The sequence below is a fragment of the Mchenga conophoros genome, linkage group LG3 (genome assembly GCF_057382185.1).
Source record: "Mchenga conophoros isolate Kocher_MC1m ecotype Shallow Benthic linkage group LG3, M_conophoros_male_GT1.1, whole genome shotgun sequence".
Classification (NCBI taxonomy): Eukaryota; Metazoa; Chordata; class Actinopteri; order Cichliformes; family Cichlidae; genus Mchenga; species Mchenga conophoros.
In genome coordinates, this window is record NC_140528.1 from 44,711,965 (window position 1) to 44,773,300 (window position 61,336).

The 61,336-nt window shown below is 41.4% G+C and overlaps 5 protein-coding genes and 2 pseudogenes across 9 annotated transcripts; 2 read left to right on the forward strand and 5 right to left on the reverse strand.

Moving 5' to 3' along the window:
* Positions 1-3,564: 3,564 nt before the first annotated feature.
* On the reverse strand, positions 3,565-7,467 carry LOC146578908 (Fc receptor-like protein 5). Its single transcript, XM_085268975.1, has 5 exons — positions 7,362-7,467; positions 5,499-5,771; positions 5,174-5,419; positions 4,866-5,087; positions 3,565-4,748 (listed from the first exon to the last, which is right to left on the reverse strand). Exons 1-4 carry the CDS (start codon positions 7,411-7,413, stop codon positions 4,888-4,890), a joined length of 771 nt encoding a protein of 256 aa, XP_085125101.1. The 5' UTR covers positions 7,414-7,467; the 3' UTR covers positions 3,565-4,748; positions 4,866-4,887.
* Positions 7,468-8,787: 1,320 nt separating this feature from the next.
* On the forward strand, positions 8,788-14,305 carry LOC146578909 (sialoadhesin-like). Of its 2 annotated transcripts, XM_085268919.1 has the most exons (8): positions 8,788-8,812; positions 8,982-9,105; positions 10,710-10,745; positions 11,787-12,059; positions 12,139-12,384; positions 12,466-12,618; positions 13,360-13,458; positions 14,079-14,305. In XM_085268919.1, exons 2-8 carry the CDS (start codon positions 9,075-9,077, stop codon positions 14,171-14,173), a joined length of 933 nt encoding a protein of 310 aa, XP_085125045.1. In that variant the 5' UTR covers positions 8,788-8,812; positions 8,982-9,074; the 3' UTR covers positions 14,174-14,305. The 2 variants fall into 2 exon arrangements, with proteins under 2 accessions (XP_085125045.1, XP_085125046.1); XM_085268920.1 differs by lacking the exon at positions 8,788-8,812 and having other exon boundaries at positions 8,864-9,105.
* Positions 14,306-15,224: 919 nt separating this feature from the next.
* LOC146578910 (nuclear factor 7, brain-like) lies at positions 15,225-18,996 on the reverse strand. Of its 2 annotated transcripts, XM_085268879.1 has the most exons (3): positions 18,859-18,996; positions 17,916-18,757; positions 15,225-17,762 (listed from the first exon to the last, which is right to left on the reverse strand). In XM_085268879.1, exons 2-3 carry the CDS (start codon positions 18,738-18,740, stop codon positions 17,568-17,570), a joined length of 1,020 nt encoding a protein of 339 aa, XP_085125005.1. In that variant the 5' UTR covers positions 18,741-18,757; positions 18,859-18,996; the 3' UTR covers positions 15,225-17,567. The 2 variants fall into 2 exon arrangements, with proteins under 2 accessions (XP_085125005.1, XP_085125004.1); XM_085268878.1 differs by having other exon boundaries at positions 15,225-18,757.
* Positions 18,997-26,548: 7,552 nt separating this feature from the next.
* On the forward strand, positions 26,549-30,982 carry LOC146578911 (uncharacterized). Of its 2 annotated transcripts, XM_085269122.1 has the most exons (5): positions 26,549-27,062; positions 29,047-29,217; positions 29,309-29,413; positions 30,099-30,194; positions 30,722-30,982. In XM_085269122.1, the coding sequence occupies exons 1-5, from the start codon at positions 26,951-26,953 to the stop codon at positions 30,763-30,765; spliced, it is 528 nt and encodes a 175-aa protein (XP_085125248.1). In that variant the 5' UTR covers positions 26,549-26,950; the 3' UTR covers positions 30,766-30,982. The 2 variants fall into 2 exon arrangements, with proteins under 2 accessions (XP_085125248.1, XP_085125247.1); XM_085269121.1 differs by lacking the exon at positions 26,549-27,062 and having other exon boundaries at positions 27,094-29,217.
* Positions 30,983-33,107: 2,125 nt separating this feature from the next.
* LOC146578912 (V-set domain containing T-cell activation inhibitor 1-like) lies at positions 33,108-38,874 on the reverse strand. Of its 2 annotated transcripts, none has more exons than XM_085269113.1 (3): positions 38,701-38,874; positions 35,386-35,727; positions 33,108-35,147 (listed from the first exon to the last, which is right to left on the reverse strand). In XM_085269113.1, the coding sequence occupies exons 1-3, from the start codon at positions 38,759-38,761 to the stop codon at positions 35,002-35,004; spliced, it is 549 nt and encodes a 182-aa protein (XP_085125239.1). In that variant the 5' UTR covers positions 38,762-38,874; the 3' UTR covers positions 33,108-35,001. The 2 variants fall into 2 exon arrangements, with proteins under 2 accessions (XP_085125239.1, XP_085125240.1); XM_085269114.1 differs by lacking the exon at positions 38,701-38,874 and adding an exon at positions 37,118-37,364.
* Positions 38,875-42,535: 3,661 nt separating this feature from the next.
* On the reverse strand, positions 42,536-44,303 carry LOC146578913 (tripartite motif-containing protein 16-like; annotated as a pseudogene).
* Positions 44,304-45,870: 1,567 nt separating this feature from the next.
* LOC146578914 (tripartite motif-containing protein 16-like) lies at positions 45,871-47,542 on the reverse strand (annotated as a pseudogene).
* Positions 47,543-61,336: the final 13,794 nt, after the last annotated feature.

Below are 61,336 nucleotides of genomic sequence, written 5' to 3' on the forward strand. Positions count from 1 at the left end.
CCTCAAGTACTGTTATACCTTCTCTCTCAATGTGTATTTGGATGTGTGTTAGCAGTGACAGTCGTGTTTTTCTGCTAACATCTATTTTCTCTGCAATGCCAAGGAACTCGCAGATTGACACTAGTTGGTCTTTGGACAGAGTGTGCATTTCACGCACAACCTCTTCTCGCAGCTCTTCCACCGAAGACATTGTGGCAGTAGGCTGGAAGAATTTTGCATGTACGGGTGACGCTGAGCTGAGTCGCTTTTGCAGCCCCTGATGATCTCTGGCTGGCCTCAGGAAACATGCGCTAAAACACAGCTACCAGTTCGCCTCGACAGCAACACTTTCCTCGCTGCAGTCTGCCTGGGTTGTAGTGGGGGGGATTTAGCTGGCTTGGACTACGATGTGCAGATTGTGGACACCGGACATCTAAGCAGCTATCCCAGCGGTGCCTCCAAATGTTACACCCCTGAAAACAGGGGGAAAAGAATCACGAGAGTGATTATGACTTGCGTCTCTCATGCAGTAGTTTATTGCAGTCAAAATGAGCAGTAACGTTTCACATTCTGTACTGCTAAATGTCACATGGTGGAAGAAAAACACTAAATAATAAACCGAAATACTAAAGTGCTTATCATACATATACTTGAGCAGGTTTCCTGATAAAATGGCTGACAATTGCGGTGTTTTTAGCTCCTGCCGTTATCTTAATGGCCATTACACAGTACAAAACACAGCTCAAAACCGCCACGTATATGTGCACAAAACTGCAATGTAATGCTTTTAACGCTTACAAAACAATGAAGGATTACCTCTTAAATATCTTAACAGTGTACACATTGGAAATATATCAACTTTTAAACACTTTTACCTGAAAACAGGGGGAAAAGAATCACGAGAGTGATTATGACTTGCGTCTCTCATGCAGTAGTTTATTGCAGTGAGGAGAACGCGCGAAAGCCCCCTAGTGGAGAATAGAGACACTACTAATCGATCCCAGAAAAGGCTTACTAGCCGATCACTGATGTATAGATTGCAGTTCTCTTAAATAACATGAAAGCCATTAATATAACATGAAAAATAATAAACTCTTAACCATTTTCTTACCATATTTACATTATTTTCGTCCTTATATCAACTGATATGAATTAGTATTAACTGAACAGTTTTATATGCAATAGTCATTCAACCTGTCACATGTCCACCTCAGTTTAGTGACCTCTGACCCTCAATGACTCAAACGCCTCTAAATTGTGACCAATGTCGCTTCGAACCTTTTGATCCCTTTGCTGATCCAGCTGGCTTCTCTGGCTCTGATACTTCCCCCCCCCAGCAGACAGCAGAGCAAACAGCAGTCGCTGCTACAGACTAGTAGATCTCAAAGGGTTGCATTTTTTCAAAGCAGCTATTGGTGCTCATTCATGCACACGGTGCGCTTTGTTATCTAAGCCATGCCCTGTAGGTTATAACACCCGTGAGATGGCTCTGTCCCAAATTGTGTTGTATCACTGAGCAGATTCACTGCTGGGAAGCATTTAAAAGAAAAAATAGCAAAAACTTATTTTCTAAACTTAACTGTTAAAAGAAAAAGAAAAACCGAAGAAAGAGGAGAAAATAAAGAACAAAGAGACACCCCGGGGTCTGACTAACCTGCAGTTTGTGCCACCACCACCTCCTCTTTTTTACCCTAATGCAGTGTTTATGGATCACCACTGGCACAGCTGGTGAATCGGGGCACAAACACACAGAGAACCACAAATATACTGGAGAGTAAACCACTTAACCTTGGATATCCTCAAACATTAGTCTCAAAAACGTTAGAAATGTGTATCATATGATCCATAAACATAAAATAAGATGTTCAAATGTGCAAAATGGAGACTAATTTCACTCCATAGTAAACACCAACACACCAACATACAGAAATAAAGACAACAGATTAGTCAGAGTCAGGTCTTTTCAGTAGATCACTTTTAAATGTTTAGACAACTCTCTCACTGAACAAAAACACACATATCAAATGTTTTTTAAATAGTTTTCCAAAACCTGTTCAGATGGCTCTTGTTTCAAATACAGATGAATATATATATTCATTGACTGTCAACCCGAGAGCTGACATTCAGTTGACATTCAGACGAGCTGTAAGGGCTGAAATCAAACATTAGAACATGTAGGCAGATGTAGAACGATGATTAGTATAGATGATTATTACGAGGTGTTGAAGAGCAGTCAGTGTAACAATAAACATTTGCACAAAAAAGCTGGTCAGCTGCTGTTGGTGTCAAAATATTACAAATATAAGTATAAAAAATGCTGCTCTAGTCAATATGATCAATTGCAGTAAAAGGTTGGAGATGTTACCAGCAGGGGGCAGAGAGGGGATATTTGTGAGTGCATACATTAAGTTCAGCATGAATCTTAAACAGTCAAGAGTGCAGTAATGCTAGTCTCTGCGTGTGAATACATTATACAGAACAATGTAGGTTAAAACGCATAAAAGGGGAAGAAGTGCAGAGACAGCAGACCTGAGATGAATTTCCTGACATCATTCAGATGAAAGAGGAGAGCCCACTGAGTGTTCGCAGGGTTAGTTTCACAGGGATTACTGAAAATGTTTAATATGAACGTCCAGTGAGAAACTTTGGAGGTGGAGTAAAACACTTCAACTTGAATATCCTCAAACATTTCCTGCCTGGAACTGAACCTGAACGCAGTTAAAAACCTACTTCTTACAGGGCTTGTAGTCTGAAACACGCTTGATCTCTGATATATAATATAATATATTAAACGTGCTGGGAGAAGGTCCCTGGACAGACCCAGGACATGTTGGAGAGATTATATCTCTTGGCTGGCCTGGGAACACCTTGATGTTCCCCCCGACAAGCTGGAGGAGGTGGCCGGGCAGAGGGAGGTCTGGGCTTCTCTGCTTAGGATGCTGCCCTTGCATCCTAGGTCATGGGAAAAAATGGATAAACACAGATGCATGGATTCACTGCTTCAATCACCTGCAGAGCCAGAAATCAGAGCCAAAATGCATGTGAGGGAATCGATGAATGACAGCGGCAGACAGAAGTGGCTGCAGTCTGTCTTAAAGCAAGTTTTCACTCAGCTGTCTCCTTAATGAAGGGAGGGAGTGACTCATGTTACTTAAAGAGAGATTTTACAAAGCGAGAGGAAGCACTTCTTCACCTGTGTGAACACTGGATTAGATCACTGGGAGCAGTTGTTATGGAAGTTAAACCCTCTTCCTATAAGACATCTGAAAGCAACAAAATCACACTTAAAACCAACACAATGACACCGAGACATGATTTGAAATTGTGAAATAAATAAATGTTTACCCAACATGATTGACCATGCTACCTTCACTATATTAGAGTTCAAACAGCTGTGTGTGCCGTCCAAAATTTTCTCAGTAATCACTATTAACATATTATTATTGAAAATAATGATACTGATTAATCAGACACAAGTCTGGGGAGCAGGTGTCTCTCACATGCATCATACAGCAAGGGTGCAGTATACACAGCTGTCACTGCTTATTGAACAAAAACACACTTATCAAATGTTTAAATGTTCTTTTTTATTCTAGTATACTTCCAAACATGTGACACAAACAGCTGGTGTTTAATATACAGATGACTCGATATTGAAGCAAATTATTTGAACTTTTCTGGAGGAGCCTCGTTATCGGTCTTCAGGATATCCACGAACAGCATCAGGATGCAGGTCCAGATGTTTCTGCTGTGATGTGAAAATGCTCTCACTTTCCTCGCAGGTTAAATATGTGGTAGTTAGCACTGTTGCCTCACAGAAGGAAGGTCGTGCATTTAACTTCACCATCATGCCACGGCCTCTCTGTGTGGAGTTTGCATGTGTCTGTGTGGGTTCTCTCTGGGCACTCTGGCTCCCTCCCCTGGTCTAAAGACATGCAGTTAGTGGAGTTAGGTCAACTGGTGAATCTAAATTACCCATAGGTGTAAATAGTTGTCTGTCTCTGTGTTGGCACTGTGACAGACTGGCAAGGGTGTACCCCGCCTCCCACCCTGGTGGCTGGGATAGGCTGCAGCCATCCTTACAATCCTGACAAGGATGAGTGGAAGAAAATGGATGGATGGATTAAAATATGTTTATGTGAGATTTAATTCATCTGAATTTTCAGTTTATGAAGATTAACTTTGATCTTGGTGAAACAGATTTGCCCTGGAAAAAATGAAACACTGGAATAAACCTGAGAGCTGAGGGTGGGGGATCCCCATGGTGTTGGTTTTGCACACAGAAAAGCACAGGCGTCGAACTCCAGGAGTCGAGGGCTGATGTCTTGCAGGTTTTAGATCTCACCCTGGGTTAACACACCTGATTCAAAGGATTAGTTCATTACTAGGCCTGTGGAGAACTTAAAGACTGTGTTGGATCAAGAACACATCTAAAACGTGCAGGACACTGGTCCTCGAGCCCTGGAGTTCCCCACCCCTGCAGAAAACAGTCAAAGAGCAGGGGTGGGGAACTCCAGTGTGTTTTGAGGGCTTTATGTGATATATTTAGGCAAAGTTTGCTTTTAACCTGGTAAATGGAGGTTTTGTTGGAAGTGGCTGTGTAGTTGTGAACTTGTGTAGAAAGTTTTAGGAGACATCATTTTAAGAAACGAGTCTCTGCAATCGAGAGAAACAGTAATAATAATGTCATTGATAAAAATGTCCTCATAGACGGTGAAAATGCATGATGACACTGGTGATGTTGTCTCATCCAGCTCCTTCTTGTTTATCTGAAACAAACCACAATTTTTTTAAAATTATTTAAGAAATTAAATATTGAAGAAAATTTTGAACTGTGGTAAATATAAAGTTTAAAACGACGTAAAATCCGGAAGTCTGAATCTCACCTTTGAGTTTCCTGTAATCGTGTCATCTCAGCATCGCAGCACAGACTGATGCAACAGTCAGCAAGACAGGAAGAAGACCAGGGACGAATGATGCAGAGGACGATGTAAGTGAAAGTCCAGATGTAGGTGGAAGTGTGGATGTAGGTGGAAGTGTGTATGTAGGGGGAGGTGTGGATGTAGGGGGAGGTGTGGATGTAGGGGGAGGTGTGGTGGTGTGTTTCTCTAAAACAAAGCAAACACAGTCATTAAGTTGTCGTCACATTGTGAATGTTGAAAGCTGCAGAAACACAGACAGGTGAGTGTGTCACCTGTGACAGTGATCCAGCTGGATGGAGACTCTCCATGACCGCTGATGTCACACTTGTAGAGGCCTTCATCAGACCTGGAAACATGCTGGATGGTCATGTGACCTGTAGGCTGCTTCCTGATGAGGGAGCCATCTTTATAGAAAGCAGCTGGGAGGTTGGAGGGAGTGGTCTTTGTTTTACAGAGCAGAGTGACGTCATCTCCCTCCATCACAGGGAGGACAGGACTCTGCAGGATCACTGATCCACCTCAACACAGAGACAAACTACAGCATTTCATCCATTTACACACAGCTTCATCAACACTAACTCCACACACTCAGCTTACCAGTGACTGTCAGGTTAACCATGTTACTGATGGGACCCTCTCTGGACTCACACCAGTAAACTCCACTGTCCAGTAGAACGATGTGGCTGATGACGCAGGAAGAACCATCTAATCTTCCAAACTCATCTCCACACTGACTCCTTGTTTCTCTGCTTGTGTTCCTCCTCAGAGTCCATCCAGCAGAGCTGTCGTCCTCCTCACAGCTCAGAGACACAAAATCATCTTTAAACAGCTGAGAGCTGCTGGGACTCACAGTCAGACGAGCTGTGGCAGCTGAAATAAAACCACAGAACATGTGGGCAGAAGTCGTTTCAACAGGCTGTAGAAGAGCACGCATTGTAGGAATGAACATCTGCTCAAAAAATCTTAACCTGCAGTAAAACAAACTGAAAATAATCACTAAGCACATTTAATGTAAACTTTAATCCACACTCAGCAACAACTTCTCTCCCAGCAGAGATTTAACACAACATTCAATTAGTAATGATTTATCTGACGGTAAAGGTGTTAGCTACAAAGGTAAGAGGTAAAGAAAACCTAGAAAGAAATGAACTCTTTATGGCAAAGAACAAAAACAACACAAGCAACATAATGACTCATCTACACGTCAGAACGTGTGTTTGTCCACACACATACACAGTTCTGTTTCCTCCCCTCTCTGTTTGCATTTCTGAAGGTGGGCACTGAGAAACTCTGGAGGCGTGCTGCAATCCGCTGATCCAATCAGTCAGTCAGAAACAGTGTTTCATGTTTCCTCTGTTATTTTTATTCCACCGGATGAATGGAAACAAGCCACCATTTGGCTGGTCTGAGCCCACTCCTGCCTACATCTACCAACTGTATGTAAAAGATGGATACTATGCAAAACTTTTGAGTCATCCCTCATTTCTTTATATTTTACTTCCAATTTACTTTCTTAGAATTTGTTAAAGTGGTCTTCTGAAAAATGGCTTTCAAAGTGTTTCTTTGGACACCTGCTGATTTTCCATTTATTTTCAGTCCAGTCCTTTTACCTGACCATTTTCAGTCAGATGCTCTTTTTCTTTTTCTTTTCTTTTTGTTTTAACCACTTAACACTGATCTATGAATCATTCAAGCATAAAGAGCCACCTGACTGAAGGGATGAATTAATATTATATTAATATTCTTAGACAATATTTTATTCTACTAAAAATTCCAAATGTAACAGTTTCATAGACATAAAATAGGATTTTGCAATGACGCAGAGCGAAACTGGACCAACGGAGGACAAAAAAAGAAGCAGCCTAAAAAAACTGTTTGCAGGAGATGAACAGTGTCTGAATATCATATAGTTAGTAAATGTGAGCAGTAAAGAAAAGATGCAGAAAAGACCTGATACAGGACCTCAGCAATTCATCTGGCCCTTTAGTTCATCTAAATCAATAAATCAGCAGAAAAAGCCAAACAGGCTAATAAAGGTCTGAGTTTTCTGTAACTTATGCCACCACCAACACCTCTTTAACATCCTAAGGCCGTCTTTCTTCAAAGCACTGCTATTACAGTTACTTTAACAGTAACAGATACCTGCTATAGTAAACATTCACCCTTTACTCAGACAAACAGAGCATTAAAAGACTGCCCACATATTGACTTTTGTCTTTAATCCTGGCATGCATGAATTATGACAACCTCAATCAGGATGTTTTTCATAAGTATTTTTATTCATCTTTAGGCATAAAAAAGGTGCACAACTGATGTGTATGGAAAAACACATCAGTGTCCACTGCAGTGGTTTATGTGCAAGTATACTATCAACACTGACACGAATACAAGAAAACAGCCTTTGAATAGCTGCCCACTGTAGTGACCGCTATGCATGAAAAGGCAAACCGCTTCACTCACCTGAATACCCAGAAATCAGAGTCAAAATCAGGATGAATATCAGAGAATCCATGAAGGACAGGAGCAAAGATGATCGGCTGTGGTCCACCGTGACATGAAGGACAATAAAGTTAGACTTAACAGTTAGGAACTGAGAGAATGACTTTTGTATTTCAAACAAAGATTTTCAGTTCTGCAGAGCAAGAGGAAGAGAAATTTCTGAGAGCACTTTAAAGATGTAAAGTGTCTAAGATGTAAAGTTCCTCCTAGTCTATGTGCACGTTTGACATGTGGAAATCTGAGAGATTAAAGTCGACGTGTCAACTCACAAACACAACTACAGTTAACTGCAGCCTCACAATCAGCATGCAGAAGGCAGCAGGAACACCACAGCATGCCAAAATATTACACACATGCTAGATGATCCTCAACATGCTGATTTTTATTCATTTCACTACAACTTGAATGAAAATCGTGAATGATTTTACTTAAAAAAACAACAACACTGCAAATGTTTCACTGCTGACCCTGTCCATCAGACCACCATAGTGATGGCTGCTTCCAGCACCTCAGAACATCAAAGCTGTCAAAGCTAAGAACATGTCAATGAGTTCAGTGTACTCAAATCACCTCCAATTTTAATCTAATTGGGATGTGGTGGAACACAGGGGATGTGCAGCCAATAAATCTGCAGCAAATGTGTGATGTCATCATGTCAATATGGACCAAAATCTCAGAGGAATGTTTACAGTACCCTGTTGAACTGGGGCCAGCCCACTATTAGTGGGGCATGAATAATAAAATATGTAGGTGTGTAAAGTCACACACTAGTGGTCATGAGAGTGTGCTGAGACAAAACACCTTCATGTTGTCAGACTTTTTGTACTTCACGCGTGATTTTACATTCTGCTTTGAGAAGGTCTCACATTCAGCTCTGCATCTAAGTTTGATTCGCAGTCGGTGTGTCATGATCTTTATATGACGTCAAGCCACCGACGAGACTTTTTGTTTGAGCTGACAAGAAGGCGCTCATACTTTCTGACTTGGCAATGTCACATTGATTCTCACTTTGCACATATACGTTAGCTTCAGCTTAAATTTATAAACCATCTCCAGTTTTGTTTCCAGCTGGTATCTAAATCCTCTAAGACTGATCTGAAGCAAGCAACAGACTTACAGGTTCTCAACTTGAGATGTTTTACAGATTTCTGAAGAGAAGATGCGCAGATGGAGGAAAAAATGTACTTGAGAGGCCCGGGCTGGCAGTTTAACACATTCATACAGCACACATGCCGCAGTCTGTGGTGTGAACGGCTCCTAACGTCTGGCTTACCAGCAGAGACTCAAAGCTTCAGAGGAAATGCACAGGAAGTGCTGACAGAGTGTGATTATGTCACACGATTATTTTATTCAGTGTTGTATTCATATTTGTTTTCAGCTGTTGAAAGATGCTCTGAAAGTGAAGTTAACATGTAAGTAAGAGTAGAGTAAGAGTTCTTTATGAGGGCAGAGTTTCATTCAAAACCAGACCAGACCAAGGCAGTTTGTAGTTTGGTTTCACTCTCAGTTCGTCACGCGTTCGGGTGGTCTCTGTGCTGAGAAACGGAGCCACGTCAGATGTTTTTCCTTTTTCCTTTACAGCTGACAGAAAACCACAGACACTTACACAGAAGTAGGACACTGTTTTTGGGGTGTGTGTAACTGAAAGAAATGCGCAAATAAAGATGTGAAACAATGCCGAGAACATCGCTCCTGCTGTCGCTCTGTAAGTACAGCTTTTCCAAATATGAAATAATAGAAACGGGAGCATTAATGGAAACACGAAAGGTCACAGGAACAAGTGTTATGTGGGCAGATTGAATGATCAGACAAATGAGTGAAATCCTGTTTGATGCTGAAAAATAGCCGTTTTTAAATACAAGTTTTAGATTTTTCTTATTTTTGTTATAATGTAAGGAAATATTTGCTGGAGACAGATTATAAAAATTGCAAGACTGTACACTCAGCTCGCAAAATTTGAGAAATATAAAGTGAACGCAGAGAGAGAGAATATCAACCATAGGGTGAAACGTTTCTCGTTGGTGGTCAATGGGTTTGTACGAAGGTTTGCTTCAGTTGCTTCTTCTTAAGCTCCCTCCACAGATTTTCTTCAGGACCGAGGTCTTGAAACTGCTCTATGACCTTAATATGCTTCTGCTTTAGCGGCTCCTTTGTTGCCTTTGCAGTATGTCATTGTCATGCAGCCATAACCCATCTTCATTTTTCTGGCTGATGGAAGGAGCTTCAGTGGCTCGATTCATTGGCTCCTCAGTGGAAAGAAGTCGTTCTGCAGAAAAAGAGCCTCAAAGAATCGTTAGGGCATTTCTCTTCTTCAAACAGCTGATAGCAAACAGCATGACTTTACTTTCATCTGACCACAGGATGCTCAGGAATCTTCTCTCAATCATTCACACGTTTACTGGCAAACTTTAGATGGGCCTGATTGATTGGTGTGACACATCCGCACACAGCTGATATGGCGATTGTGGCTCAAGAGTTGGGAGTTTGCCTTGTAATCGGAAGGTTGCCGGTTCGAGCCCCAGCTCGGACAGTCTGCGTCGTTGTGTCGTTGTGACACTTCACCCGTTGCCTACTGGTGGTGGTCAGAGGGCCCGGTGGCGCCAGTGTCCGGCAGCCTCGCCTCTGTCAGTGCTTCCCAGGGTGGCTGTGGCTACAATGTAGCTTGCCATCACCAGTGTGTGAATGTGTGTGTGAATGGGTGGATGACTGGATATGTAAAGTGCTTTGGGGTCCTTAGAGACTAGAAAAGTGCTATATAAATAAAGGCCATTTACCATATGTGCGAGCCAGCATTTATTAAAAAACAGCGACCAGTTGGGGTGAGAGAAGGAAAACAGGATAAAGACATGCTGTGGAAGAGAGACAGAGGTTAATAACAGATATGATTCAATGCAGAGATACTGAAAAGTAAAAAACCCAATGCATCATGGGAATCCTCCAGCAGCCTACACCTTGCAGCATAACTAAGGGAGGATTCAGGGTCACCTGATCCAGTCCTAACTATATGCTTTAGCAAACATGTCTGACAGTAACCTGTCCTGGGTGTGGCTGGTCAAACTGAACCCAGCTTTCCAATTACTTTTTCTCACAGAACCAACTAGGATTGGACTATGTTTTCCTTAATAAATGAAATCATCAATTAAAAACTGCTTTTTGTAAGTTTGTAAAACAAAGAAAAACAAAACAAAACAAAACAAAACAAAAAAAACCCAAAACATAAAACAAACAAAAAAAGAACAAAGCAGTTAATGGCATTCCACTCGTTTCCTTTTTGAATTTAACACCAACCTGTGTGTCATTTCTCCTCAGTGCTGACTTCACTGCTGGGCTGCAGACCCTCCCAAGGTTGGTACATTTTTCAAACGCATTAATAAACCACACAGCACTTTTCTCTGTAACATTTTTTTCAGTGTGGCTCCAGCCGTCAGTGGTCTGTTTGCTCTCTGTTTGCAGTATTTGCTGCAGTTACTCTGCCCGTTGCACTCTATACGACCACCTGAGACTTTAAGCTGTTAAAAACAATCATTTATAAAAATAAGTATTATTTTTATTGCAATTTTTTATTTTACTCAACTTTACTTCAGTTCTGTGTCTTGCCATCAGTGCACATCTGTTCATTGGTACATTTACATGCTTACTACAGGTGACCTATTTAACTTTCCCCGCTGCCTGTTCATACTAAACAGTCAACATGGCTAAAGTTTCTAATAACGAGATACGTATAAGTAATTCCTGTGAGCCAACATCTCAGGCTTCAGACTGCACTAAAAAGCTTCTGGTCCAGCCTTGTGTTTGTGAGGAGCAACCAGTGAGAAGACAGATGGCTTCTTGTTTCATACATGCACTATATGCACCAAAGCCCAGGATCACACACCATGAATTGTAAGCTGTGCAAAATTAATTGCCATTTCCACTTTTACAAGAAATAAAGAGACCACAAATATAATTACATGACACATAGGTCACATGGTTGTAATGTGAGTCTCATGAGGAGGATTGCTTTTTGTAGTTGTCCCTTGTCATTTTGTTTAGTTTTGTTTTATAATTCTGTGTCTCTGTATTGTTGTTTAGTCTCCCTGTGTTTTGTTTCATTTATTGTTCTGTTTCTGTTTTATTTTTTTTGTTTCCTGTAACTAAGCCCTGTCATTCTGAAACAAGAAAAAGCAGTTGTAGGACCTCCTCAGCTGAGGTTGAGGTGGCTGAAAAAGCTCCTTGCAGAAAAAAAAGCAACAGTATTTAGGGTAGAGCAGCCTGTAAATAATGTGTCTTTTAAAACATTTGTCAACCCTTCATAGAAGGGTAACAATTTCACTTTATGTGTGCTTTAACTGAGATCAGCTGAGATGACCAATGTTTGGATGTCTTCTTCTGATGTTTCCCTCACAGCTCGTCTGACTGTGAGTCCCAGCAGCTCTCAGTTTTTCGAAGGAGACTTTGTGTCTCTGAGCTGTGAGGAGGACGACAGCTCTGCTGGATGGACTCTGAGGAGAAACACAAGCAGAGACACCAGAGCTGAGTGTGGAGATCACAATCAAGAATGGGGAGAGCCACCTGGTTCTTGCTGTAACATTAGCTACATCGACCCATTGGACAGTGGAGTTTACTGGTGTGAGTCCAGAGAGGGTCCCATCAGTAACATGGTTAACCTGACAGTCACTGGTAAGCTGAGTGTGTGGAGTTAGTGTTGATGAAGCTGTGTGTAAATGGATGAAATGCTGTAGTTTGTCTCTGTGTTGAGGTGGATCAGTGATCCTGCAGAGTCCTGTCCTCCCTGTGATGGAGGGAGATGACGTCACTCTGCTCTGTGAAACAAAGACCACTCCCTCCAACATCACAGCTGCTTTCTATAAAGATGGTGTCTTCATTGGGAATGAGACTACAGGTCACATGACCATCCAGCATGTTTCCAGGTCTGATGAAGGCCTCTACAAGTGTGACATCAGCGGTCATGGAGAGTCTCCATCCAGCTGGATCACTGTCACAGGTGACACACTTAGACTCTGTTTGTGTATTCAGTATTCAAACATTCAGTGCATGAAAATAACTTTTTCTTCGGTTCATTTAGAAAAACCCATCACTGCAGCTCCACCTGCATCCACCCCTCCACCTGCGTTACCTCCTCTACTTGCTGTGTTGGCCTTTGGATCAGTCTGTGTTTTGGTTCTGCTGTTGTTACTGGTTCTAGTGATGAGGGAATGTGTCTGCAGAAAACTTGAAGGTGAGACTCAAATGTCTGGATTTTGTATGTGTGGCTTAATTTTGCTAAATGGTTTGTACATTTAAACAATTTCCTATATATATATGTTGTGTCTACATTGTAAGTACATGTCGTCACATTACAGCTCAAACTCTATGGTGTGAATTCCCAAAATTTATAATGTTTGGAATCTAAAGTGTTATTTTCACTACCTGAAAACATTCACTGCTTCCTCATCAGGTTTCATATGTAGGTGTGAATTATAGTAAATGCCTTTTTAACAACATATCCCTCATTTAGAAGAAACACATGGTCACTGTTAGCAAATGACAAAATAAATCAGTGGTTGTGTTATGAAGTGTTACTTTTATCATCATGAAATATTACTCTGTGACCTCGAGGTATGGTTAGGTACAAATACTTGCTGTCAATGTTACATTATTACAACTTATTATATTACAGTTTATCCTAATGTCCATTTTCACTTTGTTGTCATTTGCAGTTCAGGCTGTTTTCATAGACTCTCCTAACCTCCCCTTCTTACTTTAGGATTATTGATTGTTTCAACCAGTTAAATATGTTTACTGAAAACTAAACCCTAAATGTAGAAAACACCTGTGCTACATGGTAGATTAGGGTGCATCTAAATTGAAGGCTCTATTATAAAGTGCTAATATTATCATTTCAATCTTTTAATTACATTTATAAAGAAAGGCCCACTCTGAGTGTTTTTAAATCGTGTTTTACTTTATTTTGGTTCAGCTGATCAAGAAGCTGGAGAAGATGCCATCACAGATGACACCACGTACAGCGAAATCAAAATAGCACAAGAGCCTCAACAGACAGCGAGAGAGGCCAGAGGTAGTATTGTTTATATTTTTATATCTCTGTGAGGAGCAATGCTAGTTTGAATAAATCTTGCACAAATCAGATGTGGTCATTGTGCACATCTGTCCTGAGGGTCAGGTTAGTAACACAGTAAAAACAGATCCTAAATGTTTGGTGCTCAGTGTGAGATTTTTGGATAAGTTAAGCAAACTAATGCATTATGCCAGCATAGGTGCTGCACAGATGCCCATTTCATCTGCAGTATTCTACATATAAAACATTAATCATAGGGAATGTCTACATATTTTAAAATACCAGAACTATCAAGGAAACATAACAACATCTTTAAAAAGAAAATAATAATGCTAATGCTATAATAATGATTGAAGGTATTCTGAATCTTTTAAAAAAAAGTTTCTTAGTTATGTGTGGAGGGAAACGTGATGAAGTGAAACAAGGAAACCAGCATTTATTCATGTGAGGCCACAGAGGTCAGAGGTCACTATAATTCCTTAATCTGCACCTTAGATTGTCATGTGGGAGTATCGGGAGCTCTTCTGCCCTTAATCAATACAGATTTGTGTTACAAAGGTTGAATTCATTTTTCTACAACTGTGTTTCATGTTGTTTGAATTGTGTGTCTTTGTGATCAGAGACGCCATCAAAGCCAGAGGTCATCTACTCTTCAGTGAAGAAGTTCACCCGTCCAACCACTGATGACCAGGCCATCAGACCGGAGTGCATTTAATACACCTAGAGTTACCCTTAGCTGTAGCTTCACTCTAATTTATATATTTTAATTGTAGTTTGTGTTTCTTTGATTGTGCAGTTGTTCCTGCAGCAGAGATCTGGTTTCTCTGCAGGATCAATAAAGTCTTCTTCTCACTTGTTGATTTTCTTGTGTGCTTCTCTGGGTTTCATCAGGTCATCTGATGTGATGAATCTGAGCTGCTCTTGTTTTGTTGTGGTCGGCTGATAATTATCTTGAGTGATTGTAGCAAAGATTAAAGATAAACAAAACCACAACTGTGGATTATAATCAGCGCGAACATCAGTGAGTGGCTGTAAATCTAACACCAGAAAGTTTCAGTTCAGTGTTTGTGTGCCTGCGTCTGCTTAACCCTGAAACCAACATAGAGGAAATGATGCGTCGACTATTTCATATTTCAATTTGTGTGTAACGTTTAACAAAAAAAAAAGGGAATATATGATGATTTTTTTCCTTTTTCATCTTTGCAAATTGAAGTGCGATTTTGACAAAATAATAATTGTCTTAATCCAAATATTCAGACCAACACAGAGCAGATTACAGCTGTGGCTGACAGTAGGAAATCATATTTGCTGTGTTTTAAATGTTCGTCCTCCAGGGAGACGTTTACAGTGGTTCACTCTGCAGTCTGACATGAAAACAGAGAGCTGAGGTGTTTCGGTCTCTGACAAATATCAAACCCCTGAACAAGTGACTCAGACTGGAGGTCTGGATCTCATCAACTCTAATTCTGCTGACATCTATTGGTAAACCTGGTGTATTACAACACAGCTGCAACTTTATGCCAAATGAAGACACTTGGACATTAATTTAAAAAAAACATCTAAATTATTGTAAATCATCATAAAACATCAGGACATTAGTTGTTAGCAATTAATATATTAATGATCCATATTAAAATTGGCTACAAATAATTAAGACTTTTTTTTACTGTTGTCAACTTCAGAAATCACTCAGATGTTTAATTTACTTTTTAATGAGTGTGAAGCAAAAACACTACAAAGTTTCTTGTCTCCAAAGCATGACTCGCTCACAGTCACTGCTGTGAGTGTGAATCAGAGGGAAACTGTTCACTTTGGATCAAAGTGTTGTATAAATGCAACCAGCAGGCGGCAGCACGGCTTCAGTTTGTTCAACAACATATGGTGGTTTCCACTCTGACCTTTGACCTTAGTGTGGGATTCATATTTTTCTTACTCAGCCAGTGTTTGCAGGTCTGTTGAAGCCACTGCATTTTTATCCAGTCAACGCAGACATGAAAATATATGTAAAAACACTTCACACACGTTAACATCAGGTATTTATGAACAGAGCCACTCAGTGTTTCTTCATAAACATTCATTAAATAACATAAAAGTGAATCTTAACCAGCATATGAAAATAAATATATATGAAGCAAATTGATCACTACCGATGTTAGTCTTTTTTTTTTTTTTAACAATGTCTTTTTATTAAGAGTTTTTCCTTTTATACATATAAACAGAAAAAAGAAAAGGATTACAGATGATCTGTACATTCGGGTTAAGTAGCTCATTCATTTAGGCTGTGAAATAAAAGGGGGGGAAAAGAAAATGAAAAAACGGAAATACAGAGAAGAAGAAAAAAGGAGAAATAAAAACATATGTATGATATTTCCCAAAGTAACATAATCCCTGCATGTCTTTGGACGGTGGGAGGAAGCCGGAGTACCCGGAGAGCACCCACGCAAACACGGGGAGAACATGCAAACTCCACACAGAAAGACCCCGGCCTGATGGTGGAATTGAACTCAGGACCTTCTTGCTGTGCGGCAACAGTGCTAACCACCGTGCCGATAGGTTAATTGATTAAGCCAAATTGTCACTAGGTGTGAATGTGTGAATGAATGTGAGTGTGAATGGTTGTCTGTCCCTGTGTGTTGGCCCTGCGACAGACTGGCGACCTGTCCAGGGTGTACCCCGCCTTTCGCCCTATGACAGCTGGGATAGGCTCCAGCGCCCCCCGCGACCCTGAAAAGGATAAGCGGAAGCGAATGGATGGAACATAATCCCTGCCAAATAAACCTGTTCATTCCCACCCAGGTCACTGCCCTAGACCTGTACACTGTATTTCCACACCTGACATAAAAGAGTTTGCTGGAAAATTCTCACAGATTTTGAAATGCATCAAGGAAGGGACCCCACATGCTTTGAAATTTGCCCTCCTGGCCAACATGACAGAAACCCCTAATCTAACTGTTAAGTTTTGAAACTGTGTATCAGCCACCAAGTCCAAATGTAATTGTTGGAGTGTTTCAATGTAGTCCAAGTATGTAAACAAACAAACACAAAAAGGCAGATATAGTTCAATAAGTACTGCTGGCACAACTGAATCATTGAATGAGAACAGACAGAAGGCTACGGAGAGATAACAAAGCTCCCCATCTTCATGCAAAAGGTATTACGTCATTATCCAAAGAGTAGAGGTCAATGAGGTTAATGAGGTTACCTCCTTATCAAAGAAAAAAAGAAAATTATGGAGTTAAAGGAAGAGTATTAATCAGCATTTCAGTACTAGAACATTCAGACTATATAGCTGCACTCGGAGGGGAAAAGAAGTGTCTTACGTAGATGCAGACTGTGCCTCTATACATGTATGCAATGTTTGTACCTGCATTTGGTATCACTGTTTTATTAGTAATAATAAACACATGAAGTAATGAATGACGACCCTATCTAAATCCCAGTAACAGTTCCCGATTTTGGCATAATAACTAGTTACCGTGCTCATTACCACAATAATAACATAGTTAAAGTAACGCGTTACTTAATAACGCGTTAGTCCCTACAAAGATGTAGACATTGAGCCCTCCTGGGAGGGGCCATGCTGACATCTGCTGCTTTCAGCTCGAGCACACACGGGTACTCACAGACACACGATCTTGGGTGGCTGCTGCCTCTAAACATATCATACATTATTTATCTTGTGTACAGCTTAATAAGATTCAGCATTTATTATTTACTGTTACCTACGCATATGTTGGATGTTGCTGTAATTTCGCTACAGCATTGTTTTCTTTTTGCTTGTTTTTTTTGTTTTTCTTTCCTTGAGCAGGTGGTGAAGCAGATTTTCACCATCCTTTCTCTCTATCCCCTTTCTCCCATTTTTCTTTCCCTCTCCTTCTCTTAACTTTCTTACTAACTTTTCTTATCGTTTTTCTTTCCAGTTCCCGAGTCCAGTCCAGTCTGATTACAATAATTTAGAATAAAAATAACTAATACAGATCAAATAAACTATGACAATCAAGTGGACCAGTATATAGCAAAAGGTGCACTTGGGAAAGTAAATGTTAGGCACATTTTTGTTGGCCAGACAGGACGGACGGACAGAAAGAAAGAAAGAAATATAACCATCCTCAGCTCATCTGCTCCAGTGACACTGACACCTTCAATGGCAGCACATTTTGATTATTCCAAGCTTCAAAATATGGAAACATCCTGTGAGTAAAAGTGTGTGTGAAGGTGTGTATGTGTGTGTTAGTATCAGGATCGGAGAACGACAGCTTTCCTCTGTTCCAGTCCAGATTCACTCTGATCCTCTGGAGCTTCTTCTGGAATGAGAGAGGAGTGGATTGAGCTGATGGTGAGTGTGTTGAGTATTTACCTAAAAAGAACCGTATTCTCCATAATCCAGACTCTGTGTCTCTCTTCCTCTGTACAGACTCTGATAACACACCCAGGTCCCACCATGTACTGTCTCTAACCTCAACATCCCAGCTGTGAGTTCCTGAGTTAAAGCCCTCAGAGCCCAGGACAGAGCAGGAACAATCAAACCTCTCTGGAATATCAGGAAGCTGCTGCCTCTCTTTTCCTCGTCTTACGCTGGTCAGATCTTCAGGCAGGATGAGGTCTGGATGAGCAGAGTTTGGGTCCAGAATGAGAGGAGTGTACGAGACCATGTCCTTCATGTTGTTCCAGATGTTGACGGTCAGGTTGCCCAGGTGTTTAGCCTGGTCTATCAGAGCTCCTGAGGGCAGCTGTGGATCATCCAGCAGGGGGCAGCGCTGGACTCTTTCCTCTGCAGCTCTCAGCTCCTCCTCTGTGCCTCTGACTATGTCTAAAAGAGCTGCTATCTCTCTGCTCAAACCCTCCATCTTCTCCTTCATCATTTCACTCTTCTGCTCCTCTTCTTCTTTCAGTGCAGCCAGCCTGGCCTCCTCTTCCTCTGCTAGAAACTGGTGAAGCTTCTTAAACTGCTCCTTAATCTGCCTCTCTGTGTGTCGGGCCTGGACCTCAATGTGTTCTGCTGTTTGAGCAAACTTCATTTGAACTTCTTTACAAACCTTTACCTTTTCCTGATACTTGTTCCGTAAGAAAAATTGACAAACGGTCCTTAAAAATCTGTTTAAAGGTTGATTATCCTCTGAAGATCTTCTCTTACAAAGTGGACAGTCGTGTATTGTTCTCTCTCCCCACCATCGCTTCAGACATTCTTTACAGAAGTTGTGGCGACATGACAGAAGAACAGGATCTCTGAAGACCTCCAGACAGACCGGACAGCAGAGATCCTCCTCTAATATGGAAGCCATTGAGTCTGTGAGTGAATCTGAAAACAGCAGACAGGAAGTACAGTCAGTCCTGGCTCTCCTCCCTCCTCTACCACCTTCACTGAAACTTCCTTTGAGTTGTGTTTTTGCTCAAACTCACATTCAGTGTGTGGAGTGTCAGCAGCTTGAAGCAGCAGTGTTGGAGTTCTCCACTTGTCTCTCCTGTAACTGGACTCACTCGGAGGAAGCTGCTAGTTTGGTCTGAACTCAGTCTGATCGTCTGTGTGTCTCTCTTTACTGAGGAAGAAGATCACCCTGTTTCCTGATTTGTCTCAGGTGAGTGAGGTGAAGGGCGGAGCTTCATTCATTTCCTTTTATGGAGGCTGTTGCTTCCCCCATAAACAAGGGTGTGATTCATTCCAGGGTTTAATCGTTTACCTGCCAGCAGCTGTGAAACATCTCACAACATGTAGTGTGACTCAGTCTTTCATCTGGGGTCCGTTCTTCGTACGTCGCTTACTACATCCAAGATCAAATCATCGCGCCAACTTTGAGCTCGCTATTCCGGTTCTCCGAACACATCTGTTGTTGACGATTAGTACAGCTGGATGAAGTAATGTGAGATCACTGAGTGGCTTAACAGGGCTACGCATCGATAGTAGAAACATTGATCGGCAACCCTTTGATTGGACGGCGAAAATGTCGAAGGAGCGCGCTCGGTATTTTTCGGCAGCAGAGCAAGAACTCTTGAGTGAGGGATTTCAGGAGTTTCAGAGTTTAATTAAAACGCAAGGGAACACTGCAAAGGCTGCAAAAGCAAGGAGAGAGGGCTGGCAGAAAGTTGCTGACAAATTAAACTCGTAAGTAATTTAATAATAACAATAATAATGGATTGGATTTATATAGCGCTGTTCAAGGCACCCAAAGCGCTTTACAATGCCACTATTCAGTCACTCTCACATTCACACACTGGTGGAGGCAGCTACAGTTGTAGCCACAGCTGCCCTGGGACAGACTGACAGAAGCCAGGCTGCCATATTGCGCCATCGGCCCCTCTGGCCAACACCAGTAGGCGGTAGGGTAAATTTATTATATTACATTATATTATATTATATTACATTATATTATATTATGTTACATTATAGCCCCTTTCACATTAGAGCCACAACAGGACCCACTAGAACATGGGAACAAGTAAAAGTGAAATATGAGAATATTCTACAGAATGGTAATATTTATCACTTATATTGCTTTTAGTCTCTTGGAAAGAGACCCTGGAATAATCTGTTTGTTTGTTCATAACAGCAACCAAGAAAAGGGCAGAGCAAAAAAAGACAGGTGGTGGTCCTGCACCCCCTCGTCAACAAGTTGGTTAAGTAAATAATATCCTCACGGGAATATCGATATCTCTCTATGAGCACACTGTCGCGCTGAGCTAAAGGATCCTGTCTGTCCCGCAATATACGCTGAATTCTGAAAACTCTCCTTATCAATCTTGCACCTTCCGCAATGGGTGGCTCGCGTATACGGACAGGACATGGCTGCGACAGACTTCCCAAATCCACCTTCGCTTTTATAGCCGTGGTCTCTCATCTTGATTACACGAAGTAATTTACAATTACTACTCTGAAATATGGATAACATCTGTAATAATCACATACATGTAATAGAATGTTAATAGTACATTTCCCTTTTTTAGGAAATGACCTGTATGTATCTGTATGGAATCAATAAAAGGATCAAATACTGCATTATCTTTAGTTACATTGATAATATTTATTTATGGAAAAACAGTGGTAAAATATTGTTGTTGCTTTCGTATACATGAAGCGGACATACCTGAGTGGCCGCGATCTAATCCTGTTTACATAAAGTAAACCTGCTCCCGAGCAATGATTAGTTCATTACCAGGCCTCTGGAGAACTTCAAGACATGAGGGGTGTCCAAATTCACGGTCTGCATCCTTGGAGGTCGCAGCCTTCTCGGTCTACCACTAGAAACGTTTCACACAGCATTGTTTGACAGAAATGATGGAGAAATATGATACACGTAGACATTGAGGGCTAGCAGGAGGGACCATGCGCTTACCTGCTGCTCTCTGGCAGGTAGCTCCATGCCCTCCTGGGTTTTAAATGCACCTTAGAACATACATGCATCAACACTACAATGAGCGGGTGGAGGGAGGTTTGGAGTCTTCTCTCACCCCCGTTCTCTGCGGCCTGCTGGAGCAGGGGGGCTAGGAGGAGTTGGCCGTCCGACTGTGGTCTGGAGTGTGGGGCCTCCCTGCTGCTGCGGAGTCGGGGCGGTCTGCCTCTCCCCACCGCAGGGAAGAGGGTAACACCACCTAGGTCTGGGTGCAGTTCCCCCCTCCAGGGGCAAGGGTACCTAGACCCGGTTTGTAGAGTACGCTTGGGGAGTGTGATCGTGTGTACAGCGTCTCTTTATGTCTGTCTCCACGTTGGTTAAGTGTGGAGTAAGTGTATATGAGAGCATGAGGGTGGGAATGGATGTTTGTGTCTGTGTGTGCCTGTATGTCTGTGTCTATATGTCAGGTTGGGTATCAGACGCCACCTCTCTGGGGACATCTCAGGCCCTCCAAGGTTTGGAGGCCTATCTCCACCCACCACCACTTCCCCTGCCAGTGGCGGACTCCCTCAGGTGTCGGTGCATTGGTGGTTCTTTGTGTCTGGGGGTGGGCGTCCGGGTACACACCGGCTCACTCCTTGGCAGTCGCTTATCGGGGCCTCGAGCCTGGGGCTCGCTCGGGCCACTTCGGAGGTGGGGTGCCCCCGGCCTCTCGGCCTGGGGTTCGGTCACTCAGGCACAGCTGGCTGCCGGCGGAGCTCACGGGCGCGTCACTGCAACTCCCCCTGGCTTCTGCTCCGCGGCTGCTGAGTGAGCCCTCATCTGGGACTCTCCTCAGCTCTTTCTGGGACAGTGGCGCAGCTGCCCCTCTGTTGGTCTTCCTTGGTCTCTTGTGTTCTGGGGGCCTCTGGATGTCTGGAGTCTTGATCTCCTCCATACCTGCTTCATACCCTGGTGGACAGGGCTGTGGCCCCCCCACACTCCCTAGCAGATTATTACATGGAGAAACCTTTGGAATATAAGCATGCTGATCCACACAGGTATGCACACAGGTGTACACACGGGTATTCACAGACGCGGACTACAGCTTTCTTGGCTGCTGCCTCAAAGCACATTGTGCGCTGTCTATCTTGCGTGCTGCACAATATCGTTTAGTATTTAGTATCTACTGATATCTACTGCTAGCTAGTTTATTGTGTTGGTGCCGGTTTTTTTTTTATTATGTTGCTCTTTGTTGTTTGCTTTCTCTTCTGTTTTTTTTCTCCATACAGGTGACCCAGGTGTTTTGTTTGTTTTTTTCTTTCTTCCCCCCCTTCTCACCGTCTCTTCTCCCCTTTGGTTTTCTTTCTCTCCCTCTCTTTCTTTCATTCTTTCTCCCTGTCCTATCCCCCAGTCATGTCTGTCCCGTTTGTAACAACTGAAAATAAAATAAATTCATAATTATAATAAAGGTCAATCAAATGGACCAATATGGCAAGGCCATGATGATCCACTTGGTGAAATAAATCCGCTTGTCATCTTTCTTGGCCTTAAGACAACAATTCTGATGGCTAAAGATCCAAACGGGACACAAAAAAAGGAAAAAAAAAAAAAAGAGAAATATGATTTTGTTCATCTTTTTGTTTTTATATGAGCTTTGTTTGATTTGATAAGTATCTGAGGCTGAGACCACGGGACTGTAAAAACATGATTGTTGGGCTTCATTTCTGTACTTAACAGTAGTGATGGGCAGATGAAGCTTCATGAAGCACTGAAGCTTTTCATCCAATTGGTTCACCCCAGCGCAAAGCTTCTTGAAGCTTCATGTGCTCTAGCAGGACACCTACTGGACGTAAAAATATATGTTGACATGAATTTGAAGAGTGTGGCCTTTTGCACACAGCCTGTAAATGTCAACAACAAAAGGAGTGTGTAAAACATGTATATTGTAGTGATGGCATTATACTGTGTATATTTATACTGGCAGTATGGAAAATGATCATTTGGAAATGCTTGAAATGGAAATGATCATTTACTGTGAGGTGAGGTGTGGTTGGGGTGTGGACAGTGGTTGTGCTTTTGTAACGTTGAGGTATGGACAGCTACACACTGAGGCCTCAGTCCTGCCTGTTCACATTTTATTCTGTAAAAACTAAATTTTCACTGCTTTTATGACCTTTTAGTGGGGAGAACATAGCTGGGATTTAATGATTTAACAAATCTTTTGAATCCTTTGTCCTCCACAATGCTAAATGGCTGGGAGTCCTCAATCACCATGCTAACCAGGTCTTCATCTATTTGAGATTGTTCTCCTGAGGAAAGACAATAAAGACAAAGCACAAATATAAATATCACACACGTAACTTATTACAGTTGTATAATATTGTTATATCATTTAGTAACATTACTGCATGCTATATTATCATTGCATTTGATGGCTCACCTGGTCTTGCTCCACAATCGGTGTTCCCCTTATTCTCATGCAAAGCTCTGTAGTGCCTAAGCATGGATGAGGTGTTGTTGTTGTATCCCAGCTCCCTGGCACATAGCAAACACTTCACCTTGTACAAAAGTAAAGACAGCTGAACATAAATTATATTGCACCATCAGTATTATGAAAATACATCTTCTGTAGAAATGTACATACCTTGTTGGGAGGAATAAGATCAAAATGTTCTCACATAGGGGAGGACATCCTCCTCTTCTTAGCTGGCTCCATTCTCTCCTGACTTTCTCTCCTCACTCTCATAAACCTCCAAACTGTCTCCAAACTCTCACTAACCGCAACTCTCCATCAAACAACAACATTTTGAATGAAGTCTGAGGGGTTTATATCGCTGTCATAGCTCGCGGCAAAGTTCGAACCACTCCATGACCCCTCAGGGCTGTGTTCTTTCTCCCCTGCTCTTCTCCCTGTATACTAACTGCTGCACCTCCACCCACCAGTCTGTCGAGCTAATCAAGTTTGCAGATGACACCACCGTTATTGGACTCATCCCGGACGGGGATGAGTCTGCCTACAGGAGGGGGGTTGAACATCTGGTGTCCTGGTGCAGCCACAACAACCTGGTGCTGAATGCCCAGAAGACAGTGGAGATTATTGTGGACTTCAGGAAGCACACAGCTCCACTCCCCCCCATCATCCTGACTGACACCCCCATCACCTCTGTGGACTCATTCCGCTTCCTGGGTACCACCATCACCCAGGACCTGAAGTGGGAGCCCACCATCACCTCCGTCATCAAGAAAGCCCAGCAGAGGATGTACTTCCTGAGGCAGCTGAAGAAATTCAACCTGCCAACACGGACGATGATGCAGTTCTACACTGCAATCATCGAGTCCATCCTCACCTCCTCCATCACTGTGTGGTACGCTGGAGCCACTATCAGGGACAAACAGAGACTGCAGCGTGTTGTGCGCTCTGCTGAGAAGGTGATTGGCTGCAGACTCCCATCTCTGCAGGACCTGTACACCTCCAGGACACTGCGGCGTGCAGCTCGGATCTCAGCTGACCCTTTTCACCCTGGACACAGTCTGTTTGACCTGCTCCCCTCAGGCAGGAGGCTCCGGTCCATTCTCACCAGAACCTCTCGCCATAAGAACAGTTTCTTCCCCTCTGCTGTTGGACACATGAACAATAACCATATGACTGTTCCCACCACTAACACATGACCCTACGCTGTGTCACTGCATCATTTCATGTTTGGCACTGATCACCACCTGCACTCATGTATATATCATGTATATATCTATCTATCTACTTAGCACTTTTAATTCTTATTCTCATTTTTATTTTCATGTCTATTTAAGCGTAATTTATGACAGTATTTATAACAGTATGTTTGCACTGAAGCACCGCAGCAATTTCCTAATGTTGTAAACCCGCTCAACATTTGGCAATAAAACCCTTTCTGATTCTGATTCTGATGAACCAGTCACGTGGTACAGCCGGGCACCGAGGCTTCGGACGTCATCATTTTCAGCTCCTCCCATAAATGAAGCAAGCCTCGATACGCGCATCGCGGAAACGCCCCCTCCATTACTCGACACAAGCTTCGAAGCCTCGATACAGAACGTCACATCACTACTTAACAGTCATTTCAAACTTAGCTAGTAAATAACAATTAGCTTATGTTGTTCATGAGGCTAAAGTCATTTCACTTTGGTAATGTAAAGATAATGTGGCCAACATTAAAGTTATTATAATATTAATCATAATTGCAGCAGTGAACTTGAACTCTGTGTCAAATACTGAGCTTCAAGAAAGAAGCACCAGTTTCAGTGCGCTGGGATTGACAGGAAGTGAACAGGCTCTCTGTTGCTTAGAAACAAGAAGTGACAAACCGTAAATCCTCTCAGTCTAAGGAGCTTGGAAAGAAAAGCATCTGGACTTCTTTAAGTTGCTTGAAGACGTTTCACCTGTCATCTGAGAAACTTCAGTCCTCGAAAGAGTGACCTTTGTCCTTTAGATGCAGATGGACAGCTGAGTCTTGCCCTGTGGAGGTGGCTCTTCTATGTTGTGCCATGCGTTTTTCGAGGAAGCCAATGTACATATCTTGGACAGAGAAGACAGATGGTTTGAAAGACGAGTCAAAGAAGCCCTCTATGTCCACTGTGAGCGACCATCTTTGAACAGAGGCGGTGGTTCAAGACACCAACTACCTTCCATCTATAATCCAGTTTTGTTTCCTGAATGAACCTCTGTCCTCCCTCACTCCCCCAGGTCTTACTGCCCGCCTACCTGCCTTCAGTGAAGAACCAGGTGAGTTTTTTACCCTCCGATCTGCAGAGAAAACCTACGCTTCTGACAAAAGGGGTTCTTCTCGTCCATGCCTTTCACAATCAAAACTCTTTACATATCTGTACTGTGTTCTTGCACTAGCAGAAAATGGCTTACAGAGGTGCATTAACATCCCCCTTGGCTTGCTGCATGTACGTTGGGGTTCTTTCCAGTGGATGAGAGGGTTAGTTCCCTGCACCCTGAAGTAGCGGTATGCTTTATCGAGCTCCGGTGGAGATTTAAGTATTTCTAGGCAATTTCTTGCCAAATAACTCAGAGAGAATGTTAGAAAAGTGAGTGGTGTGCCCACTTCCAGTGTCTTCAGGGAGGACGCGGATGTTCTGACGCCTACTACGGCTCTCCAGGATGGTGACTTTGTTCTTTAGCTGGCTGTTATCTTCGCGAAGAGTGGCACACATGCTTTCAGTGACTCGTTGGCTCAGGTCTTCAGTTACAAGCTCCAAGGACAAAACTCTCTCGGCCTGTTCCTATAGGGCTTGTTGCAGTTGGTCCAGTTTTGATTCGAGGGCGTTAAATGAGGGTTTAAATTCAGATGTTAACTCATCTTGGTGCTGCTGGAGCAGCGTGGTGATAGCCTCAACTGTTAAGCTAGCATCCTCCTTTTTGTTTGCTTTTGCACTCTTAGAAGCCATTGGAAAGTGTCAAAAAGTGTTCAAAACACTAGAAGAGTGTTTGTGAGTGTAAGCGACTTAAAGGTGGCAACTGGAGGGGGGAAACTGGTCAAAGCAGAGTTAAATTCACCATAGCAGTTAGTTCCTGTGACTACTCAGGTCGCATGCTGACCAGAAGTGATGTTAGTCTTTGAATGTAATGCGATATTAAACATGTCAGCGTCATTAAAATAAGTCTGTAAGTGCCGGTACAGGAAACGTAAAGGTGTAAATGGGCTGGTTCTTATATAGCACTTTTCTACTCTCACTGAGCACTCAGAGCACTTTATACAACTCGTGCATTCACCCAATCACACAAGCACTTTATTTAAGGTCTTTAGTGCTTCTATCTAACATTCACGCTCTGATGGATGCATCGGAGGGCAACATGGGGTTAATATCTTGCCTAATGATATTTGCATGCAGACTAGAATCAAACCACCAACCTTCCAGTGAGTAGGTGACCCGCCCTGAGTTACAGCCACCCCAAAGAGTTGGGGTGTAAGAGGTGTAAGGAGTAGTGTATCCTGTAAAGGAGCAGACAGAGCACTGCAGAGTCACTGAAGGTGCTGAAGGAACCAAGATAAAAGCTCCTGATTGTTCACTCGGGGTAGAAAACAGCTGATCTTAGGTCTGTGTGTGAGTCTACTGAATGAAAGAGGTGTTGGCTCCTTGCACACAACCACTTCCTCTAACTGACATCAAATGTGAGTCCTGGGAGTTTGTGAAAGCAGACCATGAGCTCATCCTCCATCATGCAGACACAGATCGCAGCCTCAGCAGTGTCTCTTGCAGAAATGTGGATCTTCTCCTGCTTCCTCATCGGCTCCATGGCCTCTTCTTTGCAAGGTGAGCTCCGTGTGCGTTCATGCTGTTTGCTTTGTTTCACTGATGCTCCTTATCAGTCGGACCATTTATAAGGAGAAACAGCACTTATTCTCAGGAGAGAAAAGTTGAGACACTAGGAAGCTAGGAGCTGCTTTTCATTGTATTTCAATAATCTGAAGGCAATCTGTGCTTGATTTCAGTCAGAATCAGAAAAAAAATCAGAGAGTTCTGCACATGTTTGTGCAAGAATTCTTATTTTTTTCTTGTGTTTTCACACAATGATCAAGGTTTAAGATGAAGCCGAAAATTCAGCCAAAAGATCAAATATGCAGGAATAACGTTGTTCCTGTGGGTCTGTATCTCTTGCTAATGCTCTCTTTGAAAACCCTTTTTTCTGTGAGGGAAGGTCTTGTTGATCTCTCACCTCAAACATAACTTGTTTCAGAGCAGATTCGGTTACCATGGCTCCTGTTTGTACTGGAGCACTGTAACCAAATAATTTTCCCAGATCAATAAAGCATTCTGATCAGAAAATGTTTAAAATACTGAAAACAGCCCCCAGAATAAATCCTGCTTGAAAATAAAGGGCAGAAAAAACGCAGTGAGTAAAAGCCTATAACCAGTGGAACACAAAGACATCCTGGGTTTGCTGAACATACTTTGCAGCACAGGATCAGGGATTTAATGGGCTGAATGATTTCACTACACTGACATGTGGACCGCAGCATGGAGGTTGTAAATAATATTAGATTTTTTTGTAGCTTCTTAAAGCCATAGCTTCGGTAACAGCGACTTGTCCTCCACATTTTCGTTATAATAAAGTTCTGTTGCACTTTCCAATAAGCACGAGGAGGAAACAGGTGTGAGGTGTCGCAGGATGTAACTTCGTGGTTGGATGGGTCGACACAAATGAGCAATTTAGCCAGATGCTGTAATTCTACCAAGGAATTGAATTTCTACTATTTCCGCTAAGCCAGATTACCATGATGCAGCAGCTGGTGTCTAAATTTCAGATGGCTGCAGCGATGAGCTGCACTCACTGCTGATGGCTTTGAGTAGCCGAGGCTGTGCCATGTTTCCCACGATGCAGTGCTGACTGAAAGCCTCAACCCCAACAGCATCCAATCTTAGTTTTCAGTCTTGACTCTTCTATGCAGAAATGTCTCAACAAGTTCTCAATGTTTTTATTGAGATGATGTAAATTCTAAAAAAATCCTATTAGTGGAGAACAGGGATGGTTGTAACAAAGGGCATAGCTTTCACCAAGAAGGGATACACAAACAATCGTGTAATCGGGTCCAAATGTTGCACTTCCCTACCCAACCTTGCATGTAAAATTGCAAAGCTCTGTAAAGAAGGACTCATAATTTAAAGGAAAATCACTGATTTCCACTAAGATATGATGGAAGTTGTATTTTTGTAAAGAGATGTGTCATAGGTACAAAGTGAGGCATTGAAACCATCATGCTGTGACAGGAAGCTAAAGAGAGGCTGACAGGGGTGTGAACAGCTGTAACACCTTTAAAAAAATGGTTAAAACTAATCCCAAGACTGTGAGGGAGTTTAAAAATTACACAGTTCCTCTTTAAGCCAGGTGCACATTTTCCAGCAACAGGTGACCATGACTTGAAAGTCAGAGATGATAACATCTAAGCAACATTGTCAAACAAAGATTCCAATCCGCATCTGCCCCCACAGTCTTTCACAGAATGGTGAAACCCTCCCAAGCTTTACTTCTGTCGAGGTGGATCAGTGATCCTGCAGAGTCCTGTCCTCCCTGTGATGGAGGGAGATGACGTCACTCTGCTCTGTAAAACAACCTCCCAGCTGCTTTCTATAAAGATGGCTCCCTCATCAGGAAGCAGCCTACAGGTCACATGACCATCCAGCATGTTTCCAGGTCTGATGAAGGCCTCTACAAGTGTGACATCAGCGGTCATGGAGAGTCTCCATCCAGCTGGATCACTGTCACAGGTGACACACTCACCTGTCTGTGTTTCTGCAGGTTTGAATGAGACTGTGACAAAGACACCAACTGCGACGCCTCCGCCCACAGCCGCATCCACCTCTTTTTATCTTCTGATGTGCGTGTTGTTGTCCGCTGGGTCAGTCTGCCTTGCGCTTATGCTGTTCTTAATGGTTCTGCTGGTGAGAAAGTATGTTTATGATAAACCAGGTGAGAAACAGAATAATTCATTTCAAATTTCAAAAACATTTTAGAAATGTTTAAAAGTTTGTTTTTTAATGTCCGTTATTATTGTTTACAGTTTGCTGCATTTCAGCTTGTAAGAAAGATACTCGACATCAGATAACCTACTACTGTGACATCATAAGGTCAGACCGTAAAGAGCAGCCAATCAGATGGAGCACAGGTACTTTTTCATGCACCAATGGTGTCTTTGTGGACTTCTTCAGTTTTAACCAACCTGTTAAAAACGTTTCATCAAACAACACTTTACAGAATCCACTTCCTTAAATATTTCCAATCCTGCATTGGTTACATCCCTGTTTTGTTAAAAACTCAACAAATGGTGCTGAGCAGAGTTCGAAGGTCAAACTGCATCATCTTCATCATCATTTCCTTTTATTTCCCAACTTTTCCCACAAACAGCAGCTTTGAAACAGTGACATGTTTTTCATCCTGTCCTGTTCACAATGGAACAAACAATCACCGTTTCATTCAACAGTGTTTTTTCTTTCATGTGAATAATAATCACATTAATCAAACTTGGATCTATCACTTTATACCCTTTAAGTTCCTCCTCCACAGATCTGCCCATGCTTTAATCAGCCTTTTGTTCACCACGTATTTTATTTGTAGGTTTCATTTTGTACTTCGTGTAACATCCTGACCAGCTCATATAGCCATTCCCTGATTCAAAGGAATCCCTGTGTTTGCATGTTTTTTGTTTAATTCAGTGTCCTTTTTTCTACCAACACACTAAAACAGAGTATGAATGATCTGACCGTTGTCTTCTTAATGTTTCCTGCAGTTTTTATACCAGCGGCGCTACTATCACTGCACTGATGTCCTTTTGTGTTTTTTTTATTGTGCAGAGACTGATTCAGCTGTAGGTCATTCAACGGTGAGAACAGAAGATGTCAGTTATGCGGAAATCATCATAAAAGACACGGGAAACAGGTCAAAGAGAGGTATGGTCACTCCGCTTTGTCTCCTCTGTCTGTGGCTCCTGTTGTGTGCAGTGGTCAGCTAGGGTCAGACACAGGGTGGAGGTCAGAGCAGCCGTTCTCTGCCGGTCACTGGTATCAAACTCATTTTACATTGTGGGCCAGAAATAGTCATGTGATTATCGTGGAGCAGTGAAACTCAACTTTCTGTCAGTAAAGAAACTTAATTAAACAGTTAAACCCATACATACATACATGCATCTGGAAAAAGGAAGCACTGAGTTTCACTTGTAGGACTTTGAAACTGTTCAGGGTGCACCGAGTTTAGAATTTAAAGTGCTGGTTTAATGCAAACCTGGCCACATAAAGAGGACCACTATATTATTTGAACTCTGGTTGGTCTGGTAACTTTTCGTTATGATGACAATTAAAATTTTTGTTATGTTTTGGTAAAATAACTGGACATAACTATAATTTTAAGAGTGCTTTTCTGCAGAGTTGGTTATTTTTCTCCAGTTGTTGACCTCTTTCTGTTTTTTGTTTGTGTTCAGAGTTTCAGCCAGAGCCAAATGTCATCTACTCCACAGTGAAGTAATCCACCAGTCCAACCACTGGGGTCCATGTGGTCTTCGCCGGCTCTGCCAATCAAACCAGAGAGCATTTTCTTCTTAATTTTCTGTGTGTGTTCGTTTTTAATTCACCTACCTTCATAAGCCGGTTCATAACACTCATAATACAAGACAAATTTTTCACGACAATACATTTTGTAAAAGGTAGTAAAAAAAAAATCAAATAAAACTTTATAATCTTGAGCTTTCAGTCAGCTTTGTCTCAGCAAACTTTGCTTTCACTTCTTCCTTTTGCGGTTTTTTCATGAAGATGTCTGATGGAAAATGTGAGTTGCTGTGGCTAATCAACATGCATCTGCCTTTGGAACAGATGAAGAACAAAAACAAATAGTATCTGCAGCTGCAGACTATACACAGTAGGAACATCAACCAGTGTGGAAACTTCAGAAATGTATAGAGGGTTAGGGGGGTAGGGTATGTGGGAGGAGGTTAGGGGCAACTTTCACATTAAAACAATGCAATATATAAAATACTATAAATACTATAAAAGCTGAGAAGCAAAATTACACATAAGCCAACTTCCATTAGCATACATTTGAAATTTCATATATTCCAGGGTGTCACAATACGGCTGTGTGCAGGCAAGAGTAGGACCCAGACGGAAACTCACAGAGACAAAAACTAAACTCAAAACACACAGCTTTATTGCTGGCATGGAGTGGCGAAAACTAAAGCACAGGGAAAAATCCCACAGCTATGAGGGAGGACGCAACACTGACAAAAAGAAACATGGGGCTTAAATACAGTGAGGGATAATGAGAGGGAATGAGCCACAGGAGGAGAGCACAGCTGGGAGTAATTAAGCAGGACGAGACAAGGGAAGCAAAACTAGAAACATTAACATAGGACAGACTGTGAAAGTAAAACAGGAAACACACTGACGGGACTCAAGACATGTAAACTTAACAGACTGGGGAGACCGAACATAGGGACCTGAAACATGGAACAGAAAGGCACAGTAGACACAACAGGAACATAACAACGCCACAGGGGAAGAGTAAAACAAAATGCAGGGACACAGGACCTCTTTCAAAATATAATGGGAAACATAATGAAACGCAAACATGACAACATAAGAAACACAGACATGAAGCACATGAAGGACAAGGGAGACTTAACGGGGTTGGATACACAAGGGGAATCTAATAACAAATGAACTTAGATAACCTAATGAACAAAATAAACTCAAACTTAAAACGCTGGGTCAAAAGACCCAGGATCATGACACAGGGAGGCATTTGGGGTGAGAGCTGAACAATGTCTGAACAATCCCATGTTGTCTCTCATCCTTCATGCACTTTTGTTAAAAAAAATTCAGTTAATGATAACAGTTGAAACTTCCTGCCATCAACTGGTGATAAATGACAACCTGCCACTTTCCAGAGACGTGCAGTTCGTGGGATTAGTTTAATCGGTGAATATAATTGGCACACAGCTGTGAATGTTAGTGCAAAAGCTTGTTTGTCTGTCTATGGTAGAGAACCAGGCTCAGGGAGGGGCGGCCATCTGCTGCAGCTGGATGTGGTTGAGGGGAGGAAGACGGGACAAAGACCTGCAAATGTTAGTAGACAGTGTTTAAAATCATGTCGAGTCCTGAGTGTCAAATGTCCCCCCATGCAGGGTGATAACAAGTTGGATTACAATCACACATCAAACTGTTTCCATTGAATCCTCTAATAATTTATATTTTTTCAAAGCTGTGATCCTATGCAGTACCTTTTTTTGAACAACCACGACAGAAGCTACAATACATGATTAATGGAAGAAAAAAATCGAAACAAAAAAATAAATAAGATTATCTATTTTTATCAGAATAAAGCCAGGCCTGGAGCTTCAAAACAGAATCAATGTCTGATAAAGATTCAGCAAAAAAAGACGACGTCTCACAGGATTATTTACTTTATTTATTTAACAGTCTTCCTTTGATTTGAGGTTGAGAGTGTGTGCAGTGCAATGAGACCAGATAGTGGGAAACTGAGAGGAGGGAGAGACACATGTCTGAGCATGAAGGTGAAATAACAGAATTAGTTGTCATGAACCAAAGTTCTCACATATACAGGACCCAGAAGCAGACTCATCACAAATGTCCGTGAACTTATTACCACCATTACCTGAAAAAAGAAAAAGGGGGGACACCAGAGTGATTTTCAGTTTCTTCTCTCTTGCAGGAGTTTAATGGAATGAGGAGAGAGCATGAAGATGCCCCCTAGTGGAGGATGGAGCCAATACCAATAGACCCCAAGGCTAACTAGCTTATTAGTAACGTACAGATTGTGATTCCCTAAATAAAATGACACAAACATTAATGCAACATGAAAAATAATAATTTAATTACATTTTTCAACAAAAGTACACATTACATTATATATGTCAACTAATATGAGTTCATATTTACTATATCTCTTTTGTGAACCTTTGTTTTTACTGTCAACTGGACACACACCAACTTTAACAATCCTCCAGTTTTATAGTGTCACTCTTTATGCAGTAATAAGAGCTTTCTGTGGGTGTTTTTAATCACAGTTCCTTATCCGAATGGTGAATTAAAGCTAAGCAGATTTCACACTTCAGTTTACCCTTTAACCCTTATTTGTTAAAGGCTATAGTAAATCATCTGCATCAAACAAAAAAAAAAAATGTTATCCTTTTATTTCTTGATACATGCTCAATCATCCTGGCAAGTAAATCCCCAAAAGTTGATTCTGTTCATCTGGACGTAGCGTTTTGTGCGAAAAGCGTTTCATCACTCATCCAAGTGACTTCTTCAGTCTCAGCTGACTGCAGGTTTCCCCAAATCTTATAAACAGTACATTTGCATAATGACTGAAACCAGCCCACTGAAGGAACAATGGGCTGGGAGGTCAGTTTCTTCATCATAATTAGGCAAATTCTCGTGATCATTGATCAACAACCACTCTTTCAAGGATGATTATGTACACATCCTGGACAGGTAGTGAGTGACTGGTTTGAGCGCGGAGTCAAGGAGGCCATTTACGTGAAAAGGGAAAGACCATCTCTGAATCAAGGAGGGGGACTAAGGCTTCATCTGTCACCATCTTACAATGCTGTGATTGCAGCCATTCCCCAACTCTCTGTGAATGGTACTCATGGTTATTGATCAGTGGGCTTTGGTCAACAGTCGGCTTTTTTTGGCGATTTGGCGCTATATAAATAAAATAGAATTGAATTGGTTATTGATCAATGGTCATTAGAATTTGCATAATTATGATGAAGGAACTGACCTTCCACTGAAGGATCAGTGGGCTGGTTTCAGTCATTGTGCAAATGTACTGTTTATAAGACTGGGGAAATCTGCAGTCAGCTGAGACTGAAGAAGTCTACTGAAAACACTATGTCCAGATGAACAGAATCAACTTTTGGGAGTTGTTTTTTTTTACAGATTTGTGTTGGAAGCCTCTTTTTTATTTTAAGATCTATCAGGGATTAAATGTATAGTGAAACTTATTTACGCTAACAAAAAGTGGAGTTTCACTCATCTGATCCACTTGGGTTGGTGGGAAAAACAGGGACTTCTCTTTGGTGTAGTATGAATGGCAATGCAGAAGCTTTTTATCAACACAGAAACTGTAAATCTTATTTAAAAAAAACCAAAAACAGGTAAGTCTAAAAATCTGTCCTGTCATTCACATTTGTCAAAGACGTTCAGGATGGCCGGATTGGAGTCATTACTCGGGTGATTCAGGCCTGTGGGCCTTATGATATGACATGCTTTAAAGTCTGTTCTTAGTTCAGAGTGGTCTTATCCAGTTTCTTTTTTGTACAACCAAGAGAGAAGTGAGCTTGATTACATGATTAATGGAAGTGGGAAAAAACAAAACAAACAAACAAACAAAAAAAAAAAAGAATAAGGAGAACTTTTTTATCAGGATGAAACCAAGCCCAGGCCTTCAAAACAAAACTAATGTCAGATGAAATACGAAGAAAAAAATCCAAGGCTTCTCACAGCATTATTCGATATATTTAACTGTTGTTTTTAGTACGCAATAAAAATAAAATGCTACTTGTCTTCATGTTTTCTGTAGGTCAAAACCCACCAACAAGAAGCACAGCAGAAATTGAATGAGCGACTATGAGTCCAAATGGAGCATTTATCTCCCACGCTGACCCTTCCGATTATATAAAACTGAGAAGTTGTGACATCAGCAGGAGACACAGAGATCAGCTAGAAAAGCTCAGTTTAATCAGGATGCTCTTCCAGTGGAGGCTACTTCTGTTTGTTTTCTGTAGATCAAAAAACCAACAACAGCAGCAGCAAGAAGCACACCTATAAATGACAGTCCGACTATCAATCCAACAGACTCATCCTCTGTGAGTCCTCTTGTCTGACCTGCAGGTGAGAAACAGGTGTGAGGTGTCAGCTGTCAGATAGGTGATGAGTGAAGAACAGAACAGAATCCATTTCCTCTTCAAACTGCTGTCAGACATTATCTACTGCACTCTGATCACATCACTCAGACCAGCTGCTTTCTACAAAGTCTCATCAACAACATCTTTAGAAACAAACATCAACAACCAGGAAGCAGCTTCACCGCTGATCACACACACACTCAACTCTACTCACTCACCTGGAGGAACAACACTCAGGTAGATGGTGTTGCTGGGGCCACCTTCAAGAATACCTCTGTTCTTTGACTCCCTGATGCGACACTCATATGTTCCAGTGTCATTAGTCGTCACATCTTTCAGAATCAGAGACACGTCTCCATCCTTCATCTGTCTGTCCTGCAGATCCACCCGGTTCTTGAATGATGGATGCTGGCTGGCTGGATCAAAGTGCCCATCCCGGTGCAAAAGGACATATTCTTCATTTAGATCAGGTCTGCTCCACTCTACAACTATGATGGTGTTTAAAGCTCGACATGGCAGAGTGACGTTCTGTCCAGACTCAGCTGTGATGATTTTATCATCTGAAAGAGGAAACAACACAGAGCAGAGAGACTGAAATTTTCTCTTCTAAGGCAGCCAATCAGAGTAAGATCAGAAAGAGATAATTGGCCTACAGTTTTTTTTTTTCTTTCTTTCTGATTCAGTTTCAGTCCAGCACTTTGTCTGTAAAGCATTCATCAGAATCAGAATTGTGTTTATTGGCCAAGTATATGTGCAGACACATACAAGGAATTTGGTTCTGGTAGAGGCTCTCAAGCACAGCAATGTAAAACACACACACACACACACACACACACACACACACACACACGTCTATATATACACATTACACATGCATACACAAAGCTGTGTAAACCAGCTATAAATAACCAATCTAAACTTATAAACATAAAATACATGAATGAGGTGGAATAAATACTACAGAATGTACATAAGGTGCAGCTGCAGTCTGGCAGTGGGAGCAGTGTGACAGGTCAACTGTTAAGAAGGGAGATGGCGAGGGGAAAGAAACTGTTCCTGTGTCGGGTGGTCCTGGTCTGCAGGCTTCTGTACCGTCTGCCAGAGGTCAGCAGGTCAAAAAGTCTGTGTCAGAGGGTGTGAGGGGTCTGCGATGATTTTCCCTGCCCGTTTCCTGGTTATTGAGAGGTACAGGTCCTGGATGGAGGGCAGGGGGGCGCCGATGATCCTTTCTGCTGCCCGTACAGTCCGCTCCTGTCCTGTTTAGTGGCTGCACCATACCAGACTGTGATGGAGGAGCACAGGACAGACTCAATGACCGCAGTGTAGAACTGGATCAGCAGCTCCTGTGGAAGACTGTACTTCCCCAGTTGTCTCAGGAAGTACATCCTCTGCTGGGTCTTTTTGAGGATGGAGTTGATGCTGGTCTCCCACTTCAGGTCCTGGGAGATGGTGGTACCCAGGAACTTGGAGATCTTCACAGTTGACATGTATATGTTTAGTCCACCAGAATTTGGAATTTGTACATACTTTGTCTCAAGGGGCCACCGTATATATTTTTATATATAAATACATAAATAAAACCACAAGTTTTTTTTCTTTTACATTAGTAATTCCTTTTGTGCATAATTTTATATTGTTGTTAATAATAAGTTAATTAGCAACAAGACAACCTGAAGAGCTGGTTGGGAGCCGAAAGAGCCGGCTCTTTTTAGTGAGCCAAGCCAAAAGAGTCAATTCTCTAAAAAGAGCCGGAAATCCCATCACTACTGTCTGACATATTGTCAGACAGACCCAGAGGCTAGTGGTTCCAGGGCTACATTGCTTAATGTTCAAGTGCTACACAACATTAAAGCTGATAAGCAAATACATGAAAGCAGAGAAGCTATACCAAACACACTGTGGGAATAAACAGTGAAGGGGAGATTTAGCTGTTGGCTCGTGCCAGCTTACCTGATAGTAATTGTTTCTGGGTTAGCATGTGGCCCTTGAATCCTGAGAAACCCATGAATCCTGCATGAATTGCTTATCTTGCCAGCACGGACTGCAGAAGCCCTTGGTGATTTGCCTCTAACATGCTCCCTCCTGGGGAGGGTGTCGGGTGTCAAAGCAGTCTGATACATCAGCCGGCAAGCGTGAGTTCTCCAGCCTGCAGCGCTAGCTCCTTCTCCAGTCTATTGCCAGTGGGTCGCTGGTTTGCTGACCCCCTCAGTGAGCTGAGCTTCCTGGCTGCACCAGTGTCTTATTCGGTTTACTCCTGCTGCTGCAAACAGCATGGAGCAGCTGCTGGGTGCTGCGGACGGACCTTGGGTTCACATCCCTAGCTCGGCCCTCTACTTCAGCGGCTGCGCTGCTGCTGCAGGCTGTGTTCCCCTGGAGTATTGCTTGCGGTTTGCCAGTTTACGTGCCAGTCAGACCTCGCTGTGTCTGGTACATCAGCAGGCAGGTGAGCTCTCCAGCCTGAGGCGCTGGCTCCCTGTCTGGTGTATTGCCCGTGTGTCGCTGGTTTACACGGCCAGCGGGGGCCCGCTCAGTGAGCTGAAACTTCCTGACTGTCCACGAGTGTCTCGTTCGAGTTCACTCTTGCTGCTCCCCTGTCTGTAGACGGCACAAAGTGGCTGCTACGCCCTGCTGATGGACCTTTGGATCACAGCCCCGCTTGGATCCTTCACTCTTAGTGGACTAAGCCACCATCCCCAGTCTTCGGATGTCATGAGTCGGCTGATTGACTCTGGGGACAGAACTGGGGCTGCGTCTCTACCTCGGCCATCCCGCATTCCTTACTTGGCCATCCACTCCGCAGCAGTGGCGGGCTGACCTGAAGTGGTCACTCAATTACAGTCCTTGCATCCTACGGGACTTGCTTAGGCTAGTCTTGCGTCTGGCAGACTGATGCCTCCGCCCCCCGGCTCGGCCTTTGTGTCTGGCGAAGCCCTGACCGGGGTGGCGTGTATATATGTATATTTGTAAATAGTTCATTGGTACTTTCACTCTGTGATTCGGGTGCACTGTCTCCTCGCAGGGTGTCTGTCTTACATAGTTACCCTGTACATAAAGAATATGTGACGGAGTGGAGAGAGAGTCTCGATATGATAGAGAACGTACAGTTACATTGTAACCTTGGCTCTCTGAGTGAGAGACTCTCTCTCTCTTCAGGCTGCTTGGAGAAGCATCCTGATCAAACTATCACCAGTGTTTGCACAGCTGTTTTTTATACGTAAGCTGTGGAGTGTAAGAGTGTCTTAAAGAAATATCCACATGCCACGACCAAGGTCATACCCCGTACATATAGAATGTAACAGCATGGAAATAGAGTCTCTCACTCAGAGAACAAAGGTTACAATGTAACCATATGTTCACTCAATGCTCAGTAAACATCAGGTTCACAGAATCTGTTACGTGTTTTAAAATATAGTCTACTCCATTTCCACCAAGCCTCTTACTTCCTACTTAAACACAATCAATCAGTCAATCAATAGTTATTAGTGGTAGTTTTTTTAGTAGTTATAAGTGAACTGCTGTTATTTTGTACTTACCTGCAAACACACAGACAAAAAGCAGCAGAGTACAGCAGAGCGACTCACTCGCTGCAGTCATTTTCTCCTTTATCCAGTTCAAACTCCAGCTGTTAAAAATCCAAGGATGCTGATGTTTTCAGGAACAAAATCTGAAACTGTAGATATCAGGTAACTGCTTTGAACAGTCTTTGTTTGATTTGAGGTTGAGGGTGTGTGTGCAGTGGAAAATCAGTTAGTGGGAAGGCAGGAGAGATGCATGTCCGAGCATGAAAGTTAAATAACAGTGAAATAACAGCAGTAACTAGGAATGTGGGCTTGACCGAGGACCCAGTTCTGCTCCTGTTTTACATATATCATAAATACACAGAAAGTAACGAGGGAAGTGGAAGCACACGGGGAACACAGCTGAGGACAATTACACATGACAGAGTGGGGACACGAAACTGAAAATGCTGACACCAAGACACGGATCTTAAACATAACACAGACAGTACACAGAGACAGCAGAAAGAGAGAGAGAGAGAGAGAGAGCGAGAACACGATTGAAAGAGGAGCAAAGCACAGTAACTCACATCACCATGTACACAGTCGCACAGAGAGAGACACAGAGGAGAAATCTAATAAACAATACTGAACAGAATATCCTAGGAAACCTCAACATAATGCAAAATATGACAGAAAACGCAGGACACTTAAACTGTTGGGTCACAATGACCCAGGACCATGGCAGGAACATCAATGAGCATATGTTAGGTTTTATTACACTACCCTGCATTGAGAAATAACAATTCAGCTGCTTTCCAAAACATAACTAACCTAAGCCCATTCAGTGATGTCCAGAAAGTACTAATAAAATATTCTATCATGTACAGTTTTGCCCCCAAAATGTGATTTAAAAAAAGAAAACATTCAAAATCAGTTTTTTGTGCTTTCTCAAATCCTAAACAGTGACAGTTTAATAATCTGGAGACAAAACATCATCAGCACGTCTGATTCTTTGAGTAGATCTTTACAATATAACCCATGCTGAGATGGTTTAGGGGATTATTTGCCCATATCAGGTTAACTGGTTACCTAGCAAAATGAACAGGGTTTACATGGCCTACTGTACATAAAAAGAAGGGAGACTAACTGATCCAAATGCCTGCAGGGAAATTAAAGTGATATGACTTCATTAGAAATAAAAGTGCACATTTCACTGGTGCCTACAGGCACAGTCATGTCTGGGCTTGAGCTGTAGTTAGTTTCAGTCTCTGCTCGTTTAACAAACATTAAAAGAGAGCTGAATAAAAGTTACAAATGCTGGAAACTCTAATAACAAGATTAAATGAACGTTTCTTCCTCTTTGACATCTTTGGTGTCAAAGGTCAAACTCAGGTACAGCCACAGATCTCAGTACAGATAGATATTCAGAGTATCGTCAGAGCAACAGCTTTAAAATCGATTGAGTACCAAGGCTCAATCTGTTTAACTGAACAACATCTTTAGAAACAAACATCAACAAGCAGGAAGCAGCTTCACCTCTGATCACACACACACTCAACTCTACTCACTCACCTGGAGGATCAACAACACTCAGGTAGATGCTGCTGATGGAGTTACCACTTAGATGAGCTCTGTTCTTTGACTTGTTTTGTCCTCTGACACGACACTCATATGTTCCAGTGTCATTAATCGTCACATCCTTCAGAATCAAAGACACGTCTCCATCCTTCATCTGTCTGTCCTGCAGATCCACCTGGTTCTTGAATGATGGATGCTGGCTGGCTGGATCAAAGTGCCCATCCTGGTACAAAAGGACATATGTTTGATTTATATCAGGTCTGCTCCACTCTACACATAACAGAGGTTGAACACTTCTTTCTACAGCAGCCAATCAGAGTGAGAATATGAGAGAGATCATTGGCTTACAGTTTTTTTTTTTCTTTCATTCTTTGTGATTCAGTGTCAGTCCTGCACTCTGTCTGCAAAGCATTCATGTATATGTTTAATCCACTGCTTTCACTAAAAAGCACCCTGGGTCAACAGCTTCTGTTACTTGTAAATGAACCAAAAAGGCATGTGTTACTGCAGCTTCCAAACTACAGAAATCCTCACAGTATCTCTAACATGCTGATTCTGGTAGATGTTTTAGTGCCAGGACACTTACTGCACACCAGGGGGGAATTGTACTTGCAATTCACACTCCAAAAGTGTGTAGTTTTTCCACTACATGATCCAGCTGCTCAGAGATGAGATGAATTGTCTCAGTCTGGTGGGTAACCTTGGCCGATAGCAGGACACTGCAGTGTTGCCAACTTAGCGGATTTGTCGCTATATTTAGCGAGTGTTCAGGCCCCCTTAGTGACTTTTTTTTCTAAAAACCAACTACAGACAAATCTAGCGACTTTTTCTGGTGTTATTGGAGACTTATTTATGACGGCTTTTTGACGTGAAATAGCTCTTCTCAACAAGCAGCGGTGGTGTCGTGGGCACGTCGCCCGTGCCAAAGCACTCATAGGCGGAGGATATTCCTCCCCCAGCGGCTATCAGGGCAGCTGGGGGAGCCGCACCGGCAGATAGGGGCACCAATCACTGGCAGGGAGTATTGCAGGGGGAAATACGCTCTCACACCTGGGTTACCTGAGACACAATGGATGCAGTACAGGCACTCACGCTCCCCCTATGTACTCTATACACCCAGGTCCAGGCATCAAAACACCCAAAGATCTCTTGGACTGTGTAAATGACCTGGCACGACTCAGGTGTGGGATGCTGACAATCGTCTTTCTTTATATTTTGCCCAGCGCTCTGCTGGCACAGCCACAGTTGTATTTTCACACTGCATGTGCAGTTGCTTCACCCTCAGCTCACTTCTCTCCTCCTCTGGCCCCAGCAGCTACTGAAATAGTGAAGGTATGATTAGATGATGCTTGCTGGCTGTGACAACCAGCCTCCCCTGACACCACACCCTGAACCCACTGCTTCCCCCCTCCTCATGCAGCCGAGCCACAAACCACAGTCCACCACAGACTCCTACTAATAATCAACATGAACACGACAGAATTAATCAGCATTTTTAAAAGAACAATTCTCAAGGACACACACTATTGATACATTTCCACGCATGAGCATTGTGAACACAGACCTCTCTACATTACCTGGGAACACTGGGTTGTGCTTTATTATCACAAAACACAAACAAGGTTTGTTTTTTTTTGACAGTTTCAACAATTTACTGGACAAAGTTACATGCAAGTTACATGCAAGACAGAGACATTCCTGCCTCTGTCAAACAAAAGTGGAAAATATATTTGTTTTACATTTAATCATAATAAAGAAATAAACTGTTGGTAGATCAACGTTTTACAACGAATCATCCATCAGTAAAAATGTTACTCAATTCCAATACAACAAATTCAACTATCATATAAAAAAAATCCAACCCTGCAGTTGGACGCAAACTTTCTAATCTGACATCACAAAGTTATTCTGAAGCTGTAAATCTAATTAAAAACTCCCCAAAACTACTATGAGAAAACCCTTAAAAGGTTCAATGAAAAAAGAAAAATTCTTTACATATAAAATCAACAATCTTCACATTTCAGAAACTGGAACCAGCTTTAAATGTTACTAAAATAATGATAAAACAATCAATTCTCTAATCATTGACTAACTGATGAATCAACTGATGCAGCTTCAATATATTGTTGCATTTGACAACCCACTACAGCAACTACAGAATAAAACCACTAACCAGATTGATTAAAGATTTCAAACATGCTGAATATGAAGAGTAGTATAATTTAACTCACATTATCAGCCATAAGAACAAATTAAGATTTATAATGATGTAAGGTATATAAATGTAAGTACAATTTGAATCAATGGGCCACTGAACTTCTCAGCTTCTAAAATGTAAAGCCTCATTTAGAAACTACACAAATATAGTGATCAGGGATCAACATGAACATATCTTCTCTGTCTATTTGACTTTAATCAACTCTGCACTGTCTCCAACTTCAGAAAGATAAAGTCCAGCATGGAGCGGCTGAGTGAATGTGGTCTGGACTCTGTGCAGGAGAGTCATGGTTTCAGAGACGCTGTAGAAAGACAGAATACCTGCTCTGTGATCCAGGTACACTCCTACTCTGAGGACCTGAGAGGAGAGTTCGGACATCATTGTGCCAAAATTGAAAAATGTTTTTGTAACAATTTAATACCCAAGATTTCTCATTCCATCCAAAACCACATTTATTGAGGCCCCCTGCTCTGCTGATATTCTTGTATGTGACTGCTATAAAAACCATTTCCCCTCTCCACTCCACCTCCCAGTAACAACGTCCAGTCAGGCTCTCTGTACTCAGGATCTGATGGCATGAAGTGAATCTGTCTGGATGATCAGAATAAGACTGTTGTTGTTTCATTAATGTTACTTTTCTGTTCCCGTCAGATAATAACAGATGTGTGCTTGCTGTGTTTGGATCCAGTGTGATTTCATGTGAATGTTTTAAGAATCCAGCTCTGGTCTTTGGCTCCGTTGGTGACAGTAAAACATCCACTTCAGTGACTGTCAGTGAGATGTTTGTCCATTCCTCTCTCAGAGTGTCCTGTAGTTTATCTCTGGTCTCTGACACAGCTGCTGTCACATCCTCAAAGTAGCTCAGAGGACGAATATTGATGCTGGATGAGTGTGTAGACTCACTGAGTGCTGACAGTGAGGGGTAGTTGTGTAGAAACTGGTTGTGATCCTCTGTGTGTGAGAGCTGCTCCAGCTCGCCGTCTTTCCTCTTCAGCTCAGCGATCTCCTGCTCCAGCTTCTCCTGAAGCTCTTTGACTCGACTCACTTCAGTTTCCTGCTGGGATCTGACCTGCTGCTTCACATCAGAGCTTCTTTTCTGGATGAGACGGATCAGTTCAGTGAACATCTTCTCACTGTCCTCCACTGCTTTATCAGCAGAGCCATTGATGGCCTCCACCTCCTGTTGAAGCAGCTTCACATCTTTCTCTCGCTCCTGGATTCTCTGCTGGATGTTTAGTCGTCTCACCTCGAGCTCCTTCTGCTTCTCAGTCCTTTCTGCTGCAGCTGGGACTGTTTCATGGCCTTTATGTGCATCCATTGTGCAGAGATAACAGATACTCTGCTGATCAGTACGACAGAAAATCTTCATCACCTCATCATCACAAGAGCAGATGTTCTCCTGGAGCTTCTTGGAGGGGGCCACCAGCTTGTGTTTTTTAAAGGCAGGAGACTCAAAATGAAGCAGAATATGTTTCTCACAGTAGGAGATCAGACACACCAGACAGGACTTGATGGCTTTCAGCTTCCTCCCAGTGCAGACATCACAGGCCACATCTTCAGGTCCAGCATAGCATTGCTCACCTGCAGCAGCTTGGAGTCCAGTATGCTTCAGCTGCTCCACTAAAGTTGCAAACATGACGTTTTTCTCCAGGACAGGCCTCGGTTTGAAAGTCGTCCTGCACTGAGGGCAGCTGTGGATTCCCTTCCTGTCCTCTTCATCCCAGAAACTTTTAATACAGTTCATGCAGTAGCTGTGTCCACAGGCTGTAGTCACTGGATCCTTCAGTAGATCCCAATCTTGTTTTGCATTTATAATAGCTGCTGTACAAGAAATAACCATGTTCTTTACATAAAAATAATTATTTTTTCATCTTTTTCCATCTGATGTGACGAACACTTTGTCCCCTTTACTGCCTATTAGGAAAATATATTTTCTAGTGCTTATTTGCTGTGTATTTTGTTTTATGCATTTAATAACAGGCCAGTATATTAGATGCCACCTTTTAGTTATAAACTGTGTCATAGGTCATTAGATTGCTTAGCAAGTCTGAAACTGTGCAGAACAGGAAGCTTTGTGCAGAGTTGCAGAGGACATCGTCTATTTTTATGCTGGAAAATCTAGAGAAATTCGGGAGAATGGTGGCTCCAGGAGATTTTCGGGAGGGCCACTGAAATTTGGGACTCTCCCGGAAAAATCGGGAGGGTTGGCATGTATGCATATTTGGTGGTGTTTGTAATGTGACAGAAGAGACAGAAGCTGGGGGATGTTTGGTCATTTGTTCTTACACAGGCTGTTGGGCAATTATATAATATCTTCAACCAAGTTTCCAAACCAAATTTGTGTAAAGTTGCAAATAAAAATAAAAACTCTATAAAATGCCTTTTTCTGCATCTAGAGACAATATTGTGGTTTCAACGCTTTTACTACATGAATAGTCGCATCCTTGTTTCGACACACCTGAATCAAATGAATGGCTTGTAAGCAGGAAATTGCCACACTTGATAGCCTGCTGACGAGGTAATTCAACCATTTGATTCAGCTGTGTTGGAGTAGGGCTGAGTCTAAAAGCTGCAGGACAGTAGCTCTCGGGGACTGAACTTTTTTTTAAATTATTTGAACATATGTGTATTGTTTGTGTATTTATACACAAACAATACACATATGCTTTCATGCTTTCAATTGTGTAATTTAAGTGATCTAGGTAGCTCTGTTGTGGAAATTCAGTTTAACGCTAGCAACGTAGCTGTTTAGTTTCAGTTTCAACAATTTACTGGACAAAGTTACATGCAAGTTACATGCAAGACAGAGACATTCCTGCGTCTGTCAAACAAAAGTGGAAAATATATTTGTTTTACATTTAATCATAATAAAGAAATAAACTGTTGGTAGATCAACGTTTTACAACGAATCATCCATCAGTAAAAATGTTACTCAATTCCAATACAACAAATTCAACTATCATATAAAAAAAATCCAACCCTGCAGTTGGACGCAAACTTTCTAATCTGACATCACAAAGTTATTCTGAAGCTGTAAATCTAATTAAAAACTCCCCAAAACTACTATGAGAAAACCCTTAAAAGGTTCAATGAAAAAAGAAAAATTCTTTACATATAAAATCAACAATCTTCACATTTCAGAAACTGGAACCAGCTTTAAATGTTACTAAAATAATGATAAAACAATCAATTCTCTAATCATTGACTAACTGATGAATCAACTGATGCAGCTTCAATATATTGTTGCATTTGACAACCCACTACAGCAACTACAGAATAAAACCACTAACCAGATTGATTAAAGATTTCAAACATGCTGAATATGAAGAGTAGTATAATTTAACTCACATTATCAGCCATAAGAACAAATTAAGATTTATAATGATGTAAGGTATATAAATGTAAGTACAATTTGAATCAATGGGCCACTGAACTTCTCAGCTTCTAAAATGTAAAGCCTCATTTAGAAACTACACAAATATAGTGATCAGGGATCAACATGAACATATCTTCTCTGTCTATTTGACTTTAATCAACTCTGCACTGTCTCCAACTTCAGAAAGATAAAGTCCAGCATGGAGCGGCTGAGTGAATGTGGTCTGGACTCTGTGCAGGAGAGTCATGGTTTCAGAGACGCTGTAGAAAGACAGAATACCTGCTCTGTGATCCAGGTACACTCCTACTCTGAGGACCTGAGAGGAGAGTTCGGACATCGTTGTGCCAAAATTGAAAAATGTTTTTGTAACAATTTAATACCCAAGATTTCTCATTCCATCCAAAACCACATTTATTGAGGCCCCCTGCTCTGCTGATATTCTTGTATGTGACTGCTATAAAAACCATTTCCCCTCTCCACTCCACCTCCCAGTAACAACGTCCAGTCAGGCTCTCTGTACTCAGGATCTGATGGCATGAAGTGAATCTGTCTGGATGATCAGAATAAGACTGTTGTTGTTTCATTAATGTTACTTTTCTGTTCCCGTCAGATAATAACAGATGTGTGCTTGCTGTGTTTGGATCCAGTGTGATTTCATGTGAATGTTTTAAGAATCCAGCTCTGGTCTTTGGCTCTGGTGGTGACAGTAAAACATCCACTTCAGTGACTGTCAGTGAGATGTTCGTCCATTCCTCTCTCAGAGTGTCCTGTAGTTTATCTCTGGTCTCTGACACAGCTGCTGTCACATCCTCAAAGTACCTCAGAGGACGAATATTGATGCTGGATGAGTGTGTAGACTCACTGAGTGCTGACAGTGAGGGGTAGTTGTGTAGAAACTGGTTGTGATCCTCTGTGTGTGAGAGCTGCTCCAGCTCGCCGTCTGTCCTCTTCAGCTCAGCAATCTCCTGCTCCAGCTTCTCCTGAAGCTCTTTGACTCGTCTCACTTCAGTTTCCTACTGGGATCTGACCTGCTGCTTCACATCAGAGCTTCTTTTCTGGATGAGACGGATCAGCTCAGTGAACATCTTCTCACTGTCCTCCACTGCTTTATCAGCAGAGCCAATGATGGCCTCCACCTCCTGTTGAAGCAGCTTCACATCTTTCTCTCGCTCCTGGATTCTCTGCTGGATGTTTAGTCGTCTCACCTTGAGCTCCTTCTGCTTCTCAGTCCTTTCTGCTGCAGCTGGGACTGTTTCATGGCCTTTATGTGCATCCATTGTGCAGAGATAACAGATACTCTGCTGATCAGTACGACAGAAAATCTTCATCACCTCATCATCACAAGAGCAGATGTTCTCCTGGAGCTTCTTGGAGGGGGCCACCAGCTTGTGTTTTTTAAAGGCAGGAGACTCAAAATGAAGCAGAATATGTTTCTCACAGTAGGAGATCAGACACACCAGACAGGACTTGATGGCTTTCAGCTTCCTCCCAGTGCAGACATCACAGGCCACATCTTCAGGTCCAGCATAGCATTGCTCACCTGCAGCAGCTTGGAGTCCAGTATGCTTCAGCTGCTCCACTAAAGTTGCAAACATGACGTTTTTCTCCAGGACAGGCCTCGGTTTGAAAGTCGTCCTGCACTGAGGGCAGCTGTGGATTCCCTTCCTGTCCTCTTCATCCCAGAAACTTTTAATACAGTTCATGCAGTAGCTGTGTCCACAGGCTGTAGTCACTGGATCCTTCAGTAGATCCCAATCTTGTTTTGCATTTATAATAGCTGCTGTACAAGAAATAACCATGTTCTTTACATAAAAATAATTATTTTTTCATCTTTTTCCATCTGATGTGACGAACACTTTGTCCCCTTTACTGCCTATTAGGAAAATATATTTTCTAGTGCTTATTTGCTGTGTATTTTGTTTTATGCATTTAATAACAGGCCAGTATATTAGATGCCACCTTTTAGTTATAAACTGTGTCATAGGTCATTAGATTGCTTAGCAAGTCTGAAACTGTGCAGAACAGGAAGCTTTGTGCAGAGTTGCAGAGGACATCGTCTATTTTTATGCTGGAAAATCTAGAGAAATTCGGGAGAATGGTGGCTCCAGGAGATTTTCGGGAGGGCCACTGAAATTTGGGACTCTCCCGGAAAAATCGGGAGGGTTGGCATGTATGCATATTTGGTGGTGTTTGTAATGTGACAGAAGAGACAGAAGCTGGGGGATGTTTGGTCATTTGTTCTTACACAGGCTGTTGGGCAATTATATAATATCTTCAACCAAGTTTCCAAACCAAATTTGTGTAAAGTTGCAAATAAAAATAAAAACTCTATAAAATGCCTTTTTCTGCATCTAGAGACAATATTGTGGTTTCAACGCTTTTACTACATGAATAGTCGCATCCTTGTTTCGACACACCTGAATCAAATGAATGGCTTGTAAGCAGGAAATTGCCACACTTGATAGCCTGCTGACGAGGTAATTCAACCATTTGATTCAGCTGTGTTGGAGTAGGGCTGAGTCTAAAAGCTGCAGGACAGTAGCTCTCGGGGACTGAACTTTTTTTTAAATTATTTGAACATATGTGTATTGTTTGTGTATTTATACACAAACAATACACATATGCTTTCATGCTTTCAATTGTGTAATTTAAGTGATCTAGGTAGCTCTGTTGTGGAAATTCAGTTTAACGCTAGCAACGTAGCTGTTTAGTACAGGTGTTGGAAATGCGTCTGTGTATATACACCTTAGCTTAGGGCTGCCCTTTGCCATTTTAATACTCCATTGTAAAAGAAAAATGCTTTTTGTTTCAGAGAAAACATTTTCACGTTCATGTGGCAAAGATATTGAGTTTTTGGTGTTTGTCGAGAACAGTAAGTATTTCACAAATAAGACATTAAAAAAAAGGTTGTCTCAACCAGTTTTCAAAGCTGCCATTTGGATGTTTACAGTTTATTTACAGTTGAAAGCAATCCTTATTTACTATATTATTTTTTATGTTATATAAATTGCATAGGCGTTATTTTGCAATCATTTAAACCAGTAAGGTATATATCTGTGAAGATTCCTAGTCGTCTAGGTTAGAGTTATAGTTGTATACCTTAATTGTTTTGAATTTACTGAGGCCCAAAGAAGCAGCATATTAATTTAGTTTAATAATGAGACAATACATTGGCTTTAAAATGCCATTGTTATTTAAAACTGTACATTTCTTGTCTGAAGATCTAGTTTACCATTTCCCATCTTATTTCTTTTTTGTTTATCAGGACCAATTCAAGAAAACATTTCCATCGAAGACCTCATTCAGAAATATTTCAGAGACGGTTACTCCTATAATGAAACTTTGGACATTTTGGCCTCAAAACATAAACAGAAGATCAGTCTGACCACACTGAAATGTAGATTAAAAAGTTTATCACTGTCCCGAAAAAAAAACATTACTCACCTCGGTGCAATATTAGAAGAGCTGAAGGGACCTGGTCAACATTATGGATACCGTTTAGTATGGCAGACACTGCGTCAGAAACACCATCTTTCTGTGAAAAGGCATGATGTCATGGTAATGATGGCAGAGCTCGACCCATCTGGAGTCCAAAACGCTCAAGGAAAAAGTTTGTATGAAGAGTTTACGATTCACCTGGACATATGACAAATTAAAGCCATATGGTTTGGCTATCAGTGGTTGTATTGATAGCTATTCACGGAAGGTATTGTGGTGGTTTGCAAAGCAACTAACAGCAACCCAGAAGTCACTCAACACTACGTTCAGTGTGCTTCAGAGTTTGGAGTCATACCAGTGTGACTTCGCACAGACTACAGCACTGAAAATGGGACGATGGCAGCAATGCATTGTGCCTTACGATCATCTCATCAGGATTTTTTTGCAGGAGCTGCCAGTCATACGTATGGATCTTCAACAACAAACCAAAGAAATGAAAGCTGGTGTTCGTACTTCAGAAAACAGCAGTAGGTTTTAAATTGTTGCCAGGAACCACTATATTAACCAGATAAAAGTGTGGCTGTAATATATAATCAGTGATTCAGAAGCCTTGCTGTGTATCACACCGCCTTTCCTTTATAGCTTCAATGTGTAGCCATTATGTTACATAGAAGCATTAGATAGAAAATATAAACTGAAATAGTCAATAAAGAAAGTAAGATGAATAGAAATCTCATGGAAAAAAGAAACACTTGGAGAAAGTGCATGTTAGATGGTCATTTGTGGTATAAGAAAATATAACCTAACTAAAGTATCCAAAATGCACGCACTTTACATCAACTCAAGAAACAATTTCATAAACGTAAGAAATAGTAAGGCTTTGAAGCCTGGTGCTTTGTGAACTGACACTATGTTTTTATATCTCTTTTATAACCCAGTTCTGGATGGACCTTTTGAGTGACATTAGGGAAATGCACCTCTTTAATGGTAGTCATGAACACACGTGCTTGCTGCGCTTCATTTTCATGGCTGTGCTTCAGAGGGATCTGGATGAATGCAAAAGGAAGTGGAACACGAACCTGATTCCCCCAGTTAGGTTGTCCATCTGGTAAACCGGATGTGATGTATTACCTGCCTCATGTTTGTATCACTCTTGTCAATTAAAAATGTGAAAAATCAAAATTCTGTAATTTAAGTAGTTATCACAAAAATGACAGTTTATACCACCTTTTAATCTATGCACTTGATCTTGGTCTGCTCATATTGTATGGTCAAAGCAGACACCACAGTGTTTGCACCACCAAAAATTTGGACTAAATAGCTCTACTTTTTTCACATGTTGATTCCAGTGCTACAATTTATAAAAAGCTGTTTGATATTATCTCCTTAAATGCATGACAAAAATGGGCCAATGTTTTCAGCAACTCAATTGTTCAAGATGGCACCACGAGAGGCAGCTAGTTACAGGAACTCTGACCACTTTCTATTCTATTAAATTCTATTCAATGGTTTTAAGAAAATGCATATGTTCACTTCAAGCATAGTTTTTGTTCCCCTACAGAGACAAGGATGTTGTAGCATTTTCCTGGTATTTTCATAGTAAAATTTTTTCTTGTACTTTTAGGTTGACGTTGACTGCTTGTGGGGGGGAGGATGTGGCAGCACCTGATGATCCTTTATTGTTTGGTCGTCTGAAGAATTCAAAAACTCTTCAGAACTTGGATGTGCTGTTGGGCCATTTCCCTGCTGACAAACGTGCAGAACTATCTGCATTAATTAAAAAGTATCCAACTTTGTTTAGAGACACACCTTCTAAAACAACTTTGATAGAGCACGATATTGATGTGGGTGATGCCAAACCAATCCGGCAGAGGTTCTACAGAGTCTCTGAGGAAAATAAATGAGCAGGAAGTTCAGTACATGTTGGAAAACAACATTGCAGTGCCGTCGTCATCAAGCTGGGCTTCCCCATGTTTGTTGGTTGAAAAAGCTGATAAATCACCACGTTGTTGCACAGACTTTCGTAAAGTAAATGCAGTGACCAAACCCGATTCTTATCCTTTGCCTCATATTGACGACTGTATTGACAGAGTTGGTGCAGCAGAATATGTGAGCAAGTTTGACCTGTTGAAGGGATATTGGCAGGTGCCACTGACTCCCAGAGATCAGGAAATATGCTTTCATCACGCCATCTGGTCTTTATTCATATACAGTCATGGGTTTTGGTTTATGCAATGCTCCAGCTACATTTCAGCGACTCATGAATATGGTTGTTAATTGGCTGAAAGGCTGTGCTGTTTACCTAGATGACGTGGTGGTATATAGTAGCACCTGGGAGGATCATCTGGATCGTATTCGCACTCTGTTTGAACGACTAGTTTGGGGAAATCTGACTATCATCCTGGCAAAATGTGAATTTGCAAAAGCAACTGTGACCTATCTTTGTAAGGTTGTGGGCCAAGGTTATGTGAGGCCGGTTGATGCAAAGGTGTTGGCTATCAAAGAGTTCCCTGTTCCAGTAACCAAAAAAGAACTCATGAGATTTTTTGGTCTGGTCGGTTATTATCGCTGTTTTTGTCAAAACTTCTCAACAGTGGTTGCTCCTCTGACTGATTTGTTGAAGACCAAAGTAAAATTTATTTGGTCTGCAGCATGCCAGCAAGCTTTTTGGGATGTAAAAGTTTTACTGTGCTCTGAACCCGTGCTCTTAGCACCTCGTCTGGATCAGCCCTTCAAGCTGTATGTGGACGCAAGCCACATTGGTGTAGGTGCTGTTCTAGTCCAAGTGTGACAGCCAGTGGGCTGGCCTTGTTTTGTTTTTTCTGTTACCTGTTTCTTGTAGGTAGGTGGAGCTGACCCAATTATAGATGCAGCACACCTGAGAAGGCAGTCCCAGTATATAAAGACATCATGACTAAACCATGGTGGGCTCTCTCTCTTCGCCTGGCATCCATCATGTTTATTTGAGGCTTCAGTTATGGCTTTTATATCATTTCAATTGTGTTTAAGTTTCTTCCCCTTATTTTCATTAAATATATCTTACAGCCTTTAAAAGCCTGTGTGTGGACTCCCATTTGCTTGTCACTTCCTTTGAGCCAGGTTGTGACAGGGTTGAGACTAAAAACACTTGCTGGGTTGTAATGCCAAGTTTCCCATACATCCCAGAACTGTGGAGTCCACTTTGTTGTTATCAGAAGGCAACACCTGCACTTTGGTTAAGGCTAAAAAAAATATGTTTTTTGCTTCAAGTAGAACACATTTATAGTTAAAAAAAAAAAAAAATACCCTTTGTTTTTCCAAATAAGAATATCAGTTGTGACTGTGAGATCAAATAAATTATTTCTGCTAACAGATATTGTGAAGACTCTCTTAACCTCCACCTTAAATGCTAGACACGTGGTTGTATTATTAGCTTTATTAATACAGGTTTATATAAAAAAAAGGAGTAAAAACATTGTAACCAGGTCAGATTTATTGCTAACCTTAACAAAGAGGTGAAATACACTTTGCACTGACATACAAACTGTGTAAAATGTACAATAGCTATGAATATATCTACTCTAAATGCTGAATAGTAGTAAAAATTCTTTCTCAAGCTAAGGATACTAAAAGTAATCATTTAAAATCCCTGACATTTACTTTAGCATAGTAACTAAAACAAAGGCCTTGACCCAACAGACATCTAGCCAATTTTTTTAAACCAACCCTTTTTTTTATAAGAACAAAGACACCGTTGAAATGACAACTATATTACAGTGTGAGGATCAAACTGTAAGTCAATCAATACAGACCAAAACCAGGAGAGTTTAACATTCCAAAGTCCATATCAGCCTGGAACTGCTTATTTATGTCATGCTAGGCTAAGTAACTCCACACTAGTGATGGGTCGTTCGCGAACGAAATGGCTCTTAGAGCCGACTCTTTGATGTGAACGACGCGAGCCGACCCCTTATCGCGAGCCGTCACGTGGGTTTTTTTTTTCCTTTCTCTCACCCTCTCTCTCTCTCGCCCTTTTTTTCCCCGCTTCACTCTGCACGTGAGCCTTGTACTTTACGCTGGGCAGAGGGGGGAGGGGCGGTAGTTACACTCAGTAGCACAGGAACAGAGCCAGAGGGAGAGAGAGAGAAAGAGAGCCAGGGACAACAACGTCACATTAGAAAGGTATAGTAATCATCCACAACTATTTTCGGTTGCAGATGATAAAGGATTCAGAAAGTTTATTCATGCAGGCCCATATGACAGAGAATATGCATCTTCTTTTTGTTTTCATATTATAATTTATATTTAATTGTGTTGTGGTTTGCAGTGTTTTGTGTTGTTTTCACTTTAAATTTGTAAAAGGAAAAAGCTGAAAATTTAAATAGTTAAATGTTGAAATGTGAATAGTTGATTTTTGTATTATATGATTTATTTATTACATTTTATGTGGAGTGAATAAATAAAAGTATATTTACGGTGGCTCCTAGAGACAAAGCACATACAAACTTCAAATCACGTACAAACTCAAAAACACGTACAAACTCAGAAGCACGTACAAACTCAGAAGCACGTAAAAACTCAGAAGCACATAAAAACTCAGAAGCACATAAAAACTCAAAACACATACAAAAGACAACAGAAGTGCTCCAGGATGCTGGGCGCAGTGTTGAGCTTTTGTTATCTTGTGGCTACACAAGCCAGCAAGTACCAACGACAGGATTTGGTGTGTGGTAGTAACAGGTAAATTAACTTTTTTTTTTAATTATTTGAATATTATATGAGTGCCTGTGTATACACAAACAATACACACATGCTTTTAATTGTGTAATTTAAGTGATCTAGTACTTTGGAAGTTCAGTTCATGCTAGAAATGTGTTTTGGAGTTTGTACGTGTTTTGTCTCTAGGGGCCACCGCATATATTTATATATAAACATATATAAATAAAACCACTTTTTTTTACGTTAGTAATTCCTTTTGTGCATAATTTTATATTATTGTTAATAATAAATTAATTAAAGCAACAAAACAACCCGAAGAGCCGGTTCGGAGCCGAAAGAGCCGGCTCTTTTTAGTGAGCCGAGCCGAAAGAGCCGGATCTCTAAAAAGAGCCGGAAATCCCATCACTATTGTACTGGGCTGTTTGCATTTTCATTAATAAGAGTTTATCTTTATTTGGGTTGAGTTTATTTGGGCGACCGTGGCTCAGGGGGTTGGGAAGCGCATCTGTAACCGGAAGGTCGATCCCGGGCTCTCTGTCCTGGTCGTTGTGTCCTTGGGCAAGACACTTTACCCTACCGCCTACTGGTGTTGGCCAGAGGAGCCAATGGTGCGATATGGCAGCCTCGCTTCTGTCAGTCTGCCCCAGGGCAGCTGTGGCTACAACCGTAGCTTGCCTCCACCAGTGTGTGAATGAATAGTGGCATTGCAAAGCGCTTTGGGTGCCTCGAAAAGCGCTATATAAATCCAATCCATTATTATTATCGCTACAGTTTTCATCCTGTAGATATACTCTCATTTCTGCTCTGACATTGTCATTTAGAAGACCCGTTCTAATGGACTGAAAACATTGACTTTGAACATGTTATTTCTTGTACTTTAGGCTGGAATGGGCACGCTCAGATGCAAAAATAATTTTTTGACGCAAATCCAGCACTCTAATCAGGAACTCAAGTGGTGTTTCATTTGCCCCCTGTGTAACTTTGGTTAACTGCTGATACAGTACTGTTGCATCCGTTTTTGCATAATGGGTTTTTAGAACTTGTCTCAGTCTGGTCAATGTGAGATCTTTTTCCCTTCCAAATAGCGTTTTAACCCAGGACTGATGGCACGTATGACAGCCTCCACGATCTCAGCTTCAGAGTAGCCCGTTTTTAAGCCGCTTTCCATCTGGTGCTCTAAGCCAGCGGTCCCCAACCTTTTTTGCGCCACGGACCGGTTTATGCCCGACAATATTTTCACGGACCGGCTGTTAAGGTGTCGCAGATAAATACAACAAAATAAAACTAGTACCTGTACCGAAAAAAAGAAGATTTATTCATAACACACATGAAAAGACCGCGCCTCCACCAGCAAAACCAGCACATCATTTAGCTCCAGAAGCACCGACACTCCTTCATCCTCTCGTTGCAAAAAATCTTCTCATTCAGAGAACTGGCTAATAAGCTTAACGAGACAAAGTTTGACATTGAATGACATCCACAACAACCACAACCCGTACACAGAGGTCGTATTGACAACAACACTAGATGTTCAGTAGATGTTGAAAAACAAACGTAACCTGTGGGTTACAAAACAACCCTTTCAACGGACCAAAAGTGGACATCCAAAAGAATGCCATATAAAAAAACGTCACTCTGATGTAACTTTGGGGGTTCTTAAATGATGGATGCTGGTTGGCTTGATCAAAGTGCCAATCCTGGTACAAAAGAGCATATGTTTGAATTAGATCAGGTCTGCTCCACTCTACACCGATGATGTTGTTTCTTGGAGCTTGACATGGCAGTTACATTTTCTCCAGACTTAGCTGATGACTTTCTTGTCTGAAAGAGGAAATGACACAGAGCAGAGAGATTTAAGGATCAAAGTACAATTGTTCTCTTCTACAGCAGCCAATCAGAGTGAGAGCACTGTCTGCAGATGGTTTTCCTTTCATCCTTTGTGATTCAGTGTAAGTCCTGCACTCTATCTGCAAAGCATTCATGTATATGTAATCCATCTGCTTTCACTACAAATGCACACTAGATCAAGAGCTTCTGTTATTTGTAAATGAAACAAAAAGGCGTGTGTTGCTGCATCTTCCAAACTTCAAAAATCTTTACAGTATTTCCACCACGCTGATGTTGATAGATGTTACAGTGCAGATGAGCAGGCTGATACACTGACAGCTGCTTTAATGTCCTCAGATATTTGAGTATGAATTCATCTCAGCTCACTACAATCACAAAAACAACAAAGTGCTAAATGTCCCAGAGGATTGTTAAGCGTGGCCTTTCACACAGGAACACATCAACAATATGATTTGTTTTTCTAAAGGTCCAACTTAGGGAAAATAAAAGTTCAAAGCAATTGAGCTGTGGCATCTGTGGAAACTGACCCGAGCTGCTCTCCTCAGGACTAGAGAGCAAAATAAATGGCTGGCTGACCGTTACAAGATCGGCTCACCTCCCTATGTTTCAGATCAGAAAGTATGGTTGTCAATGGCCAATGCTCCATCATGCACCAAGTGTGATTTGGCGCTATTTCAAATGGAATAAAGTCTGTTCCTTTGAATACATGTTCCAAGCATTCAATTTCTTTAAAACTCCAATTTGGGAAGTTTGTCATATTATTAATCTGTACTAAAAGTCATGGTTGTTCAGTAGTGATGTGTCGGTCGCGAACGAAACGGCTCTTAGAGCCGACTCTTTGAAGTGAACGACGCGAGACGCGTGGGTTTTTTTTTTTTCTTTCTCTCACCCTCTCTCACACACTTTTATTTCCGCTTCACTCCGCATGCAAGCCTTGTGGGAAGAGGGGGAGGGGCGGTAGTTACACTCAGTAGCACAGGAACAGAGCAGGAGGTAGTGATGGGTCGTTCGCGAACGAAATGGCTCTTAGAGCCGGCTCTTTGACGTGAACGACGCGAGCCGGCTCCTTATCGCGAGCCGTCACGTGGGTTGTTTTTTTTTCTCTCTCTCTCTCTCTCTCTCTCTCTCTCTCTCTCTCTCTCTCTCTCTCTCTCTCTCTCTCTCTCGCACTTTTTTTCTGCTTCACTTCGCACCTGAGCCTTGTGCTTTATGCTGGGCAGAGGGGGGAGGGGCGGTAGTTACACTCAGTAGCACAGGAACAGAGCCAGAGGGAGAGAGAGAGAAAGAGAGCCAGGGACAACAACGTCACATTAGAAAGGTATAGTAATCATCCACAACTATTTTCGGTTGCAGGTGATAAAGGATTCAGAAAGTTTATTCATGCAGGCCCATATGACAGAGAATATGCATGTTCTTTTTGTTTTCATATTTTAATTTATATTTAATTGTTGTGGTTTGCAGAACACGTAAAAACTCCAAAACACGTACAAACTCTGAAGCACGTAAAAACTCCAAAACACGTGCAAAACACAACAGAAGTGCTCCAGGATGCTAGGGGCAGTGTTGAGCTTTTCTTACCTAGTGGCTACACAAGCCATGAAGTACCAACGACCGGATTTGGTGTGTGGTAGTAACAGGTAAATGAACATTTTTTTTATATCCTCCTGACTACCAGGAAAAAAAATGTTGTCCAATCAAAAAAAATTTTAAATCCCCCAATGTTTGTAAGGTAATTAGAAGACTGAAATAATTTTTTTGGAAAAAAAAAGTTCACATGTTTTAGATATCACATGTCCACTGCAGAGGACATTGGAAGGCCAAACGTGTAAAAATGAACTTTGATGGCAAACATTTTCTTCAACTCTTCACCAAGAAGAAGTTTGAACTCAAGGAACTGTAGTGGTTTCTTCCCCCAAAACTGCAAGTCACTGCTATACTGAAGCCACGAGTTGGTGATTGCCAGATCAAAAAGTAGAAAACTGCACATACTGTCAATTTCTGAGTGTGAGGGACCATCCTGTAGAAACTCAACATTCGGCAACAAGGTCCACGTCACCTATATTGGTAGTGTACTCAGCAATTGCCAGTGGACTTGCTACATGGACAAACCTTTTGTTTTTCTTAGACCATCTTGTGCGTCTGTCCTGAGGTTGATTGCCATAGGCAGAGGATGCCATGACAACTGTCCAACCACTTAATGACAGCAAGTTCAGGTCTGAGTACCATCCCTGATGCTCCTACTTCTTTCTTCTTCAAGGGCTTATTCCCTATGATCTTCTTCATCAGACAACTCAAGATCTGGGTTTCCCTCATCAAACTGCAATAAATTTCTTTCTGCTTCTAAAAATGACTCCTTTTCTGGTCATTTAAAAAAACAGAACAAAATGGAGGAAATGACTACAAATGTCCACTATGGAGGACATTTTTTAAACACTTCAATACTATACTAAAATTAAGTTAGAATTAAGCATACTATGTTTTAATGTGTTATTAAGAGACTTATTTAAAATATGCTAACAACATTTATAGCTAAAAATTGCTCAATAAGAAGTTTTATGCACTTACTTTTCTTCTTCCCATAAAATGTGCTTGCAGCGATGGCCGCCATGTTCCTTAATGAAAAAACTAAAGTTCCCAAAGCTCCACCCCTTCACATTTGGTATCATTGGAAAGCCCTAAATGTCCTCTGTAGATACCAAAAGGAGGCAATTCTGTAGTATGCAGTGCATGGGAGATATTCAGGTTTAGAAAGGTGCACTACAGAGGACAAATTTGCATTGCTGGTAGTCAGGAGGATATATTATTTGAATATATATATTAGTGCTTGTGTATAAATACACAAACAATACACATATGCTTTCAATTGTGTAATTTCAGTGATCTAGGTAGCTCTGTTTTGGAAGTTCAGTTCATGCTAGAAATGTGCTTTGGAGTTTGTACGTGTTTGTCTCTAGGGGCCACCACATATATTTATATATAAACATATATAAATAAATAAAACCACTTTTTTTTTTTTTACATTAGTAATTCCTTTTGTGCATAACTTTATATTATTGTTAATAATAAATTAATTAAAGCAACAAAACAACCTGAAGAGCCGGTTCGGAGCCGAAAGAGCCGGTTCTCTAAAAAGAGCCGGAAATCCCATCACTACCAGGGACAACAACGTCACATTAGAAAGGTATAGTAATCATCCACAACTAATTTCATTTGCGGATGATAAAGGATTCAGAAAGTTTGTTCATGCAGGCCTATATGACAGAGAATATGCATCTTCTTTTTGTTTTCATATTTAAATTTATATGTAATTGTGTTGTGGTTTGCAGTGTTTTGTGTTGTTTCACTTTAACTTTGTTTAAAAGGAAAAAGCTGAAAATTTAAATAGTTAAAAGTTAAAATGTAAATAGTTGGTTTTTGTATTATATGATTTATTTATTACATTTTATGTGGAGTGAATAAATAAAAGTATATTTACGGTGGCCCCTAGAGACACGGCACGTAAAAACTCCAAAGCACATAAAAACTCCAAAACACGTGCAAAACACAACAGAAGTTCTCCAGGATGCTGGGTGCAGTGTTGAGCTTTTGTTACCTAGTGGCTACACAAGCCAGGAAGTACCAACGACCGGATTTGGTGTGTGGTAGTAACAGGTAAATGAACTTTTTTTTTTTTTTATATATTATTTGAATATATATATGAGTGCTTGTGTATAAATACATAAACAATACACATATGCTTTGTGTCATTTAAGTGATCTAGGTAGCTCTGTTTTGGAAGTTCAGTTAACGCTAGAAATGTGGCTTTGGAGTTTGTAGGTGCTTTGTCTCTAGGGGCCACTGTATATATTTATATATAAACATATATAAATAAAACCACATTTTTTTTTACATTAGTAATTCTTTTTGTGCATAATTTTATATTGTTGTTAATAATAAATTAATTAAAGCAACAAATCAACCTGAAGAGCCGGCTTGGAACCGAAAGAGCCAGCTCTTTTTAGTGAGCCGAGCCGAAAGAGCCGGTTCTCTAAAAAGAGCCGAAAATCCCATCACTATTGTTCAGATGGGTGTACATTTGCATGGGATTCATGAAAACTAGGTCATTTTTAGAAACTCCCATCATGCTGTCAGAGAGGAGCCGATGTTGATACTTTTAAAGCATTCATGTCATTTAATGTTTGACCTGATAAATGGTAGGTCTGCAATCTATATTGTTGCAAAGTGCTTGTTCTACATCTAGCCAGGGCTCATCTTAGATGGTATTTTTAAACTATGCTAAAATGATTGTAGCCTGTTGGCTAGGAAGTAGTGTTGAAAGTTAGGCAGATCTAGTCCTCCTTTGTTCTTGGTCCTTTAAAGCATTTTTAGACTGATACACGTTGGTGTATCTTTCTAAAGGAATTTATAAGTGGTCGTCGGAACAGATCTAAACGTGTCTACTGATTGTTTATTCAGAATAACTAAGAATAAATAATTGAGTCTTGGCAAGACCATAGTTTTTACTGACACAACCCTTCCCATGAGTGATATGGGTAGAGATTTCCACCTAGACAGATCATCTTCTACTTTCTTTATTAAGTGGGATGTGGTTTCATTAATAACATTAATACCTAAATATTTAATATTTCCAAATTGCAGCGGGGTAGAAGAATTTTTGAAGGAGCAATTAATAGGAAGAACTGTTTATCAAATAATATGAAACACTTGAGAATAAGTTTATTAATGTAATTACCTCAGAGAGTGGTTTGTGAGTGTTGGAGAAAAAGTAACACATCCGCATAAAGACTGATCTTATGTTTTACATTTGTGCATTTTTTGCACTTAATTACTGTAGCCTGTCTGATTGCTGCTGTTTGTGTTTAAATAAAATTTGCAAACAGTGAAGGGGAGACAGAAGCTGGGGGATGTTTGGGCATTTGTGCTGTCACAGGCTGTTGGGCAATTATGTAATATTTTCAACCAGTTTATGAAAGAGTCTCCAAAACCAAAATTGTGTAAAGTTGCAAATATAAATAAATGTATTTTTCTGCATCTAGAGACAATATCATGGTTTCAATGTTTTTACTACATGAATAGTCTATAAAATTAAGTATTCTGTGTGTATTTGTTGATGAGTGCCTACCTTTAATGAAACCGGTTTGGTCCGGTAGTTCTTTAAGGGGGGTTTTGTTCCAACACAGCTGAATCAAATGAATGGCTTGTTATCAGGCCATTGCCAAACTTGATAGCCTGCTGAAGAGGTAATCCAACCATTTGATTCAGCTGTTGGAGTAGAGATGCATCTAAAAGCTGCAGGACAGTAGCTCTCGAGAACTGGAGTTGGACACCCCTTACTTAAAAAAAAATAACAGTCCAATTGTGATGAATCTAGGACTGCGTCCACACGTACACGGGTACTTTTAAAAACAGAGATTTTATGTGTACGTTTTTTTTCTAAGTATCCCGTCCACAGGTGCAGTTTTGAAAAATATCTCTGTCCAATTTAAATGCAAAAAACACAGTCAAATGTTGTC

What these genes read in the sequence shown, in the direction of transcription:
- LOC146578909 (XM_085268919.1), top strand. Translation starts at nt 9,075, where the DNA reads ATGCCGAGAACATCGCTCCTGCTGTCGCTCT. An exon ending in ATCGCTCCTGCTGTCGCTCT is followed by an intron (nt 9,106 to 10,709) that starts GTAAGTACAGCT and finishes ATTTCTCCTCAG; the next exon opens with TGCTGACTTCACTGCTGGGC. An exon ending in TGTCTGCAGAAAACTTGAAG is followed by an intron (nt 12,619 to 13,359) that starts GTGAGACTCAAA and finishes ATTTTGGTTCAG; the next exon opens with CTGATCAAGAAGCTGGAGAA.
- LOC146578910 (XM_085268878.1), bottom strand. Translation starts at nt 18,740, where the DNA reads ATGGCTTCCATATTAGAGGAGGATCTCTGCTGTCCGGTCTGTCTGGAG.
- LOC146578908 (XM_085268975.1), bottom strand. Translation starts at nt 7,413, where the DNA reads ATGGATTCTCTGATATTCATCCTGATTTTGACTCTGATTTCTGGGTAT. An exon ending in GGTTAACCTGACAGTCACTG is followed by an intron (nt 5,420 to 5,498) that starts GTAAGCTGAGTG and finishes CTCTGTGTTGAG; the next exon opens with GTGGATCAGTGATCCTGCAG. An exon ending in CAGCTGGATCACTGTCACAG is followed by an intron (nt 5,088 to 5,173) that starts GTGACACACTCA and finishes GCTTTGTTTTAG; the next exon opens with AGAAACACACCACCACACCT.
- LOC146578911 (XM_085269121.1), top strand. Translation starts at nt 28,932, where the DNA reads ATGTTTCCAGGTCTGATGAAGGCCTCTACAAGTGTGACATCAGCGGTC. An exon ending in GTATGTTTATGATAAACCAG is followed by an intron (nt 29,218 to 29,308) that starts GTGAGAAACAGA and finishes TATTGTTTACAG; the next exon opens with TTTGCTGCATTTCAGCTTGT. An exon ending in GGGAAACAGGTCAAAGAGAG is followed by an intron (nt 30,195 to 30,721) that starts GTATGGTCACTC and finishes GTTTGTGTTCAG; the next exon opens with AGTTTCAGCCAGAGCCAAAT.
- LOC146578912 (XM_085269113.1), bottom strand. Translation starts at nt 38,761, where the DNA reads ATGACTGCAGCGAGTGAGTCGCTCTGCTGTACTCTGCTGCTTTTTGTC. An exon ending in TTTTGTCTGTGTGTTTGCAG is followed by an intron (nt 35,728 to 38,700) that starts GTAAGTACAAAA and finishes TTCCTCTTTCAG; the next exon opens with ATGATAAAATCATCACAGCT. An exon ending in CCTGAGTGTTGTTCCTCCAG is followed by an intron (nt 35,148 to 35,385) that starts GTGAGTGAGTAG and finishes TCTCACCTGCAG; the next exon opens with GTCAGACAAGAGGACTCACA.